Source organism: Ambystoma mexicanum, chromosome 7q (genome assembly GCF_040938575.1).
Source record: "Ambystoma mexicanum isolate Mex_15411 chromosome 7q, UKY_AmexF1_1, whole genome shotgun sequence".
Classification (NCBI taxonomy): Eukaryota; Metazoa; Chordata; class Amphibia; order Caudata; family Ambystomatidae; genus Ambystoma; species Ambystoma mexicanum.
Genome location: NC_090941.1, coordinates 729,601,932 through 729,674,020, shown reverse-complemented (window position 1 = coordinate 729,674,020; position 72,089 = coordinate 729,601,932).

The following is a 72,089-nucleotide window of genomic DNA, read 5'->3' as shown; positions in this document are numbered from 1 at the left end:
TTAGTCGCCTTGGCGACTGCTCCAAATTTCTCTTGGACCTCCCTCTCTACTCTTTTGCCCAACTTGAAAAAACTCTCAACTTTTCAACTTGTACTCTCTACAACCTCTCTCGCCTCTCTCCTTCATGGGGTAGCTCTGTATGTACCTCTACTCACTCTTTAAATTGCTTTTGCCACTATTCAAATCCATACATGGACCTGCCTCCCATAACCCGCTTCCTCCATATCCTGCTGATGTCAATATTGCCATCTGTGCTCCAAAGCCGCACTCAAACTATTTTCCCACCACCCACCTGCCTCCAGCTTCTGCTCTCCCGCAATCATGCCTCCACCACACTGGAATTCTCTATCCATAGTCCTCAAAGACGTAACTACCGCCCAGTAATTCGAAATTGTTCTCAAACACCCTTTTCTCTCTCTTGAGTACTTCCTTTACTTACCCACCCACATACCCATTTCCACTCCTACCTACCTACCTTTTCCACAACCTGCCCCCTCCTACCTGGCACCTTTAAGGATGGTTTGTACATTCCCAGCCTGTAGGCCACAAAGATGGAAGCCTGACGCACAAAAGGTCCCACACAGAAGTGCAATGTGCTGTACGTGGGGCTTGCAGCTTCACGGTTTACAGACCAATGAAGGAGACAGGTGGAACTTTCAACATGTATATGGAAGGGGGCGTGTGTGGAAGGGCCCCTCTGAAAAGGACCGGTAGAGCGGTCTAGGAACAGAAGACTGGCCTTGTGGGGTGGCCTCCATAGGCTGGATTCTGCAAAGTGGTATTTTGTTCCTGGCATTCAGACCCTGATCAGGTTTTAATCATGTAACGCTGCTACCAAAATCATGTACATATCCCCACAAATCCATCCCTCCAAAGGGAAGAATGGGGAACTCTGATGCCCCATGATGCAAACTCTGGAGGAGATAAATGGAGTGTCCCCCAAGGTTACCCCCATTCAACCCTCGGGGGATAAACAGGGTCAGGGGATATGCAATACAGGGCAGAACCAGTACGTTTCCCAAGGAGATATGTGCCTCTTGAGACATACTGAAGAGTCTAGAGTCATGATTAGGTCAGTCTTTGGTTCCACAAGAAAAAAGTCGCCAAGAAAATAAGCCTACAAGACCATTTCCGAGGTTTCAAAGGCAGGTGAGTGATTCCCTGAATGCTCTAAACTCTGTGGGTCAAAATCGCAGATCGGGACAGCACAGCCAGTGCACCAAATCAAATCCTGAGCCACCGAAGAAGTCACAAATGTGAGTGATGATAGCTTGAGGTCATGCTTACCTGGGAACAAAGACGTCAGAGTGCTGGCTCAAGAGGTTCCCACACTGTATCCTAACATGGCAGACAAGGGGTTTATAGCCTTGAACCACAGGTCCAAGGTATAAGCCAAGCCAGCTCATTAGGAATACAAAACACCTACATTTCAATGAAAGACAGGCACCCATAAGTAGACGGTGGAATCATTAGGCAGCGGCCACTCACAAGAAATGAAACGCATTAGGAATCAAACCAAAAATCAAATCCCTTATTGCTTCAATCATTCCATCATCGTCTGTTTAAAAGCGGGAAGAAATGTCTCGGCCTTGCAGACGTTAGGTAGGATGGCATACCGGGAAGAGAGAAGTGACAGAGGAAATGGGGATGGATAAGAAGTATTAGCAAGTCCGAATTTGGCAAAGCCGAGGTAGGTCAACTAGAAACCAGGAGAGATAGGTGGGGACTGTGGCAGATAAATCAAAACAAAGAAAGACCAGGGTAGAAGTACAAGCTAATATAGAAATGCTGCTGAGAACCTGGGTTCAGAGCCTGGCAGGAGTCAAGCCTTGAAAAACAGCATATCAGCAAAAGACCCGGGACGAACGACAGGCTAGTATCGGAAGCCTGCTGAAAACCTGGGTCCAGAACCTGGCAGGAGTCAAGCCTTGAAGAACAGTATATCAGGAAAAGACCAGGGATGAAGGACAGGCTAGTATCCGAAGCTTGCTGAGAACCTGGGTCCAGAGCTATGCAGGAGTCAAGCCTTGAAGAGCAGTATATCAGGAAAAGACCAGGGAAGAATGACAGGCTAGTATTGGAAGCCTGATGAAAACCTGGGTCCAGAACCTGGCAGGAGTCAAGCCTTGAAGAACAGTATATCAGGAAAAGACCACAGATGAAGGGCAGGCTAGTATCAGAAGCCTGCAGAGAACCTGGGTCCAGGACATGGCAGGGGTCAAGCCTTGAAGGACAGAATATCAGGAAAAGACCAGGGACGAACGACAGGCTAGTATCGGAAGCCTGCTGAGAACCTGGGTCCAGGACATGGCAGGGGTCAAGCCTTGAAGGACAGAATATCAGGAAAAGACCAGGGACGAACGACAGGCTAGTATCGGAAGCCTGCTGAGAACCTGGGTCCAGAACATGGCAGGAGTCAACTCTTGAAGAACAGCTCACCAGGAAAATCCAACTGGAGCTCTTTCCCATACTATGAGGCTGGCTGAAAGGCCAATAGGCCAAGGAAAAGAAACTTGCAAACCCAGGAAAACCCAGATATGGGATTAGAAACCACTACCCAGCAGGGGGGAATACCTACCTTAAAGCCAAAAGCAATTCCTATGGCAATCGAGGTATGTTAAAAGTCTTACTCAGGTCAAACAGGTAAGACAACCCCCCCAGGCAAGGGGCTGTCTTACCTGTCGTGCCTAGTTAGCAGGATAAAGGATCATTCTGTGTCCAGGAGGTGAAGCAAAGCAAGGGCTAAAACACAGACCAAGACCTCAACAGAAGTCCAGATACATATTAAGACCAAGACATCAAAGAAGGGACATCAGGAAAGAGAAAAGCAGAGAGTGATTTGAAGGACACTGTGCTGGGAAAAGACACGAAGGGGACACCAAGAGGATTTGGTATTTAAATCAGGGAATTGGACTTTGCTACTCCGACCTTTAAGTCCTCTAGAGTAGGACCTCTTGGGTTACTTTTAAATAACCCAGCTTGATACATGTTTCTGCAGAGCTTAACACTTCCCTATAGGACTTCATCCAACTCATTTTCCTTAAAGAGAAATACAGATGTTGAAACATTCTCCTATAGGTCCATGGTCTGCAGTGGTCACCCATGACAGTTTATATGCCATTGATTCTATCAATATTATGTATGCTTGCATGATTATGTAAACACACCATGCTGTACCCCTGACATCTCCCTACGGCTCCCCCAACTCTGTTGTCGACATGAGTTGTACATAATCCCTCATTGTAATTTCTATCTTTTTAGCAACTTGTTTATATATAATATTATAGCAATGTTCTTCAATGCATGTATGTCCTATTCATATTGCATGTCCCATGTCCTACCCTGAGCCCCTGCAATCCAGACTACTGTAATCATTCCACTGCACTGGTATAAATCCCCCATTTATGGGACTACCCCCCTGACCATTTCCCTGATGTAAGGTGTTTCTGATGATTGAAGCACCAAGCCATCTACAAATAAATACAAAAAGGCTCTGAAACATATACCTGTCCTGCTGAGATGTTCTAGGCCTGCCCCATTGAAATGGTAGCAGCCCAGATGAGGCATGCTGGCATTGTCCAATTAAAAATGGCGGCTGTATTTTTGTAAGAGATAAAGTTACTCAAAAGCGTTTTCTGAGAATTAAAAGTTGCATGTTGCATTCTGGTTGACCCTCGCCGGGTACTAATGTACAATAAGTCTGCCAGGACTTTCTTATACTGTCCTTATAGTGTCCCACGCAAAGTATGGAAGCCTGCTGGCAAATACTGCTATTTTCCATTGGAATAGAATAGCATTCCTGAGAAGTGCTGGCACTGCTCCAAGTATCACCGCTTTCCGAAGGGGCACGGGTATCTGGTGTCAAGGCAATTGTGCCCTGTCTGCTCAGACTAGCAAGCCATGAACGTCTTTGGGTATCATACACGCGCACACTTTATGCTTAACACCCAACTCCTGCAAAGTCACATGTATTGGTTTTCGCATTGTTTGTTTTGTTTGTAACGTCCACAATTAATTTGTGGCCATGCTCGTTTCTGCTTGTTTTTTTATTCTTAGTTGAAATACTGATGGTTTGGCCAACTACTTTAACAAGATTGTTAAAATGTCATAAGTTAGGACATAAGTATTCAAAGTATTCCAAACAACCCATCGACAGTGGTGTTATCTAGAAGTTACCAGGCATAATGTGGCAATGTATTTATTGGACAGTTGTATGGTGCTCATACACAAGTGTTGCCTAGAAAAAGAACATTATAATTTTAGTGGCCTTTAAAAGATTGCCTTATCAAAGCGATAGTCCAGAAAAACAAACTACAAAAAATAGGAGCCAGGAAGCCAAATAATTGCAAATGCCGTTCTAGGCTTAAAAGATGACTTGCATTGTGGAGCCACAAGAAGTATTCTTAAGCATGCTCATGAGCTTATATTTTATATGTACAGTTCAAAAGGCACTGTGTATATGTCTATGCCCTCTTTGCCCTGCACATTTGCACTCCACGGTGCAAATGAGTAAAAGCTGCCTACCATGCTCGCATAGCAGGCAGCATTTACAATAACAGTTAAATGCTGCCTGTCATGCATAGATGGCAAAGGGCTTTTAATTGTAAATGCTGCCGGCCCTGCTTGCATGGCAGGCAGCATCTACAATGGAACCTGATGGAGTCCGCCAGATTTATGCTGGCGCATAAAGCCGGCGGGCTCCATAGGTATCCCCAGCATTTGCACCGGTATGAAAATGTATGCCGGCGCAAATGCAGCTGCATTTGTATGGTAAAGAGTAAGGGATGCAGAGAAAATGCAATTTGTGTTCTGCCCTTCCTCTCCCCTATGCAAATGAATGAAAATGAGCTGTGGCATCAATGGAATGCATAAAAGACTTATGCAAGGCTTTTACGTCTTCCATTGGCGTTCCGGCTTTAATGAAAATGAGTCCCAGAGGGTGGCATAACAATGCATGCAATCGTGTCTAACTGGCAGAGCCGGTGCTATCACTAGGCAAGGTTAGGCACTTGCCTATATGTGCAAAATGTTAGAGCAACAAAATGCTGCTTTAACTCCACACACTATGTTTCAGGTATACTGCCTTGCCTTTCCTGTGATAGCACCGACCTTGTCCCCTGTACATTGTCTGCAGGCTGGTGCTGGTGGCAGCAGCAGAAGCAGAGAGACAAGGAGGCACTGTGAAGGTTGGGGTCAGGCCTGGGTCATGCTCATGAGTGGCATCATGGGTGGGGCTGTGGCAGCGCTGGCAACTGCGCCTTATAGAGCAAGCACCTCACGTGCCCCTCTTGCTCTGTCTTCTGTGCGTCGTTAGTCAGGGATGGACCAACAGTCTTGTTTGCCTCAGAAGTAAGTACCAGGCATCCAACAATATTCAAAGGGACGGGACCACGTCATGGAGAAAGCGCCAGTGTAGCTGCTGAACATGGAGAGAGCAGATTAATCAGGTGAGACAGACAAACCGCCGCTCCCCCCAGCTCTGTGCCATACCCTTGTCCCTAGTGTCGCATTTGAAATGGGTTTCCATGGCTCCCCAGATTGCTCACTACTTTATGAACTGAGGGCAATAAATAACTCTGTCCGAGGCCCATTTCATTTTGTCAAGCGGGACGTCTCCTTTTTTTGTAAATAAATGTAACTGGGTTGAGCCATGTTCTACCAAACAAAAGGCCTGTTGAAATGACTCTCAAAATTGGAATCAAGATTTGCTGTGCATGTGGGCAATAATAGCCTTGAATTATGTTGTGGGTGGTCGTAATAAAATTGTAATTGAGTCCACCAATAAAGGAAATAGTCCTGTGTTATGCTGTTAATACAGTGTCCGTGGCTCCAAATTGCTCACTAGTAAGAGCAGTCACTGAATGCACTAAATACAGGACTTTATGAACTGAGGGAAATAAATAACTCTGTCTAAGCCCCATTTCATTTTTGTCAAGCAGAACATCTCCCTTTTTTGTAAATACATGTAACTGGGTTGAGCCATGTCCTACCAAACAAATTTGAGCTGTGCATGTGCTAACGATACAATAAAAATGTCTTGCCAGGCCTCCCTACCGCAACTCGATTTATTAGCACTATGCTGTCCTTCACTGAAGGCCTGTTAAAAACAACCATTGGCAAAGCCAACAGTTTTGACTTCTGTATTGGTATTAGGCATACATTTCCCAGGCACTGCAGTTATATGCCCAGGTACTTGCACCATTTTGTACCTACTACCATCAATGGCCAGTTAATACCACGACGTCAGTGCCTGGCAAATTCATATCCCATGCCTACAAAAGGGCCCAAACTGTTGGCATTGTCAATGCTTGTTTCTTTTGTTTTGGTGGTGTGACGCCAAATCAGGCAGGGCACCTGGAGCTGCTGTTTAGAGCTGTTTTGAGCTGCCCCACATTCGTTTGTTGATTTTTATTTTGCATTCTGGTCTAGAAGTCAGCCACTGGGGAAGTTCTCACCTCGTGAACACAGAGATGTGGAGGGGTGATTGGTGGGAGGAGTGAAATTCAATGAGAGTGAAGCCGGCAAATGCCAACAGCTGTCGTCAGCCCTTTAACCTGGGAGCATGCTTTTACCTGACTTTTTTTATTTAAAAAAAAAATTGAAAGAGTTCATCGTTTTTGAAAAGTGGAAGTGGGTTTTGTTTCATTAAGTTTTGTCTACTTCTCAAATCTTAATTGTCAGCATGTGTCCTTCCTCGTTTTTGACATGGCACTTGGTAGAGATGCATTCTTAATGTTTTGAACAACCTATTTTAACATTTGTTGATATATACATTTCCTCCTGTGGTCATGTCTCCTCTAAAGGTGTTTCCATAACCTTCTATATTGTATGTTGCCAGATTCACATATGAGCCTCAATTGTTTCCCAGAAAATCCAACCAAATCTTTTGCTATGTTTGGTGGGGGATATTGTTGTTATAGTATTATTGACTTGTTTAATAAACATGGATTTATGAAACACAGATGGCCTCATTGCAAGTCTTCCGGTCTGGTAATAACGGTGCCGGTAAGCCTACCGGCACCGTTGTTATCTGACCGACACACTACGAGTCTGTGGGAGGGTGTCATCCTGCCTGCCAGGGTCAGACCTGGCGGACGGGACGGCACCCACCTGCAGAGTTACACGCAAGCACCAGCGCTGTTATTAAGGGTGCCAGTGCTTCAGTGGTCCCCATTCCCATTGAGTCCTCTGGGACTCAAATGGGAATGGGGATTAACAATTACCAGCACCTGACTTCCGGGAATGCCGCGGTTGCAATCCCCCGGTGTTTCTGGCAAGCCAGGTGCCGGTAAAATGTGAAAGTCCTTCGGCAACCTGACGGTTTTACTGACACGGTTACTGCCGGACTTGTAATGAGGCCCAGAGTCTTTGATTTCACTTCTGAAACCTAACACTGTGAGTGGACATGAGGGTGAGGAAAGTGTAATAGGATCCGTCCACAGCACAATACGTGAGCAATGTGTTAGGTGAAGGTAATGGGTTTGCGGCAATCGTTAACAAAATTAGGATGGTTGGTTAAGAACGGTTAGTATCTGGAGTGGGGGGGCGCCAATCTGACAGTTATCAGGGTGGAAAAATTCTTGCACCAGCCTTGCTAACTGGTGACTTTAATTTTTGTCACAAGTCATTTACTCCAAACATTTTAAGCATGGGGGTAAAATAGGTATGCTGGGTCATTTTGTTAAAAGTGCAAATTGCAAGTACAGCTCCACCAGTGTAAACAAGGTGAATCCTTTTCTCTTCACTTTTACGCTCCATTTGCGCTTAGCATTTACCAATGGATTCCTATGAAATCCGCCTGCTCATTAGCAGATGCAAATGCACAATGAATATTGTAGGAATCATTTGATTTCATGATAGCATAAAAATCTTATGCAGGCGTAAATCGTGATTCTCTTGCACGACACAGGAGGAAAGCAACGCAGAGATGAAACCTCTGCTTCGTGCACATCCTAGGCCTTACAAAAGCACGGAAGTGCACAGGAGCACAACATGAATGTGGACAGGCATTACGCCTTGCTCTTACGCTTCCAGTTTACACTCCATTTACCTGTCTTGCTCTCACAAAAAGGCAATTAAAGCGATTGGTGTCCTTTTCATGAGCAGGCTCATCTGGCACAGCTTAACCTGTTATTTATCGGAAAGATAAAGCGGATAATGGCCCAGATAAGACACTGTGACTTCCTCATGTCAGGAGTTTGAACTTTAAATAACTCAATGGCAGAAGCACCTTGGACTTTGCCCACATCCACAGTACCTTGATAACGGACATGGCCGATCTATACCAGGGCAGCGTAAGTCGTGCCTGTCGGATCGATATCTTGTCATTCACTTACTTTCATTGTTTAGTGCGAAGAGTGGTTTGCTGATTGCTGCTGTTAGGCCGCTCTTTGGGACAGCTGGCCTCATAGCCGCCAATGGACGCAGGTGGTCACATGCTCTAGGCCTCGTGGCACTGTATTACCAGTTTGCGATTTCCAGATTGAACTTCTGACATTACATCGTCCGTGAAGCAGTTATAATAACACATGATCCAGCCTAACACCGGATAAGCCGCTAATGCCTCTCCTCTCTTACACAACCGCCAGCTAAATCCTGGAATTAACAGAAAGCCGGCATCACTGCGACCACACGGCCAACTACCCGCAAACATGGTCACTGGGGCATCGCCTCTTTTATGAAATGGCATTGCAAACACCAAGAAAGTCTCCAAGGTTAACATTTTACATTTCAAGGACGAATGCCAGCAGCACAGCATGATGTTACGGCCTGTAGGCCCGTTGTTCTTCCAAATAGCAGGTAACTTGAGTCTCTGCAATTCTTCAAGTCTCAATGGCGGCGGGTTTATAAACAAAACCATTCTCCTGTGGGGGCAAGTTTTGACCACCAAGGGCTAAATTGCAGAAATTTAGCACAGGTGCAAGTGCGATTTTGCACAGCATTAGGACTAGGCCAACAATTATCCTTTGCAAATGCATTCTTGTGCAATGCATTTTTGGACTAGACAAAGACTACTCGAGTCAAGTGCTAGGACAGAGGAGTATTAGCGCTATGACAAACTTTGCCTTGGTGCAAAAACGTATTTAAAGCATTTTTTGCACAAGAGCTAGTTGTGTGTACAATTGCACTTGCACATTTATTCATTTATTTATTTATTTATTTATTGATTTATTTATTTATTTGTAAAGCACCTAGCAGCCCCGGGGCATCAGGGCGCTGTTTCAATTATGTCTTAGTTACATGTGGAAAGTTTCTGTAAACTGACCTTAGGAGCCCACCAGAATGATTGACTCTTTCTTGCTTGGTTAGCAGTGCGCAGCTGAGGTTGTGTATTGTTCTGTCTGCATGGGTGAGCGGCTCCAATAAAGCTTCACACGGGGGCTGTTTCCGATCTTTTTTTTTTATTTTTTTGTTTGCTAATAACAACTTTTAACAAATACAAATATTTCATTCAAATTATTTGTTAATTTTGATATAAATTCAATTTAGGTTCAAAGTAAAAAATATCATTTTTAAAATGTACATTCTGGCGATATATTGCACAAATCATCCATAACCTGCAATTGTGGTTTCTTCTAAGTGTTCATGTTTTTTACTGTCACTCTGATCAAGGCGATAATCTGTGCAATTTAACAGAAACCCTCAGAATTTATAAAACTAAAATCCTATACAAATGTACATTATATGTTTTGTCCTAAGGAGAGTACCACCTGACACCCTATCAACGGATGATTTAGTGTTTCTATGTTCAGAGCTATTGAGCATATATGCGACACCCTCTTTTTTCTTTTGGTACCCCTGATATGGACCCTATCTTTCCAATGTGCAAAGTAAGTTAATATATGTCTATATTTCCTATCCGGGAAGGTAACTGACTTTATAGAACTTTTTTCTATCTTGACATATTCCCTATGCAATTGGGATTTTGAGATCTTTTACTTTTGTTGGCACTAATCGCATGATCCCATATTTGCTTTTATATTTTTCGGTTTATCGTGTAAGGTTTGGCGATCATAATCAAGTTCTTTCAGTAATGTCTCACATTCAGAAGAAAATTCAAGCATGATATTAGATGAACCACATAGAGAGAGAGAGGCCTTTGGAGGACATAACATGTTGTGGCATACAATTAGTTTCTTGCATAGTATGATGGACTGCCATGACTGAATGCCCAATTCATAGCTTAATACCACCATAGGGAGAGGGGGGAGAGAGAGAGACAGAGTGATAGAGAGAAAGGGAGAGAGAGAGAGAGAGAGAGAGAGAGAGAGAGGTAAGTTGAGGATTTGTTTTCCAAAAACTCCCTCTAGACCAATGGTATTCAAACTTTTCAATCTGAGCCCCCCTCAAGTAGAAATATTGTCGTCATTCATGTCCCCCCCCATGGCTCTTTATATAAAATAGTGTTGCCGGGACTCCTAGATGCCCTATCTGCTTATATTTTCTACTGAAAGCAATCACCATAATCATTTTTTGAAGATCCTTGCTCCCCCCAGCCATCCTTAGTGCCCCCCTTGGGGGCAAGCCCCACAGCTTGAAGACCATGGCTCTAAACGATTAATTTTATCCTCAGTCTGGTAAGGATGCTACTTCTAAACCATAAGTTAGTGCTGGAATTACTTTTCCTTTATAACTCTTGATGAACTGAATTATTGAAATGTGGGCTTTCAGTGGGGCTAATTGACTTATTAAACAGATAATTCTATCCTTCGCTCTACGCCGATCGTACAATGGGAAGCCCAAGTATATTAGATGATGTGTTATATTCAGATTCTGTCCATCTGAAGACCTTTTAGACTTGTGTATATTTATACCATGTATAGAGACAAAAATTGCAGATTCCTTCCCTATAGCGATGAATTCCAATCTGCATCTGATAAAATGAAACAATGTCGTTCACAAACATTAAAGTGGCTATATGTAGGTTCGCCAATTTTTTGTAGGCTGGTCAGTTCTTTACTAAGTTGTTCATTTAGGTCGGGCATATATAAATTAAGAATACAAGGTGCTAAGGCGAAACCTTGTCTTAAAATAATTTGAGTTTTTATTTGACTGGTTAAAGGGCCTGTTGAGCCCTTCTGTACCTGAACAGAAAACGTTTTTGTGTAATCGCATCATCATCGTAAGGAGCCCCGAAGGTTTCGGATCTCTTTGTAAACACTTTGTACACTTTGTAGATTTCTCTCAAGAAGGTTCAAGCCGAATGATGTGATTGCTTAGAACAGTGCTTGACATGGGATATCATCAGAAGTGCCGGTACTAACACATCGGGTGACCAACAATGGTGTGGGGAAAGAGGCATATTCTGTGACCCTGTACACTCTTTACACTTTCTCTGAAACCTCGGGCTTCTCTTTTCCCTTACTCTTTCTATGGTTCTCTTTGACTTTGAGTGTCTGTTTCCTGCACTTTCTCAAGTCTCTCTTTTTACACTTTCTTTCAGTGACTCTCTTTTACCATCTCTTTCTCATGGGCCTCTTTACATATCACTGGGTGTGTCTTTTACCCTTTCTCTTTCTGCGGGTCTCTCTCTGGCCCCTCTCTAGATATGTTTTGCCATGTCCAATTATCTGTGTATCTTTCTCTCTGTGGCTTTATATAACAAGTATCTTTATTTCGAAGATTAGCAGTCTCTATAATAGAAAAAACACATAAAAATATAATAAAACATATATCATAAAAACAACGCAACAGCAAGCCAAACAAAATAATAATGAATCATTAATTAAAAAAACACGAAGAGATAATTTTATACAAAAAAATAAAATTGAATGCATCGTTAGCAAGTACGTGCTTTTGGGACCCCCTGCATTCAATTTGACACCTTTATGAGGCAGAGAGAAGGAAAGAGTAAAAGCTAGGCAAACTCGCTTTTGCTCTTTAATTTTCCCGTCTATTTTCTGAAAAATGTCAACGCAGCCTGCAAATACACTTTGCAGGCAATGCTTACTAATGGGTTCCTTTGGAACCCAACTGTTTTTGACCTGGGCCAGTCATGCTGTCCACGAAGAAGCCCAACATCTGACTGTGTCGGAAGCGGCTGTGTGGCGAGGGCAGTGTAGCTTGGCACGTTCCTCAGCACGTTCTTTGGCATGTCCCTATGTGCTTTCCTCTAACTTGGAACGGGCCTCATACCAGAAGTGAGCCTTGCTGGAGCCTTGCTGGGGCATTGAGCGTTGTGCATTGTAATCTGGTGTCGGACCCCCAGAGAAGTCTTGTGCTGTGCTGCCGCTGCCTGATCCAGTGCCCGAACCCGTGGAATTCAATTCAGATCTGAATTTGCTATGTGAGTCTCGTGAGTGGGCTGGCGGGTTGACGCTCGAATGGTGGGTATGCTGCAAACCAAGAAAATTGAGCAAGCATTCACACAGATTCAGCATCAACAGATATTTCCCAGCTCACATTGTGTTGTGTGGTGAGAGCATGGTGAGTGCAACCTGCACCCCATGCTGCTACTGCTGCATATTTGTCTTTCTTTTATCATTGAGAATTGGGAGTGAGTTATTTGGCATTTGAGGACATGAAGAGAGATAGGGCAGAGAGGGAAGAGAGAGCCTAGTGTTGGGAAAGCGTCCAGGAACAACTTCTGCAAGTTTGACCTTTTTTTATTTGCTAACATCCAGGTAGCGTCAAGAAAGTGAGGCACCTGTGGAAGAGTCAAAACAAAGGTAATGGGCTGATCCCCCTAAAGACGTTTTTACACTGTACCCATTGGGCCTCATTACAAGTCTGCCGGTAACCCTGCAGGTGCTACTGGCGGGTGTCCGCCGGACTTGCAATATTTACGGGTGCCTGGCTTGCCGGCAACACCGGGGCATTACAGCCACACTGTTCTGGAAAGTAAGGCACCGGAAAAGTGTGAATCCCCATTCCCATTTGAGTCCAATAGGATTCAATTGGAATTGTGACCACGGAAGCACTGGCACCGGTAATAACAGTGCCGGTGCTTCTGTATAACTCTGCTGGTGGGTGCCGTTCTGCCCGCCAGGTCTGACCCTGGGGGCAGGAAGGCACCCGCCCGCAGACCTGTAGTGTGCCGGTCTGGTAACAACGGTGCCAGTAGGCTTACCAGCACTGTTGTTACCTTACCTGCACACTTGTAATGAGGCCCATTGAGTACTTAAACCCCTAAAGTCCCTTTTCCACCAGACCCATTGAGTACCTAACCCTTACCCTACGAGTCTAAGATAAGATGGCAAAGCGCAAAGCCACTTGCAACATATCAACCATCAATGACCAGAAAAAGCTATACAAAATCTTTAAGTCTGTCAACGAAGTCGATGTAGTAAATATATTAGTAAATGAGATAAAACATTTACCAAACAATATTGATGGCATGGAGGAGAGAGGAGGGCCCAGGAGGGGAGGAGCTATAGCCAACTGCATTGTGGATAATGAAGGGCTGGATACGATTGTTCCAGCACAAGATGTCATGGGAACAACAAAGGCTAGACCAACTGCTAAGGCTGGTAAGACCCTCTATAAGGTTGCGAGATAGGCAAAAGGTCTGGCCAGATAGAAGATAGAAGCTACTGCCTTCCAGTGGGAGTAAATGGGGCACGTAGCTTGGATGCTGCTGAAAGAAGGAGAGCTCTAGTCGTTTTAGAGGCATCACTACTGAATGCAGAATCGGGGTTCCCAAAAGAAACAGGACGAAATTCCCTGTGTAATTCTGTACAACCCCTTAACCCGTTGCCTGGAGTCATCTCCCAACAACAGATGAAAACGACTGAGCAGCCAGCTGAGAACACAATAGGAAGGGAAGCTCCTGAAACATCCAGAAAGACCGATGGGCAATATGAACACATGAATCAAGGACATCAAACCCTGAGTACTAAGTGTGGGCAAGTGGTTGGTATCTCGGCCGCACTACCAGAGAAAATCACCAATATCAATACATCTAAGTGGTCTAAAGTACCAGCTAGAGGAAAAACAAAAGACAGATTTGTGGAAGGAGTGGAGGTTTTGGCCCTTTCTAATAGATATGCCCCCCTGATAGAAGTGCCTGTCAAGGGGGATTTGGTAGGCATGGCTGATAGGTGCTTGACGGAGATTAGCAGTAATAATTCAGTGACAAAGAGAATGTTCTTCAACAACAGAAAAGGGGAAAAGCTTTTGGGGCAATCAACTCCCCAGCTACAGTTGACCTTGATGAAATCAAGTCCCTAATCATGAAATTGGCAGAGAGAGTTAAGGATTTCAATTGGGTGACACACACCAGACCAGGACCCTTGCCCTTAGCCTTGGATGTAGCGCACAATTGGAATGCGTTCTCTTTATTTTCTGCAGATTCAATTTGAGATGGCACACAACCGGTCTCACATCCCCTTTTACAAATACCCCAGGTCACAATGGACCATGAACCAGGCCGCTCGGAGAGAATGCAATATTTATTTATTTTAAAATTCAAAGTAAATCATACAATTTTAATATTGGGCAGCGATCACCACTGGGGTGATAATTACAATGTAAATTGAAGAAATACACTTGGTTAACCTTCTACAAGAACATATCCAAAGCACAAATGAATAGGAGCAGTTTTGCAATATGGGTAGATAGCACCTGAGTTAAGATTTCCCCCTGCAATGCTCTCCAAAACCCCAATTAAAGAAAGAAGCAGCAGGGAGTCAAGGATATGAGATCGAAAACAGATTCAAAATCCGACCTTCCTTAAAAAAATAAGAGGATTTTAAAGCCCTTTGCAATGGCATAAAATAACACTCTGAATTTGGCAATGAGGTAAATATGATTTCTCACAATAGCAGGAATGTATAAACACTAGCAACCACCAGGCAAGGTATCAACAAAAGGCATACAGTTCAAAAGCAAGTTGGAAGTAAGAAAACGATGCAGCCTAATCACACGTTGGAAAGTTTAATTTCTTTTCAATTGCAGTTTTAAATGTCAAAAACGTTTTTTAAGAAAAACGGGTGAAATACTCCAAATTGGAATGTGGACTTTGGGCTGGGAAATAGATGCACATCACAGGGACAATATAGAAGTGAAATGATGGCTGTAGCTGAAGAATTGGATGAGATTTGCAAGATAAAAGGAGGTTTGGTTTTGGAAAAATAAAGCTGTTAAAGAGGGAAAATCGGTTTTCAAGAGGATAGCGCTGCCCATGAAACAGGTTAAGCGGCAGGATTAACCCGCTCCACGACACGTTTCTCTTTATGTGGAAATTACTTCAATTATTCCAAATATTACTAAGGAGTTACAAGATAGGTGAATGAAAGAATGGCGCTAACGCTAGGAAATCACAGACAAGATGCACAGAGAATTCTGACAGTTGGAAAATTTACCAAGGCATGGATAGGGGTGCTTAGAGACCTTGCCGTAGAGAGTTATTTGCGTACAGTTTTTAAGCAACTTGGCGTAGGCCAATATACATACAATCGTTTACAATAGGAGGCATAATTTAATATCCAGTTTGACAAACCCTCCTTTTGGCCTATGCTAAGTGCTAAGACTACTTCTGATCTCCTTGCAAGTAACTCCATACGTCATCGTCCATACACCCTGAATCGCCGTCAGAGATATCTATGGCCATCAGGTCGTTCACTAAGATCTCTTTTAACACATACTCCTTGGAAGTTTTATCCGGGGCATATACCTTTTGTCCTAACGTACCTATCGCCTGAGCACAACTTCCAACCCAAAGATCGCAATAAATCCCAAAACCAGGCACTAAGATTCCAGTTCCCCTCGGGAACATGCACTTCTGAGCTAAGGACGTGCAGATTCTGAATTGCTTTGAAAATGGTTGGGGAGGAGTCTGGTTCGAACACACAGCAAGCGGACCCCACTAATTTACATACTCCACCACGTTCAGCCAGAATGACATCTAATGCCATCCGGTTCTGGAGTGCTACTAATCTTATCGCTTTCTGTTCTAATGTCATGTTATAGAGTATATCTGTGGTCCGGTTGATGGTTCTCTTCAGTACTCTCGCTAGTCTCCTGATGTCTTCGGAATTTGCTATCTGCCCCCAAAATGGCACAACTGATTTCGCTATATCTCCCATCACTTGGGCGGGGGTATCACCATTCTCGTCCCGCCGTGGACGAGCCTTTGAAACTTCCAAAGTGCTTGCTATGAATACCCCAGGTAACAGGATCCCCAAATAACCGATTCCCTGCCAATCCCTGGGTAACCATGGAAATGCTACATTACCGCAAACTAAATAGACAGGTTCGCCTACATACAAAGGTCTGTTTTCCCCAGTCAAATTTGCAACGTTGGCACAGCCTTTAAAATCTCCCATTGGCCGGGTACCATTCATCTGTATGCAGAAAGAAACTGAATCGGGGCTATGGTTAACAGAGTAAGAAGGAGGCACGGCATCCTTATTGCCTATCGGAGCCATTTTAAAGGAAACTATAGATTGGAAAGGACGAGATAGTCCATCAGAAGGCCTAATTGAAGCAACGTTGAGTTTGCTCCTATTTGCGAAAAGCGAGCATCCCAGGGGAGTCAGAACACATTTTTCAAAATTATTCAAATTAGTTCCATCAAAGTTCCCCGAGATGCTGTCATTTCATCGGCCAAAGAACAGTGCTCTAAGAGAAGCATAACAAGCAGTCGTCAAAGGTAAAGTATGAATATACCAACCTAGCCTCTTATCCCCGTGTTGCGGTAAATGTGAACAGACCCAACAATTGGTTTTGTTAAAAATGGCATGTGTCGAATTCATAATCAGCATCATAGTATTATTGTGATACTTCTGTCTATGCTGAGAGTCCCTGGATGACAGAGTATGCAAATGTACAAAAGGAGTAAAAACAGTAGGTACAATTTCAGTTGGCAAAAGAGGCTCTAGAGAATAAATCTCCTCGACGTACCAGAATCCTAAAGCAGTTACTATAAATATCCCAATTATTATCATCAAAACACAGCAATACGTTTTCGGGGCCCAGGCACATTGTTCATTGTCCAAGTTGGTCACCCCCTTATTTACAAGTCCAATATGGGCAGTAGCGGTGGTAGGCATCATAGTCTTCGGATGGAAACCCCAATGTTCGTTGATGCCGACCCCCCGGTCGCGCGGCTTCTTAGTCAAAAGCAAGCCCTTGATGATCCTTTCCTTCTTTTGAATGCACAGTCGAACCGTGCCGTAGGTCTATTTTCTCCGCCGAAGATTATATCTGGTGGTTCCCGATACTGTTTGATCCGGAAATAAGGTAATGTCACTCCCTGAGGGAAGCAATGTATCAGAGGCAACAGAAGTTGCAGAATTCGGAGCAATGGTTTCCGGAAATGACTTTTCCAAAGAGTGTGGAGACAAAATGGATGGTTCCCCAAGCCCCACGGGCTCAGAGAGATTCTCCGACTCACTCACAGTGCTATTTGCTGCTTCAGGATCATCGATTGCAGCGTTAGCGAGGTGTTCTGTTTCTTCTATAACGTGCAGCGTCGGGTGAGGAAGTTTCTTGACATGCGTCGCATGTATCCAGTTCTTCTTTCCAGCCACCCGCACTGCCGTTTGGGTGACCAACAAGACCTGGAATGGTCCCCGCCAGCGAGGCGCGAGGCAAGAGGACCGCTCGTATGCTCTCACCAGGACCCAGCTGCCAGGCCGGATGTTGTGTCCCTGGGCCCTCATAACGTACAGGTAAAGCTGATCGTACCTGATGATAAATGAAATACAGATTTTTAGTCAATTAGTTACAGTAGTCTGAAAGCAATACATTCTCAACATTTGTCAGTGCTTTAGGTTTCGGAAGACCCCAAATATTGGCAGGCCTCCCCTTCACCACCTCAAATGGAGAGAGCCCAGTCTTAGTTTGAGGGGTAGTGCGCATGGCTAGTAACACGATCGGTAAGGCGTCCGGCCATTTTAGTTTGGTACCGGCACACGTCTTAGCGAGTTTGTTCTTTAGGATACCGTTATGTCTGTCTACCAACCCGGCACTTTGGGGATGTCTAGCCGAATGAAATTGCTTATCAATATGTAGTGCCGTACATATCTGTAAAATTACAGCAGCAACAAAATGTGGACCATTGTCCGACCAAATGACTCTTGGCAACCCAAACCGCGGGAAGTACTCCTTTAGCATAATTTTCGCAGTGGTCATGGCTGTAGCATCTTTGACAGGGAAAGCCTCAACCCATTTACTAAAGGCACAAATGACCACAAGGACATATTTTAAACTATTGCACCGCTCCATCTCAATAAAATCAAAATGAATTACTTCAAACGGGACAGAAGGAGGCCCAAAGCTACCCCTTGGAGTTACCGTCCCCTTCCCCACATTGTGCTGTAGGCAAATCATGCAATTATGGATATAATACTGAGCAATTTTTGAAATCTTATCATTTACCCAGACTTTCTCTAACATTTTCGTAATCTGTTGAGCACACACATGTGTGGGACCGTGTGCCATAGTGGCCATCATGACTATGTAGGCATTAGGAAGTAACCATTTCCCTTCAACTGTGTCCACCAAACACCCATCATCATCTAATTTCCCCAAGCCTTCAGCCCATTTCTTATATTCTTCCATTGTGGCATCAGCTTGGATATCCCGCACAGACCCAATATCCTCGTCCATTACATAGACATCCCTAGTTTCTCTTAGAGCATACATTTCTGTGCGAAGATCTGTGGCAGTTTGTCTGGCTATCTGATCAGCGAAAGCATTCCCTTTTCCTACATCGTCTGTGATCTTTCGATGCGCTGCGCATTTCATGATCGCTAACTGACTAGGGAGCGCGAGCGCCGAGAACAATTGTACTATCAGGGGGCCATGCTAAATCTTGGTCCCATATGAAGTTAGAAACCCTCTCTCTGACCAAAGTCTCCCAAAGTTGTGAGCCACCCCAAAAGCATACTGACTGTCAGTATATATATTCACTGTTAGCCCTTCGGAAAGCTCACAAGCTCGGGTTAATGCTATAATCTCTGCGGCCTGCGCGGAGTTATGTGTAATTCGCTTGGTCTCTACAACCGTGCTTAATGTAGTGACTGCATAAGCAGCTGTGGATGTACCATCCGGAAGTTTGAAACAGGAGCCATCACAAAATATCTCCCCTTGCGCATTATCCAAAGGAGTGTCCTTAAGATCAATTATGCCCTTTGTTTCTTGTTCAGTAGTATACAGGCAGTCATGTGACTCATCATCACCGCAAACAGTATTTTGCGGGAAAGGTAGGAGTTCAGCCAGATTAAGAACACAACACCTCCTAATTTGTATATGGGGAGCAAACAAAATTAATTCATATCTTATCAATCGTGCGGAAGTGAGGTGTTGCGTTTGAGTTTTGTTCAATAGAACATCTACAAAGTGAGGCACCATCAGGGTTAGATCATGGCCTAGGACCATTCCCTCACACTGTTTTACAGACGCGGCAGCAGCAACGACAGCTCGCAAACATCTTGGCAAAGCGCATGCGACATGATCAAGGGCGGAAGAGTAGTAACCGCACGGCCTATTCTTGCCTCCATGTTCCTGCGTTAATACAGCCAAAGCACATCCATCACATTCATGCACAAACAACACAAAGGCTTTGTTGTAATTTGGTGTACCCAAAACCGGTGCAGAGCATAATGCAGTCTTGAGAAGCTCAAATGATTGTTGATGTTCCGATTTCCATGGCAATGGCGAAGAAATGCCCTTCTTTGTCAAAGCCAACATCGGTTTTATCACTAGTGAAAAGTTTGGGATCCATAACCTACAGTAAGAAGCCATACCTATTAAGGCTCTGACTTCCTTCTGTGTACTTGGGACAGACATGCCAGAAATGTGTTTTATTCTTTCAGGTGTCAATCTTCTTCCCTCCTTTGACAGGAGATAGCCTAAATAGGCAACCTCCTGGCAACAATATTGAAACTTTTTAAGCGAAGCTTTGTGACCATGCTTAGCTAGATGGATGAGCAACAATACAGTGCCCTCTTTACAAGAGCTCTCAGAATCTGCTGCTAAAAGCAAGTCGTCAACGTACTAAAGCAGCGTACAAGTAGGGGGTAAGTCAAGAGTATCAAGCTGTTCTTTCAAGGCCCTACTATAAATGCTAGGACTCTCAGTGTAACCTTGAGGTGCACGAGTAAATGTGAACAAGCGTCCCCCTAAGGTGAACGCGAACAAATATCTACTGTCCTTGTGTATAGGAATACTGAAGAAAGTATTCTTCAGGTCCACAACACTAAAGTAAGTAGCTGTAGCTGGAATCATAGTTAATATCGTCGTCACATCAGGCACAATTGGAAATTGTGGAGCGACAACTCTATTGATGGCAAGCAAATCAATTATAAAATAAAACAGAATAGAATTATCGCCTTTTTTGTACACGAGTAGGATCGGACTATTGCACAAACTTCCTGTAATCTCCTCAATCACCCCACGATGCACAAAATCGGAAACAATGCTCTTCAAAGCTCGCTCACCTTCAACTGAGATCTTATACTGAGGAATACGTGGCAGCTTAATACCATGTTTCAAGACTATTCTAACAGGCTCAATCTGTAGAACACCGACATCATTGTCGTCAGCCGCCCACAAACACTCCGGGACATTACTGAATTCTGGTGGCAAAGGTCTACTCAAAAATTGTGAAACAGAAAACTGCTGTGGTGAAATCGTCAAATGCACTCCATCAGATGAACAATGAATTACTGCATTTCATTCCTTCAACAGATTCAACCCCAACAAATTCTCTCCACAATTCGAAGTCAAAAGAAATGGACAATGGTCCATAAAGGGACCCAAAGAAATAGGTACCGGCGAAGAAACCGGACAAATGACTGGTGTGCCAGAAAACCCTATGGAGACATTGGTTTGCCCTGACAGTGGAATGTTTGGAACCCGAGAATGATCAATGGAGCACTTCTGTGCTCCAGTGTCTATCAAGAACTGATCTTTCCTATTTCCCACTACCATTTCAACATAGGGACCTTTCTGACTAACGGGAATAGGTGTAGGTTCCAAACCCTGCTCCGGGCAATCCTAACTAAACAGAATATCATCAGAAGGAAGCTCCTCAGAGAGGTAAGCAGCAGAAGGGTGTTTGAATATGTTTCTAGTATCCACACTCGAAGTCTGATTGTCCTGTGAAAAAGGTTGCTGAGGATCCTGTGAAAACTGACCTCTACCAGGGCCCCCCACCCCGGGGCGACCTCTGGGTCGTCTACCCAGACTCCCAAATGTGTTATTCGACCTCTGTCGAAGGACGGGGCATTGTGCACGCCAATGACCCTCCTGGCGACAATAGGCACACTGGTTACTGTTCACAGGACCCAAGGGCACATTCCCTTGTGAAACATAGTGACCGCTAATCTGCGAACTACCCCCTCTGGGGCCTCTAACAATTTGTTGTAACAATACTTTAGTCTTTAAGTCTCCTTTTCTCTTTTCTACTCTATCTTTTTCATTATTGACACGGTTCTCGTAGTACTGAGCATGTGCAGTACTTATGATTGGGATTTCGCCTGCCAAGCGCTCTCAGAAGACATAATCTGTGACTGGATGTCAGGCAGCAATCCACGCACAAATTTGTCCACAAATAACCTTTTCCCAGATTCTGTGCCTAAATCCTGTCCACTAAAGTCCGAGAATATTTGTTTGAACCGATTAAAGAACTCGGTGGCACCCTCAGACTTTCCTTGGACACAGGCCGTAAACTTGTCCCAAATAATTCTTTTTTCGGGAATTATAGTTTTTAATTTCGCAATGATTCTGTCAGGCAAAGTGAGTATCACCTGAGGTGGTCTCTCACCAGCTGGCCTTTCCCCGTCAAGCCTAGTTATATTAGCCCACGTATCTCCCAACCCAGGTGCATCATCTATTGTTCTAACCTGCTTCCACAAATCTACGGGCAGGAGTACAGGGAATAACAAGTCAATATCGCCTGGGGTGAACACTGAGGACTGCAAGACGGACTCTATCTCTTCATAGAATCCTGTCGGATTTTTCCTAATGTCGGGAATAGATTGCCTAATAGTGTTCACTTCCTGTCGTGAAAACGGGACGTGAACAAACTGCGATACATAATGTGAAGGAATGTCCACAGCAGCTATACCTGCTGCAGCATTAGCGGCAATCTCAACTTTTGGGACAAATGTCGGAGGTACCTCTCTCATAGGCAACTGAGATATAGGCAACTCCGAACGCTTACTAAGCAACAGAGCTAAGTCGAGCGCTAAAGCAGTCGAAGAAGTGTCAAGTGAAAATGCTCTCTTATAAATACCCAGTAACTCTGTGGGACAACTAACCTTCTTCCTCACACATTCATCCTGCAGGTACTCTACCATTACCTGAATCACCTTCCTCTGCATTTCTAGCGTTTATTGACTATATGTGTCATATACCTCAACCGGAGTTATCGATAAATCCGAAATCCATCTAATCGCATCTTTTGTACAAATTTGTGCTTCCTCAGATGCCCATTTACGACACGGAAGAAATAGTTTCTGTACATACATACTCTCCTCTTCGTCGTCCTCGTTCTGTAACTTCTCCAAATCTCTCCAATACTCAAACAACCTCTCGACATGCTCATGTACTTTCTCCACAGTATCTCTTGATAGTGCTAAAGTATTCAGATCCCTCAGCCCTTGTGGGAGATCCACATTATTTAATTTACCCCACATTACGCATAAATGAATCCCTAAACTTTCAATAAAAACATTTTTCTCAGGATAATTATTCATATTAGACAGTGTGGCAAAAACATTAGCTCGATCATCTCTCTCCATACAATGCTTAGCCCATGCAAACAAATCCCGCTTTTTATCTGTAGGGACAGTATTACGAGTAACAACCTTCGACCCCGCACCCCGATCAACTATAGTCGGTACAGAACCACTCGGGAGTGGAGGTGCAGGCAGATTCAATGGAGGTGTTATTACTGGTGCAATGGGAAGAGGTAGTAGAGCTGGCGGAGGAACAACAGCCGGAAGAATAGGAGCAACAGGTTGAGCAGGGAGAGCAGGAATAACAGCAGGAAGAGGCAAAACAACAAGAAGAGGATCATATGGAGGTGGTGCAGAGGCACCAGACCTTCGCTCGTTTAACAATTTGTCGAGAAACTCGTCAGAAACATGAAGGTCTTTAGAAGGATAGATTTTCTGAATACCGAGTGAGAAAGCCCTATCCATATTCCTAACTGACTCAGACTGTTTGTCCTGATCATATAACAACGCCTTTTCAGCGTTCATTTTTTGACGGCGCGCATGTTTTTCCCTACTCTTAAGTTGCTGCAACGCTTCTTTTTTCCAATTCTGTAGAACATCAAATGCTGCGGGTCTGGACTTTTTCTTTAGCAAAACCAACTCTAAGTATTCAATACGAGGGATCTCAAAACTACCATTGATTGGCCACTGAAGTTCGGAGGCATATCTGGTTTGTCTGTGCCAAATATCATTAAATACTACACTTCCAATGCCATGTCTACAATACATAGTAAACGCCGGCGACCCCTCCTGTGGTGCCGGGCGGCTAAATTCCAAAGATTGTTGATCGCTGCGGAATAATGCCCTAAAGCAGCTAGACAATTTCCCAGGCATTTCTCAAAAACTTGGTGTTACCTGGTCAATAATTGTGTCTGCAGATACAATGCGCCAAATTCAAATTGTCAGGGTTAAATTAAGAGTCGGGTCACGACTCACCTGACCAAACCTAAGGAGGACCGTACGGTTTATCAAAGAACTTACCTAACAAATTTTACCTTGTGTTTGGTGATTTCGGCAAATCTGCCAGCCTCAAAAAGTGGACCCTCGTCAAGATGCCGTCTCAGAACGTACGGCTATCGTCCAAGGATCGGATCGTGCAGCGCTGTAGAGGTGTCGCGTCTCGTTCAGTCGGGCCCGTAGTATCACACCGTCTGATCCCGGTCCAATAGCATGCGTCAACCTTCAATGGTCCGGCATCAATCTTGAGGGTCCCTATTCGGGCGCCAACTGTGAAAAGAGAAAAATAATATGAGGCCGGGAAACCCAAAGAAACACACCAAACACCGGTTACAAAGGAACATACAAAGTACTTTATTTTAAGGTCAAGGAATGACAAAGTCAAATGACAGATCAGATAGCTATCGGCCCTCAGTACAACACAACGAACTTCAACAGGGATTGATGTATTCAGTGAGAGACTGTACATTGGGACATTCAGGCTTTTATACATTTCTCCAGCCTGCTGTCCAACCCCTTCACGGGTTAACCATTCCATGAATGTATTACTGGTCTAGGGTTTCTGCTAGGTCAATTCTAATTTATTCATCAGTATGTGCATAGATCAGTTCCATTGATACAGGTAATCCATTTACATGCAGGTCAACAGTAGGACAAGGTCTCAGTTCACGACCCTAACAAGTGGCCTGTAGGCAAGTTATACATTAGCTGTACGGAGGTCATGTCGACCAGATTCTGTTCGGAATGGCATCGTCCAACATTTTGATGTACAGGGTGACTTTTACACAGCAAGAGAACCTAAAATGGCGGTTTGATTCAAGATGACAGCTTACATCAATTTCTAAGGTCAAGACCTTGCCGTAGAGAGTTATTCGCGTACAGTTTTTAAGCAACTTGGCGTAGGCCAATATACATACAATTGTTTACAATAGGAGGCATAATTTAATATCCAGTTTGACAGGCCCTAGTTTAGCCAGCAGAAAAACCTGTTCTGCAGCTTCCAAAATCTAGTCAATGCATTTTAATTCCTTATTTTATTTTATTTAGTCCTGAATCAGAATCAAGCCAATTAAAATAAAATTAAATCCCAGCAAAATCCACTTTACATTGCTAGGCAAGGACATGTTTTTATTCAACATTGTACTTTTAAAACAGGCCTTTCTTTTTGGTTTGCAAAAGCTCATTTTGACACATGGTAAATGCTGATGGGATTTCTCTTTTTAAAAGGTTTTCTCTTCCAATTGACTTCCCAATATTGTTCTGCAGCCCCAGCCAGTTTCTTTTATACAGCAGTTTGTTCAAGAAACAGGTTCACTGAAATTGACATATGCCCATAAAGCTAGGGTTTTTTTGAAGCATTGATTTTTGACATTTTGCAACCCAAAAGAGTGTTTTCCCGTGCGGCCGAAAGTAAAGCTTCTGTTAATTTCCCAGTTCTGACCTGACACAGCCTGTCATGCAGGGATAATGCTCTCTTTTGCTGTGGCACAATCTGGATATGGATGAGCATGGCAAGGTCTCACTGATAAAAGCAGTGTGATCTTGAATAGCTGAAAATAGCGTCAGGGCGGCATCCTTTTCAATGTAAAATATTCCCTTTTCAGTGGGAACTTTTTGCAAGCAGCAGAGCAGCGCTGCTTTTGAATTTGCTTCTTTTGGTGCACACAAGAACACATACTGGCAGCCTTTCTGAGTGTGCTCTCTGTTCCAACTTGCCCAATAGTTGTTTAGCAAGATGGTGCAGCCATCATTTTTCTTTAATGTAGCTGCAAAATGCAGTTTTGATGCTGGGCAATGGTGCTCCAAGGAGCCCGCGCAGCCATTTTGCTGTTAACTGCAGATGTGCAGGTTGTTCATGAATGGGAATTCTGCTGAGTGGGTCAATGTACCCCACAAGTCAACAGTGCTTAACATCGAGAGAGACCTAAAATGAGATTGAACTGATAAGAGATTGCCCATGGGGCGTTTCAAAACATGCAATCATGCGCCAACCTCAAGCTTAAAACTTAAATCCATTCCAAAAGCGAATAAAGGGATGGATTCTTTGCTGAAAGTCAAGGTCTATAGAAAGTACCAAGGATGGCAACTTGACATTAAATCCGCCTGAGTGGATTCATGTGACTCTGAAAACTGCCTCTATGGTGGCAGACACATCCAACAGAGGAGCAAAACCCCATGTAGCAAACTCCAATTGTCCGAGTAGCCAAGCACAAACAGCACTGGGATTGTGAAGTGACAGGTTTGCTGCGGGTATCTCCACAGTCATGGATAAATAAGTGCAAGATGACCTATGCAGGTGGCTCCCACAGTTGAGACCATTCAATAGTACCCAGTCCAAACCAACGCATGTCCCTCAGATCTCGAGGCATGACAGAAGTAGACCGGAACCAAAATCAGCTAGCGGTAACGATGTCAAGGAAGGACGCCGGGTTTACATGGTGAATGTCCGGCAGCCGTGTGCGGGACAATTTGAATACAATGAATCACTCATTAACAAGGTAACCCATTGGATAAGGTAAACACGAGGATATTTGTAACTAATTTGAAAAGATATTCTAGCATGCAGTAGGAAACACACATCCCTGAGATTTCTTGATTACATCGAACTAACATTAAGGAATGAATATATGGTCAATGGGCTCTTGTCCATTGAGGTCCGTACCAACCGCGCTGCTGCACTAACATCATCCTGCGGCCGTCATCTCCTGAACACTTTATTGAATGGGGAGTCTTGGCACAACCTGGTGGCCAACAGGCAAGTGCCCCAACCAACTCAGGCCTATTAGAAGTCGACTGATACAGCCAGCATAAAGACCATTTACTAAGCATGTCCCCCAGAGTTGTTATGTTGCAGGGCTAGCGAAACATGCGGCAGATCCCGGGTGTAGGAACTTCATCTCAGGGTATGTATGACATGATATGTCTCCAGGAGACATGGTCGCTGGAACAAATAGATTTGCAAGGTTATTCAGCCCATATAATACCAGTGATCAAGGGGACAAGAGGCCGCCCAAGTGGAGATATGATGACCTGGGTTAGTACTCTGTTAAACTGGAAAGTGACCCAAATGACAATGGGTCTGAATGACATCCAATACCTTATCCTTGAACCAACAGTATATACCAGGGTACATTTATATAACATCTACAATCAGCCGATGAGTGCAACTCCAATGAGAACCCTGCTCAGGATGCAAGACCTCATAGAGGCCAATGCAAGTGATTTTGGTGCCCCCACTGTAACTGTAGTTGTGGGGTGATTTGAATCTCCAATTCGAGCTGCTTGATCTCACAGAGGATATGTGGCAGAAACAAGACGAGGCATGGGGGATCCTCGAGGCATGGGGGATCCCATCTCTGGTGGCAGACTACCCTAGGAAAACACACCCTTTAGCACTGGAAGTGGCTCACCTCTTGAACTCTGTTAACTTCAGGGCCTGCAGCGAACATTGTACTGCAGATCAACCGACTAAGACTAGCTTTATTGGCCATAATGGCAGTAGTCAGATAGACTATGTAATGGTAGGTGCCGAGGATTTGGGGCTGGTCAAGTCGTTTAAAGTACTCATTCGAAATGACAGTGACCATAGACCCATCACATGTAGTTTTGGAATGACGTCCAAGAATCACTTAAGGGCTGCCTCAGCATCTGATAACATTGAGCCTTTGAGCAGGGTAGTCAAGCGGGTTGAGGTGGTGAATACGAACTGTCTGCCTGATATATACCCAAGAATTGCAGGGCACATTGAGGTTATCTGTGCCCCAAATAGAGGTCCACAGGATATATTATCCCACTACGACAACCTGATTGAAGTATGACAACCAGTATTCACAAGACTGGCTTCTAACCCCAAGAGACCTAGGGATAGTACGACGCTGAATGCTGATCCAGCAAGAGGGATAGGTTGGACTGCCTGTAGTAGATGCACCTAAGTTAAGAACTTTAAGGGCAAAATATAAAGCAATAGTCATGATCAAGAAAAATATGTTTTTCAGGGCAAGATGGGAAGCACTGTTAGAGGCTAGCACTGCAAACGATACACGTGGTTTTTGGAGGTTGGTGGGGGGCATGTCCTTAGATGAACATCATGGAGGGCACTGTAGTATATCCTCAGAGGATTGAAGGGCTCATTTTGCTAACCTGCCCAAAATTCCCAAGCCCCCAAGTGGTATATTAGAGTTGAGTGCACCAGAGGAGGCTTTTCTCACACAAGGCTCAGATGTTGCAGTGAGCTTGTAACAGGTAGCTGAGGCCATTGCTGCTCTGGGGGCGAGAAAGGCGCCTGGGCCTGATTGTATAGCAGTAGATCTTTTCAAGAACAAGGTAGAAATATGGGTCACGGTGATGACAAGAGTTTGTAATGCTGTCAGTTCAACTGTTTAGTCCCTAGCATGTGGCGGGAGGCCATCATTGTACCTATTTACAAAAAGGGGTGCAAAGAACAACCAGAGAATTACTACCCAATCTCATTGTTAGACGGGTGGGGAAACTATATGCCAAGGTAATCTTGAGACATCTCTAAAATTGGGTAGACTCGTCCAGAATAATAGATCCACTGCAAGTTGGTTTCCAGAAAGGGATGGGTACAATAGAACAAAGCCTGAGACTCAACCTCCTTGTAAAGTAATACACATGTATGAACAATTGCAAGTTATATGTGCTCTTTGCCGATCTAATAATGGCCTTTGACTCTGTCGGCCATGACAATTTATCGCTGTTTCTGCAAGGGTATAACATTCCTTCTGCTGGTTTATTGTCTATCATTGAATCATTGTATAATACGAATAGTCCTTCAGTTAGGTGGGGGAGGAGTGGAGAGAATACAGGGAAATTTGAAGTCCAACGTGGGGTCATACAGGTCTATGTGCTCGCTCCACTTCTTTCCTGCATGTATATAAACAAGTTAATAGAGGTGCTGGTAACTAGTGGTATGGATCCACCTAGGGCCTTTTTTCACGGATGACGCAGTTTTGCTTTCAACATCGCCTATGGCCTTAATTTGTATTTGCATTTGTTTATTTATATTGCGCTCCTTGCCCTGGGGCAGCTGGGCGCATAAGTTTCAAGCAAATGGTTACAACGGATACAGGTTTCAGATTAGGATATAAACACGAGGTTACAAGAATTAAACAACTTACATAGAATCGCATTCCACAGGAAAGGGACATAGTAGGCAGACTGCCTGCATAAAATGACAAGGATATGCATGAAGAGGTAGCACACAGGCTACTACCTGAGGGTGGTCCCCCTTACATTAGGCTGATGCAACATCAAGTTCATGGAAGGCAAATTGCCGTCAATATTCGCGAAAAGCTGTGTCAATTTTGGCCTGGAAATAATCAAGATCAAGATGAATGTAATGGTTTTAAGAAGCAGAAGGGTCAGACAAACGAAATTGCGTATAGAAATAGAAGAGGGTGGCGTAAGAGCAGGCTGCAATGGACAACTACTCGGGTCTGTGTTTTGCAGAGAATGCCACATGGAAAGACCACGCTTCCAAGTTTCCAAAACCACTACTACCTTGATTACATGTAGCAGTGGAATCAATAGGTTTTATATGTATTATTGTATGCATGGCAAAGGAGCCCTAAGAGAAGTTTAGAATGCAATGTGTGCCCTGTAGAGTCTGGAATGGCCTTTAAACCCTTGTTTTTATGGTCATGCATATGGTCAACACCAGGGTTGCAAATATTGAAGGAGTTATTAGTCAAATTCTTGGCCATAGAAGGGACCCGTAGTCTCTGTGGCTTAGGCAATATACATGCACAACCCTGGGTCTCGCGCAATACTGGGTACAACCGGCATGTATCAGATCTGGCAGCAAGGAAGTAATCAAAGGCGCCTACAGAGACTATTATAGGTAGGTTTGTATGTGTGTTTGTTTATTCATTTATATTGCGCACAAGACCCTGGGGTATCAGGGTGCAGCAGTTACAGAAGATGCAAGGCTTAGGTTAACAGGGTGCAGAAAATGAACAGGAATGGTACAGATACACGACAGGAATAGGTTAAATAAATGCATTGAAGAGAGTATACAGATATAGTGCTAGAGTGTAAATACAGATAGGGTACATGGCTGTGGGTCACACACGTGCAGGCCCTAAAGATCGGTAGACATGAGCCAGTTGATGTAACTGAGTCTAAAATTCATATAGGGTTGATCTTCTCTGATAGGGTGTGGTAGGGAGTTCCAAAGTTGGGCCGCTTTGACGGGGTAGCTGCAGCCACCAACCTTAGAGAACTTGAATCTGGGAATGGTGAGGCAGTTAGTGTTGATTCGTCTCATAGGTCTGATGGATGTTCTCCTGTGGAATCTGTCTTTGAGATAGCTGGGGGCAGCATTTCTGAGTGCTTTGTGGGTGAAGGATGCAATTTTTAGCTGAATATTGTTGTAGGTTGAAAGCCAGTTATTTTGGTGCCTAATCACAGATATATGTGATCTTCTAGCCACACCAAGTGCCACTGTTAGGGTTTTGTAGGATTTGTATCCTCTGGATAATCGATTTGTTGGCACCGATGTATAGGGCATTGCAATAAGTCTAGCCTAGAGAGTATGAGGGCTCTAAACAGGAAAATGCAGTTATCATCAGATAGTAAGGGTTTGCTGGTTCTGATGAGCTTACAGGTGTATGCAGTGGTAGAGGCCATGACCTTCAATTGTTTGGCAAAGGAGAGAGTGGAATCAAGGTAGAAACCGAGGGTCTTTACCTCCTTGGCCACCTTGATGAGGTTGCCATCAATTATGAAGGATGAGTAGTCCTGGCCTAGTTTCTTGAGGTTGGTGTGGGTACCCAGGATGATGAGATACACTCTAATCACCAAGGCCAAATCCTTAACATAATCTGCGGAAAGTGGGCAGAGAATCAGAGTATCATCTGCGTAGCTGGTGTTGGTTATACCAAGATGATCCAGATCGTCGAAAAGGAGCTAAGTGAATATATTGTATAATGTGGGGGAGACACAAGATCCCTGGGGCACCCCGCACGTGATAGGGATAGGGTCTGCCGCTGCTGAGGGGGAGAAGACCCTCATGGGCCTGTCACTCAAGAACGACTCAATCCAGACTATAGCCTCTTTGGAGAAGTGGGCGGCTGCGTCTAGGTGGCTGCATAAGACATTGTGATCCACGAGGTCGAATGCAGCCGAGAGGTCAAGAAGTAAGAGGAGGGCTGTTTTCCCTTTGTCTCTTAGCTCATAGACTTGTGTCTTCAGGTCGATAAGGGCGGTCTCCATTCTGTGGTGGGGACGGAAGCCTGATTGTCGTGTTACTAGGAGTTTGTGCAGTTCCAGATATTTTCAGATTTGAAGGTAGGCAATCTTGTCAAGTATTTTTAACAGAAAGGGTTCTGTCGTAATGGGACGGTAGTTGGTAGGTGTATAGAAAAGAGGAAATGCGTTGATTTCTCTGCGGCTACCCCATCACAGAAACAGTTTTCAGTGGCAACCCTTTCAATAACTAATTACACTGATCAAAACTAGGAGGTTCCTCCTCAGACTCAACAAGACCACTCATTGCCGTGGATTGACAATCAATTGTGTGAAACATTGGTGTATGGGCGCACTATGAATAAAATATATCATCGCAAGTAGCCATTTCTTGGCTCCATTGCAGGCATGACATCATTCTTTCTGTGGTTAGAAGTCGGTGCCAAAGTTTGTATTTTTGTATCAGCAGCAATAGGAAGACCCATGGGAAACCCAAGGTTTGAAAATGTAGACTTAAACTCAGCTCAGCCGACGGCTGCACATGCCAACCTGAGAGTGGAGCAGGCCTTGTATGTTGGTATGGGTGAGACTACAGCTGATATTTTTCAATAAACGGACTGTGAGCATTAGCAGTCTTAAATTAACCAGGCCTGCCACATAGCCCAATCCAGATTCCAAACGCATCAGATACAACAGGACATTATGCAACTGATCAAAGAATTACTGCAGACATGTATTTCCTTTTACCTGAATACGTTGGGCTTTAGATGTCCCTAAACATAAGCATTGTATGTGGTTACAGAGAGTGATCGGGCACAATCGATTGAAAGGGTGGGTTCCAATGTTACCCAAATCCCTACCAGATCTGAGCAAGGCTCTGTGTGCCTGGACCAGTCTGCAAGGCTGGCTATTCATGTGTGAGGCCCACTTTAGGTAGCCCAAGAATGTAGCTCCCAGGGAACAAAATTGACTAACCCATTTGAGTCTTTCCACCAGCTGCTGTGATTGGTGGAAGTCTTTCGCTTGAATAACACACATGACAGTATTTGCTTACTTTCAATCTCAAATCATGGGCAGCCATGTAATTCAAGTAGCCTTTGACCAATGAGTACGAAGACAGAAGATTGTGCACCAGTGGAAGAATGGTGTCTGTGTAAGCCAAGGTGCCATCGTTCCGGCTGCTTATCTTGCATGTACCCAAAGATGTTTTGTTTAACTCTAGGGATGGTGAATATACATTTAAATTAAACAGGGGTGGTGCCAACATGCACCCCTACCTGACCCCACATGTATGCGGAAAACACATGAGTGAGATATGTTGCCTGGCCAACAGTGCATCTTAACCAAAATACTCACAAGTTCACTTAGCATCCCCATAAATGTTAACTGTCGCCCACAATTTTGCCCGCAGCTGAAGGTTGAGATCAGGTCCATAAACGACAGATACATCTTGTCTTACTCCTGTAGCCCAGTACTTATTTATCAAGGATTAATCGGAGGTTATATGTATGACCAGCTGTAGCCATGCTTCACAGAAACGCAATTGTGTGTTGGAAAGGACATTATTTATTTTATACCACTCTGTGCCCTTACCATATATCACCCTGTTAAACCACTTTGCAGACGAGTCAAGAAGGGAGATAGGCCCGTGGCCTTCTTCTGAGGGGTGCTCAGTTACACTTTATATATAGGTGTCCTCAGAACTCTTCAGAGTATCTGTGTTTATTGGTGTATCTATCATCTATCTATCTCTTAATCTCGAGTACCTTCTCTGTCTCGCATTCCACCTTCCTCTAACTCCCTCCCATGCATCCCAAATCTGTCCCCTGCCTCCCTTGCATTAACTCGCTCATGCAGAATAACATATTTTCCCTTCTCCAAGTCTCAGTCGCTCACTTCTATTTCCATTCCCCTCTTTTTATTCAGTTCAAAAACCCCAAAGGATAAGGCTTTGTAAATCAGCCCACTGCCTCCTTTGTAACTCTTTCTCTCACATACATACTCTCTCAAACTTTAACTACTCCAAGATAACAGTCACCTCTTCTTTTTCCGTCTATTTCTCCCGCTCTTGGACTCTTTTTAGCTTCTTATTTGCATTTATACTTTGATATCAGTGGCTAGGGGGCCATGGTGTTTAGCCTCACCAAAACGGACAAATCGGAGACCGATGGACAGAAATGGCAGGCCCATTGTGGGGAGTGGAGACTGGGCATATGCAGGACATTATTCAGTGATATAGGGAAATGTATTTTCCTCTATCATTGCAAGCCATGCGGAGGGGGCCCCCTCAAGCTCAACAACAAAGGCAGGACCACACTCCGGGCAAGCGTGGATCACCACTCATGCGCAGTGTGTATAATGATCATGCTGCTGCAGGGACACGCCAAACACTGCACTAGGAGTCCTGACAACCAAATGTACCATCTATGCGTGGCTAGTGATACTATGCAAAGTAATGATACCATAAGAAAGCATGTTCATGCTGGTACTGCCAGTATAGGCCAGTGTCCTCATTGACTAACATTGGGATTCATTACAAGTTTTTTCAGTGCAGGAAAACGTGGTAGTAATGCGTTACTGCCACTTTTTTTGGGTTGGTAACCGAATTACCATCATTTTTCCCACATCACCAAATTAGAGGTTTTGGAGAATTTACCACTGGCGAAATTAGAAGGTGTAGATTGGGTTTTGAGCACAGGGGGGTGTAGTAAATACATTTTTCTTTGTAAAGGGTCTTGGAAGGTACCATTGAAGGGGAGGAATTGATGATGCTGAGGCAGGGAAAACTATCTAGAATCAATTTTTGTATTAGATTTGTTGATAGTGTTTTTCAGGATTTCTTGAGATAGGGAACTAAGAGGAGGCCTTCTGAAAAATGTATTGAACAGAAAACGGTGTACAGGTCTTATCTGATATTTGTAGCGTAGTCTAGGGGAAATGCAGTGACAGAACACTTTTGGACCCCACTCACTACATTACCTAATGTTACAACTTGTCCTGTTACAAGACCAAAGGTCAGATCCTATCAATCGAGCTCAGAGTCCCCTCTGCTATTCAATGTTTTCTGGCTAGGTGATGTGACTGTTTCCCATCCCAGATGAGCCCTCTTCTGAAGGCCTCATCAGAGACAGAAAAACTGTAATTGTCTCTCAGGGACACCGAGCACCTCAGGTTTAGAGTGCACCATGCACCCTGTTTCCTCTGGATGGGTATCCTCGCCCAGCTGGCAGTGTGGGCCTCACGGGTTAGTTGCAGCCTTTTTGTGATTTTACCCTGGGATTCCAGGACCTCCTTCTACCAGAGCGAAACCAATCCTGGCGCTAATTTGCTTTGACCCGGCCAGCCAAGTCGAGTCACAAGCCTCATGACTAATGTCATCAAGAAACCTTAATATATTTTCTCTGCACAGATACCAACATAGAGGTGAGGGCACCAGGACCAGCTTCTGTATATTGCTGCTGCAAAAGACACTGGCTGCATTAACGTTAAGCAATGAACAAGTGTACCTCAGCACACAAGAAGTGCTTTTTCTACTGTGACAGGTTCCTTGTGCAACCCATCTGTTCCTTCAGCCACCAGATCTGAGTCCCCACCCGTCCAAACACGCCACACCAAAGTCCGGCTTCCACCAGAACTGTCCCTCCTGCTTGAAGATGACGCACAATCTGATACACCCCTGCCACCAGGCACTGTGACACAAAACTGCTGGTGCTGATCCCAGACCCTCTACTTCTCAGTTCATTGAATGAGCCTCCGAAGATACCTGACAGCAAGGTCCCATTCATTCAGTCTCCTCATCAGGAGGCACACTGAGTAATATTAAATGTAGGGTCTTATCTTCAACATCATTAACATTGGGCCTATAGCTACCATGGAGGACCATGCAGCATCATGGGCAATTTCCTGCTGATAAAGGTCCTGCAGTACCCATCAGACCTTTTATGACAAACCTTGTGTTATAAGATCCCAGCTGGAAGTAGACTTTTCAGTAGCTAAGAGTTACAAAGACTGGACTGCTTCTGGCCTCAGCTGAAAGACTGGACTGCTTCTGGCCTCAGCCGAAAGACTGGACTGCTTCTGGCCTCAGCGACTCTATTTCATTTGCTTGTTACTGCCAATACATATGCATATTTACTATATATTTACTATATACCTGTGTCTGGATTCGTAGTAATGCTGTGTTACTTTGTATTCTTGCCTACCCTGATCCCTGTATGAGAGCTTTACCACCACTTCTCTAGGTAAGACGAGGATGCTACACCAGTTTGCTTGGATGTTGGAAGGTAACTCTGGCCACTAAGCATAGGACAAAGGTATCCTATTCAGTTTATACTGACTTTTTCGATAGTCACTATTTAGAAATACCAATATGTTGAACCAAAAGTGCTGAAATGTTTTTTTTGGAATGCCTTTTTTTTATTTTTTGGGGGGGGAGCCTCCCCCAAACCCACCGTTTTTTTTAAAAACATTTTTTTTTGCTAACTAAACAAAACTTAACCCTATAAAATAAAAAACAATACATTTGAAAAAAGAAATATCAGCACTTTTATTTCGACATGAAAAAATGTTTTCGACATATTGACTGGATACCATCCTATTCATACCCAGCAGCTGGTCAGCATCGACATGCTACTGACATCTACTTCTACTCTTGAGAATCCCGAGCCATGACATTCGCCAGGCCACCTCCACTGTGGGCTGCTTTTGTGAAACCGAATCATCAAAGGAGGAGGGTGGGGTATGCAGGCTTCTACAAAGTTCCACCATTATGCAGAGGCAGTTATCCCACTGATGGTCTAAAACTATAGCTATCTCAATCAATACATTACAAGCTTATATACACTAATGGGCACTCCACCTATCCATCTAGACCTACTAGCAAATAAGACGATCAGTGTCTATCAGGTGATGCAGACATTCTACTATTTGGGGATATTTATGGAATCATAGGTGATATTTATGGGGTAGAAAGTGCAGCATGCTGCACATATAGGTAATTTACCCAATGCAGGGATTTCTATCCACCCCATGTCATACGAATTATCTATCTACTGTCCGACTCTGATGGCCATTTGCTGTACCTCTAGAGCTCCTAGCTTCATGCACCCTACGTAACCCCATCACAATGTAGAGGCTGGTGGGGCGCTAGAGGGCAGCCCCGCCAGTATTAATCTGAATGCAAACAGCACACCCGAGGATCTGACCTGTAATTTTAGCATAGCAACAATTTACGGAAATGTCATTGGCTGTTTACCTGCTAATGACATTCATGAGTTGCTGGGTGGACGCAGTGACGGAAATCTGGTGCCACCACCTTCTTCGTGTGGCAGAGTTGTTGACTGAAGAAGACATACTTAATATCTGCCCGGCCAGACCAGATCAAAGAACTGCAGAGGGTCCCACAGTCTACCTCCGGTTACAGTAAGTGTGATTAAGGTGCCGCCAAGCCTGGAGACCTGTCCTGGGCTATTCAGGACAGCGCTAAGTTTTCGAGGTCAATGGTCTAGGCCTAGACCAACAGGCCAGGCCCTACATCGACGCTCAGCTCTCAACTGAGTTGCAGGGCTTCTGATTTTAGACCCAAGAAAAAATGCAAACTCCACCTCCTACCATTTACAACCAAGGTGTGTGTGAGGGTTTGGGGGTTAAGAGTGATGCAGCCGCACAAGTTGGCCACCTATGAAGTTAAACAATTGCAAATGTCCGCTGAAAGAAGAGGTTCAAACAGGATACTGAAAAATGGGTGGATGAGAGGCATGAGGAGAACACAGGAACATGGAAGAGAATGGAAGAGAGGTGTCGGCGATAGAGGAAGCGTAGACAGTGCGAGAGAAGATGAGTATGTGGAAGAGAGGAAATTAGGGGATGGCCCGGAGCTATAAAGGATAGAGACAGGAGCAGGTGTGATGGTATAAAGGGGAAAGAGACAGAAACAGTGGGTGGGTATATATGGAACGAGCTCATAGACTGCACATTTAACTACAATACTGATGCTCCCGCGGGACTTTAAGCAAGACCTCAGTGAACAAATAAACATGCAGTCCTCTGGCACCCCCACAGGAAGCAGTAAACGGACACACCCTGCCACTCAAGGCAGCAACTTGTGTTGCTTTTCTAGCCCGAATGTCGCACCTCCCGGGTTCCCGCCACACATGATAAGATGCAGGTTTCACACCAGACCTCCTAACAGGCACCAGACTCCATGGCCATAAAGTTTAAATGCTGTTTTTTTTTTTTTAAAGTGCACCCAAGCAGTGCCTTCCAACCCAGTACACAGCATGTCACAGTCACCTGCTGTGCTCCAGGGAAGGCTCACGCTGAAGTGCGAGCGCAAACATTGCTGCTATGCCACAGAAATTAAGCGAAGTCGAGCCTGCGCTTTCATTCCTCCTCGTGACCAAATTATATTCATATTTGCGAATCGGTTATGGCATACGCCCACGGAACCTGCTCCAGAGCCACAATTAATTTTGGAGCGTTCCCAGGCCATATATTAAAATAGGCTACAAAGTCCCTGTTACGTTCCGCCCTGCGTCCCGCTACGCGGTGACGCAGGGCGTTCCTAATAAAAGCCCCGCCCCCGCGCTCGGGAGGCAGTTCCGGGGCAGACCATCTACATGTGTGCGGGTGCTTCATTGCTGCTCCCGCTGGAGCTGCGCCACAGGCCGTGCGGCCTAGTACAGCAATGCCAGCCCCCGCGCGCGCACGCCGAGGGCTGCAATTTAACAGTCCCCTTCTAAAATGATTAAGTTTCAGAGATGGCGGGGCGTGGTCTAACGCCAACAAAGATGGCCGCTTAGCCCGTGGCTCCGTCCCACTTTGTATTATAAAAGGCATTATATTTGTTTTCCGCTGTTCTTTCCCCTACATTATGCAACAATCTGTACCAGTCGGCTCTTGCCTGAGCTCCGGTGTTGCTCCGCTTCTGTTTTATGACTGTTTTGTGCTCCGGAGTTCCAAGCCGACAGCAGCGTCCTCAGGCAGCCGCCTTCCGTGTGGAGACACCCGGCGTTACATCCACTGAGACGTGCCGGCCGCTGCCTGGTCGGCCCCTCCCCTGCAATATCGCTGCCTTTGGTAACAAGGCCACACGACACGAACAGCAACAAAAGTGAGAGTTCTTTTCATGACATTACAGTTCTCACTCTAATTCAATGTTTGCAGAGACTTTACTAAGAACGAAGCGTTTTTATTGCTAAGGCCTCCAGCATGCCATCTCTCCTCACAAGTACTTCAAGGCTATACTGTACGAACTGCAACAATAAGTGAGAGTTCTTTTCTTGATATTACAGTACTCAATCTAATTCAATGTTTGTAAAGACTTTATTAAGAACAAAGCGTTTTATTATTGCTAACGCTTCCAGCGCGCCTTTTCTCCTCACAAGTGCTTCAAGCAGTAAGGGGATAATTAATATCACCATACTTTACATTCAAGACATCGTCTTCTGTTTATTCATGTACTTCCCCACAGCTAATTAAGAACTTTGTTCTATTATAAGGCAACCAGCAAACGGGGGACACTTTGTGATGCAAAAGTACTACCACCTTCTCTCCTCATATCTTCTGGTCTTCCCTGAATTTATGGGGACTTATTGAATTATATTTTGACCACTATAGCTGCTTTATTTCTATGTGTTCCCATGCTGCGGTCAAAATAATTCTATGCTGACTCTAAATTAATCATCTAAGTATGGAGGCTCTAAGCATCACTGTTAAGATGTAATCTGGAGTGCCTCAAATTCCATTCCCTTAGTTTACTCCTTATTATCCTTTGTCATTTTCATTTGATCTCCTTTAATTAGGGGAAAGGCAGTCTGCATAATATGGACATTAAATGTGTAAACTATAGAAAATAATGTCACTTTACCCATCACCATTGTCTGAACGGAATTGGAGACATAATTCTATGCTCACTTGAAGTTTATTCCTTACCACTGTTGGAGGTGGCACCATTCTCTTGTTGAACCAGTGTTTTTTTTGCTCTTCTTTGGGTGTGCACTGCTCTGTCCTCTAGCTTTGATGTTATTATATCAGTAACCTCATCTACAACATATTTCTACCAATCCCTGATACATCATGGCCACTAGTAAAATCACTCAAAAATGTGTGCCTAAAAAGTGACTCGGCACCCCCGCTCAGCATCTCTGATCCTGCTACTGAAGCCATATTATCAGAAATTAGATCACTTAAACCCTTCATTGAGACCACAAATCTAAAATTACAAAAATTGGATGACAGATGGAAGGGCTTTGAGATCAGAATGGATGAGGTGGAAAGAAGAGTTGGTCTTGTAGAAGATATATCCCCAAACTGACACAACTTGAGAAGTCTATCAAAGATCTTCAAAGGCATAATGAAGATTTCAAAAACCGAACTTGACTAACAATTTCAGAATCTCAGGTCTGCGGGAGGGCTCCAAAGGAATTAATGCCATAGCTTTTTTGTACAAAGGTTTCTACCAACCTTACTTCACTTATCCTCGGACACAGTACTAAACATTCAACGTGCTCATAGAATCGGCCAATCATCAATCTCCACTTCTACTCACCCATCGTCCAGAACACTGATTTTCTACGTTCTGCAATAGTCCCAACTTCAGCTCATCCTATGGGCTATACCACCATTGTTCTTTTAAAGTAAGTCATGAAGGTCGCACTGCCTTCTTCGATGATACTGCTGACCTAAGAGCCTTTATACGCTCCATCAAATCCGATGGCATGGACACATCTTCCCCTGCCAGTACCTCTACTTCTTCTATTACATGAATATGTTACCCTCTCCTATGCTCTTTTATTTTATACAAATGCCTTAACTATCCTTTTACCATAACTTGGTGGGATGGATGTCGTAGCAGCGTCCTTCTTTCATCCTGAATCACTCTTTTTCCTTTTGACGACTCAGCGGGCGTCACCCATCCCTGCAATTTTTCTCTCCCTTTTTGTCCCTGTTTCCTGTCTGATCTATATATCTGTTTGAAATTATTGTACTCTAATAAGTTATTTATGATCAGTCTCCCTATTCCCCTCCCTCATTCCCGTTGTGTCCTCCTTATGTGTCTTTCTCTGAATATATGGGATTTTAACTACATCTCTTTGGCACTAAATATTAGTATGTACAATGGTTTTAGGCTATTTTACTATAATTATTGAATCGCTAAAATTATTTTTAAATGTGTCACGTGGAACATCAAAGATTGCAACAACCCCATTAAAAGATGTAAGATCATCTCTCATCTTAATAAATTCAATCCTTCCATGGCCTGTATACAAGAAACACATTTCTCTAATAAAGAAGCTCTGAAACCAAAATCCTTATGGGTCAAAAAAATAATTTCTAGTCCAGCAGTAGCTAAGAAAAACGGAGTTGCCATATTAATCAGTAAGAAACTACCCTTCAAAATCCTAGATCAAGGTGCTGACATCAACGGAAGATCGGTATGGGTTAAGCTCTTGATTGAATCTACACACGTTTCCATTTCAGAATAACTTCACTAATTTAAATATGTGTGGGGATACCAATCAGGTCCTTGACACTTTTCTCGATAGGAAATCTAGGTGGGTTTTCAAAACCTCCAAGTCTCACAAATCCTTTTTGAGGTGTTTAACTGAAACCAGCCTTATAGATACCTGGAGGCTTTCCTACCCCAGTCAACTTGACTATCTTTTCACTCATCTCCCCATAACACTCTCACACACCTTGATTACATTTTCTCTGGCAAAACCCTCACTGGCTCCATTGTGGATTCTAAAATAGCTAACATCATAATATCAGATCATGCCCCTGCATCTATCTCCTTTAGTCTTTCAGATGTGCACAAATCCTTATCCCGTTGGAAACTTAATAACTTTCTATTACAAGATCCTCAATTTATTCTATCCGTTAAATCATTTGCTCAACAGTTCTATGCAGATAATTTAGATTTGCGACACATCAGTTGTAAACAATTGGGATGCGTTCAAGGCGGTCATTAGAGGCCACATTATGGCTTTCTCAGGGGACAAAAAGGCCCTGCGCCGAAAACATCTTGATGATCTTTACTCCCAGCTCACCCTAGCTGAGCAACATTATTATTGCAATGTTAACTCAAAGAATCTCCATAAGGTCATGGCCCTATGCTTCCAAATCAATAACGAGAGCACTGATCTAGCTGCAGGAACCATTCTTAAATATAAAACAAAAATTTACCAAAGATCCAATAAAGCTGGTAAAGCATTAGCCTCTTACTTGAAAACGAAAAAGGAAAATACATCCGGTATCTCACATCATCATCCCAAAGATATACTAAACCGTTTTACAAGTTTTTATACTAATTTATACACTCCAGAGAATTCTATTCCCCATAATAATATTACTTCATTCTTTTATAACATTAACAGATCCTCATACCCTCAATTGGATCTCTCCCACTTAGAAAATGACATTACCCTTCCAGAAATCGGTAAAGCCATTAAAGGCTTCGGAAGAGGCAAAGCCCCTGGCCCAGATGGTCTCTCTGCAGAATGTTTTGATACTCTATCTCAATCCCTTGCTCCTATGCTTAAAAATCTATTCTCTTATTTTATATCCCAAAAATCCTCATCTGGTTCATTTTCTGAAGCCTTTCTTGTACTTTTCCCTAAACCGGATAAGGACCCCTCACTTCCCGGCAATTACAGGCCCATTTCCCTTATCAATGTGGATAGCAAAATGTTCACGAAAATCCTAGTTAACAAAATTGAATCTTCACTCCCTGCTCCAATAAAACCAGATCAAGTGGGCTGTGTTAAAGGAAACAACATGTCATCCAACGCCAGGCTACTCTTGAATGCCATTCATTCATCGGCCAAGGATAAAAAGGACAAGCAAGGTTTTGCCACCATTCTATCAGATGCAGAAAAAGCTTTTGACCGCGTCAACTGGGACTTTATGTTTCAATCATTACGGTGGCACGGTTGTGGCGATACGTTTATCTCACTTGTTAAATTACTCTACTCTTCCCCTAAATCCTCAATATGTATTAATGGAATATCTTCCCCTTTCTTCCCTCTTCTTAGAGGTACTCGACAGGGCTGCCCCCTCTCACCAATCGTATACATTCTCTCTTTATATCCACTATTAGAACAAATTAGATCTAATAAAAACATCCCTGGTATTTCAGGGGGAACCTCTTATATTAAAATTGCAGCATATGCCGAAGACATCCGTATTCTCATTTAGAATCCTAAACTACACCTCCCCAACAGGTTTATAGAGATGGCATCGAATGACAAAGCATCGAATGCCAAAGCATCTAAGACAAAGCAATGAAAAAAAAGCATTGAATGTATTTTTTTTCTTCTATTTTTCCCCCAACCCCAGTTGTTTACCCCTTAAAAGACATTACAATTAAAATTAAAATATTTACCTTTGAAAAAAATGCATTAAATGCTTTTTTTTAATGCATTTTTTCGATGCTTTTATCATTCAGTGCTTTGTATTTGAGGCATTGACTGGATACCCCCCAACTTACTTAACATATTATATCAATTTGGCCAAGTATCAGGTTATAAACTTAACAAAGACAAATCTGAAATCATGCCTCTAAACCCGTATTGTCTCAAACATGATATTGATCCCTTTGGTTTTAAATGGTGTAGTATCTCTATTAAGCATTTAGGTATACCTTTTGCTTCCACAATTCATGATACTATGAAACTCAATACCCAATCTCTGTTAGATAAACTTAGAGACCTTACCTCGAGATGGTCACCCCTTTATCTCTCTTGGTGGGGACGGCTTGACACAATTAAAATGATGCTGTCACCTGTTGTTTTATATTATTTGTAACTCCTTTGTGTCCCTATATCTCCTTCCTTTTTTAAATCTATTAACTCCATTCTGCTTAATTTTCTCTGGGGTGACGGTAAAAGTAAAAGGATCGCTTTAGCCAAACTGAAAGCGCCCTATGATAAGGGTGGGATTAAGTTCCCTGATTTTAAATTATATCACTGTGCTTTTCTTCTGAAACAATATCGATGTTGGTATGCGTGTCCTAGATTAACAGATACTCCCACATGGTTTACCTTGTGGGACATATGGTCCATCCCCTTGAAATTACTGACCTTATCTACATATTTAATCATTCCTCGTCGACTATCTCAGATCCCATTAGAGCCACTATTTCAGCCCTACAATTCTATCTTTTACCACATACAAAAGCCCCAAAAAAATACCTCTCCCGTTTACTATAGTATAACAAGAAGATTGTGAATAATAACAGAGCCTTGAACCGGAAATCCAGGTTGAAAAAGAGCATCAGATTTATACAACAAATTATAGACGGCCCTTCTATTCTCTCTTTTGTACAATTCAAACACGAATTCTCCATTCCCAACGCCGATGTTCATTTTTATAACAAATGAATCAACTCCCGTTTTGACGCACTACATAATTTCTCTAATGATACGCTCACACCTGATGCCTTCAGACTACTGCAGTTAACCATGCTTTCTGATATTAAGGCTTCCAAATTTCAAGATCTCCCAAAGCCATGGTGGTGGAGTGCTGTGGATCGAGAGTCCGCTTTGTCCTCCTTCTGCACACCGGAGCATCAGCTCCACCAAGATGGCGGACGCGAAGTCCGAAATTGATGAAGGTGCTTGCTTCAGCCCTGCACTTGCCAACAGCTGCCCTGATAGGCTGCTGCCTATTTTTCTATCTGATTGGTGGGGAGCCATCAAGCAAGGCCTGCCCCCGGTAAAGGACCAGGGTAAAGGATTTCTCCTATCTAGGCCACGCTGGCTTTGATCCTGCACTGCACTACGGCCCTCTCCACAGCTCCACCACCACGTGGCTCAAGATCTCCCAGAGCCGTGGTAGTGGAGCTGCCGTGGATCGAGGGCCTGCGTTGTCCTCCTTCTGCAAACAGGAGCCTCAGCTCCACCAAGATGGCTGACGGGACGTCTGAAATCGATGAATGGGCTTGTGTCAGCCCTGTGCCTGCCAGCAGCTGCCCTGATAGGCTGCTGCCTGTTTTTCCATCTCATTGACAGGGAGCCAGCAGGGAGCCAGTAGGGAGCCGGCAGGCGAAGCAGGCCCCGGTTAAGGACCATGGTAAAGGATTTCTCCTTTCTGAGTCACATTGACTTTGATATGTTAAATATTTCTATGTTTATAAAAGATGGCTTGAAAAGTACACACCATAGTAAGGTATGCATACAAATATATACATGCTTACATACATTTATATATTTGTTTGCATACACTTACTATGGTAATATTCAGGTCATGCCCATCATGGAAGCCACGCCCCCAAATGAGGGCCCCCTTCAATTTCTTATACCACTTAAAGCACTGGGCCCGCCACCCTCGTTAAGAGACCCTCACTTTGTTTGCACCCTTAACTTGAGTGGCAGGCCATTGCCCACACAGTGGGCCCGCCACCTCGGGGCATATCACCTCAGTTACAATCTCACTTTATTCTTACAAAAACAGGGCATCACACTTTGTCTGCCATCTACATCAGTGCCTGTTTAGTTACCTCTTCCCATTGTTACCTGTTTAAACGGCTTATTTGTCCTGTACGTTGAAAGCAGCCTAATTTCTCACTGTAGCAATTTCCAACATTAACCCACTTTTGTTTCCTTGCTAAAGCTCCTGCATTTTCTCTGTGATTTCATCATTGCTTATACATGCTTTTCCCCAGACTTCCCTCCATGTCAGTTTCAATTAACTTGCTGTGAAAGGTCAGCATCTCTTATTAATGTGAAGTTTCTTGGTCCTGAGGCACTCTTCCAAAATGTCCACACACATAAATATCAAATTCTTCCAGGTAGTGAACAAATATGCAGCTGAAGTGCGGGGCCTGGTCAGATAGCTTGGTGAGTTAAGCTTTTGCTGGTATGACATGTGTTAAGATTTCAGCCCACAGGATCCAATCCCGGAAGGACCAGCTAACCCCTTTATCATTCCACAGTTTATAACTTCAGTACCAGTAAATGTGCACTTATTTTTTTTAAAGCACTGTGATAAAGACAAAAAACTTCAACAGCAAACGCTGTATAAAACAAGCATTGGCAATGCTAAAAGTTCGAAATTTGTATATGCATGGAAAAAGGCATTTGCCTGGCACTGCCATAGTGGTATTAACTGGCCATTGATGATAGCAGCTGAAAAATGCTGTGAGTATATAATAGCAGTGTCTGGCAAATGCCTAAGACTTATACACATTCCAAAATCTTTGGCTTTGCCAATGCTTGTTTTTAACAGGACTTCAGTGAAGGACAAACATAGTGCTTATAAATGGAGTGGCTGAAGGCATACCTGATTAAGACATTTGTATTACAGCAGTCACATGTGTACAGCTCTAATTAAGTAATTAACTCTCAGAAGACTGCTTTGAAAAAACACTGACAGGCTCTTCGGGGACAAAGGTTTATGGTAAGGCTTGATAAAGTTAGCTCAAAGAGATCCAATGAGGATGTGTTTTGAATGGGGAGTAGCAGGAAGTGGGAGAAAATGGCCATAGCGATTAGCATGGCCATGAGCAGTCAGCGGGTGGGTAAATAGCTAACAACACCTACAAGCTTTGTGTCCCTCTTCCTAGCTGTGTTCTAATGCAATAGGTTCATCTTATCATTGCTGCTAGTATTCTTAGAAAGTTGGCTCTTTACGGCGATGCCTTTCTAATAAAGAAGGAATGCACTTACAAAGATGTATCATCAGAAGGCATAAGATTCATAGGTCACTATGCATTCTTAGTACTGCCACATGCGAGTTGGCATGGTGGCAGGGCTCTATTTGAGAGAAAAGCTCCCTGCTCCAGTGCTGGAGCGGGAAGCTTTTCACTTTAATAGCTGACTGCTGCCACACCAGCAAATTGCAGTCTTTAAAAGGCACCCCCGAGCTGGCCAGTCAGCTGTGCCTTTTTTAAGTGACCAGCTTTCTGCTCCAATGCTGGAGTGGGAAGCTTTTCAATTTAATAGGGGTCTTCTGCCACACCTCTGTAATAAAGATACAAATTCAACGCAGTATAAAGGAACACACGTATCAGCTGCGAGAGTAGCACTGTAAGAGGGGAGGAGGCTCATTCTGATACTTGTGAAATAAAATCCATAATAAAACGAATCCATAAGTATAGGGGGACAGGTAGGTACAATCAAACCTAGTGGTAGGAGGAAATGCGGTAAATAGGCCTTAAAAGCTTGTTTTTGCAGAAAACATGTGTTAGCCTTTTGTGTCCGGAAAAAGCCACTGTGGCTGGTGACTTAGTGCAGAGTCTGCGATCCCAGGCCAGTACTGTAAGCAGTATACAATGGGTGTTATTCTATGAGGTCATAGATCAGAGCTTGCAGGTTCCACCAGCAAGTAATGAATGCCTGGCCATTTTATAATTCAAAAATCACTTGTAAAATTGGATATTCTAATGGAACCGAAAAGAACCACAGTGGTTTCAAATTGCCCCATCATACATTTTCTCAAGGCTATAGTGTCCCCAAGGTGCAACATTTGTGTAGCAGTATGTCCATGGTTCAAGGCTCTGGCCGTGACATGGTGGTTAGGGGTGTATGTGATTTCACCAAATTTACTTCACCTAAAGGTGAAATCTTTGGAAAATAAATGTCTTCGGATTTCTTTTTTTATTATGACCGGGAAGAGACCCCACTTCGTCCTTCCGTATCCTATCCCCTTACCGCACCCAATCTATGTTTTAAAATGTACCCACTTACCCAACCGAATTCGAAGACATTTTTTTTAGAAGATTTCTCGTTAGGTGAAATTGGATTTGGTGAAATGTAGGTATCCATGGTGCTAAGAGCTTCTCATGTGTACGGAGATGAGGCGAAGAGGGCAGATGATTAAAGTTCTGTTCGTCATCTCAAATGTTTCAAAGAACTAACTTTGTGCTGTCGGATTTGGGGGTGGATTGTGACATCACATATTGTAATTGAGGGCGATGTGGGAAGGTTTGGGGACCCAATTACTGAACATAATCTATGCTTTTCTGCATTTTGCACGATCATAGATTCTAATTACTTTGCATTGTATAAAACTTCTAGATTTAGGTGTGTTTCTTTGACAGCGCCTTTTCATGCAATTCTGTTCCGCGACCTGTTTAAATATAGCTGTCCCAGCAACATCTGGGCCCTGAATAAAATTGCGTAACTTCTTGCACCGGCGTACACGCCTTTTGACAACTTTTGTCATTTTATGATGAGCTTTGAGGCAACCCCCGACACACCAACATGGGGCAGCCTTATTTAAGTGAAAAGCTCCCTGTTCCTGTGTTGAAGATGGGAGCTTTTCACTGAAATAGGGCATTTCTGTCCAAAAATAAAATACTGTGGCTTCCCCTTCTACTGTGTGAGGAGGAGGACGGGCCGAGGGTCATGGCAAAAACTGGCATTTTGCATAAAAGCAAACAGCATTGTATCAACATAAGTATTTCTTATGTTCCTAAAATGCTCTTTGCTTTTAATGGAAGTTTCAAATTGAAAATTGTGGGCATTCTTATTAAGAATGCCCAAAATCTTCAGTTTGATTGCAAATTGATCCTGTTTCTATTTTGCAAACATGTCTGTGATAGTGATTCAGCAAAAAATCCTTTTGAGTGTATAATCGGAGTTGGACTCTGCTGTTTTCATTCATCACAATACTCACCTAACAAAAAAGTCTGTAACTTGCAAAACATATATACCAATTTGGACATCTTTTGCACAAGATATGAGGCTGGCTGTTTCTGCATTCATTATTATGCCAAGTCTTCTGAAGCACATCTGGGAGTTTCCTGGTTCAGTCCACGTTCTCAGGACAGAAAAGCTTTTCTATTACATAGGGCGTGCCCTGAGCGGTGTGTTGCTGGAGCCAGTCTCAAATCTTTTTCGGAAGGACAGCTGTATGAGATTTTTGAAGGCTCTGCGGGTGTTATTGATCCTATTTACAGCCAATGACTGGACGCTGCATAGACATAGCTCTAAACAGTCAATATTCCAGTCGAAGGCTGCAAAGTGAAAGTCAAAGGAAGGAGCTTCCAGGGCAGCAAAAGCAGAGACAGAACAAGCATCGGACTGACCAAAAGGAGCTCGGGGCACCAACGGGAGCTGATGCAGATAGTCCAAGAGGAACTATGGGCACCTCAAGTTGGAGCTTCAGTGACCATCTAGAGGAGCCGCAGGTCCCCCGAGCTGCTTGCCATGTCTTTGTGTGGTCCCGCTGTGTGTCGATGAATAAGCCTTCCCCTCCCCCAAAGCAGAATTGCCTCTCACCAGCCCTTTCAGTTCACCGCCTCACCACTGCCGAGGAACATCTGTGACAGTCTAGGCAGGTATGTACTGGTGTGCATAGGAGAGAGAGGGGCGGAGGAGTGGAAGTGTGAAAGCTACGTGGGGGAGTTGGGTGGAGATTGTTGACGGGGTGCGAGAGTGAAGCAGATGATCCTCTCGCGCCAGCATAGGTTAATCACTGCTCACCAGGGAACCGCGCACAAAAGAGGGGTTAGGGAGACTAGTGCGTATGGTCACCATCTGTAAAGTAGAGGTTAACCCGACATGGATGAAACGGTCGGGCGGAAAAGATGGAGTAGTGAGTCTCCAAATTGTGCCTCACTTGTGTTTGTTTTCTCTTCTTGGCAAGCTTGTCTATTCTGGGTCCTTATTAGTTGTTGCTATTAGGTTGCACTGAAAACGCTACCAAACGCTGGTGAATGTCAGATAAACTTAATTGATTATTTTGCAGCCAGCAGAGGGTAGATTACAATATTTTTTACTTGTTATAAAGAAAACAAAATGTTAATGAACAGTACAGTACCTTGTACAGCGCCCTCTTGTTTCCAAGCTGGGTCCCGATTTATAAATCGAACACATACCCTCTTTATTCAATTTTTACTGTGTTCTCTTGCTTTCATTTGTATGATACTAACCCCATAACTGAGATGTATTATGTAAGCGTACAGCTGCACCTACATTTCAGTGAAAGGGAATCTAATGTCAGGTCCGAATCAGCTAGCTACTAGTCACTATACACCTAAGGGATGCTATGCTCTCCCTTATAACTAACTCTCCCAGCAGGCAGTTAAGATGACTGTGGCAATGGTAGGCAAGTCCCTTTTCTATGCCTAGACAAAAGGACAAACTGTTGCTATTGGTAATTCTTGTTAAGTATGCATGCTGGGACGTATAGTTATTAACTGGACTGTATCTGTTAACTGGCCTCTGAAAACTTCATGGTCCTATACTGGACTTTAATGGCTATATGACAGGCTTTTCGGCATCAAAAATAAATGTGCAAAACAAACATTTTAAGATTTCCCAACATCATGCATTCCAATATTAATCTTGAAGTACACTATGTATGCACTAAACGTGAAACCAACACCAAGTGTTTGGAAAACATATTCTTACATTTCCTTTTATTAAAAAAGGACAATTTTATTAAATGTATATTTTGTATACATATTTAAACAAAGAAAATACCAAAAAGCCAAAACTATTGGGATTGCCAATGCTTGTTGTAATGGTGTTTAATAACATGGATAAGGTTATTTGCCCCAATAGAGCTGACAATTAGATGTGATTTGTGATTAGTTTGAAAGATAAGCAAGTCATCTTATTTGCATCATTCAGCTACAGTGTGTGCTGCATTGTGCATTTGAGTTACCCTTTAACAGGTAATTAGAAGTGATGGGATTGCACTGCAGTGCATTGTGAGCTTGGGCAGAAAATTTCTGGTAATATGTTTTTATTAGAGATTTTCTTAACAAATTGAAACATCAGTAATTAATATATGTAGTGATGGGGCAAACACAATTATCTGACTTACAATTAACCCAATTGAAAAAACGTGTATGTCGATGTGTGATTAATTTGCAGATTTCAGCTTTGTTTTTCAACCCAAACCCACTAATAATTTGTATGGCTGACTCCAAAACCCTGAAATCATTTATTTTGGGGATGTGACGTCACAGGAGGTCAAAGCTCTGTCACTAACAGAAGCAGACCTCAGTAAAGCCATTGTATGGAGATGAAAGGCCCGCTTTGCATGGAAAAGGGTCATCATTTTAATATGTGATGACTGTTTTTCTCAGCCATCCCTGCTCGTGTGTTTTCTGACACGTTTGCGGTCTCGAGGGTTTGCTGTTTTTTCACGGGTCAGTTGACCGCTCTAGATGTTACTCGGCTAGACTGTCCAACAATGAAGGTAGGCAAGTCTACCCACATCAAAACACTTGACTTTGCTATACCCTTGATGCGCAGTTACTGTACATCTTAACTGTGCATCAAAGGTAAAGCAAATATTGTCACTGACTTACATCCAATGTAGGCCAGTCTAGCCAGCTGGCTATAATTTCTTTCTGTGGCATGGCACTGTTGGCAACTTGCATCTTTTGAGTTTTTCATGTGCTACCATACAAAATTGATTGCAAACTGTGTGGCTTTTTTCCAATTTTTCACAGAAAGTGCTGTAAAATGCACTATTTTGACGCGTTATTTTAAAAATGTTATCGGGGGAGAACCCCCCAATACCCTTTGTATGTTTTGGACTTGCTTCCTGCGCTCAGTTGCTTGCGTATATTAAGCGCATACATTTCCGCCCCACAGGTTCAAAAACGCACCAGCTGCTGCTGACCAATTGATTAGCAGTAGCCTATAAATACCTCATCATTTTACTAAAAGGCTGATCTAACATTACTTTTGCTCCAAGAGCTTCAAAGAAATATTTTGTCCCATGCGTAAATACCAAGATTACTTACTGGTAATTCCATTATACTTTCTTCCTCATCCCAGTCCTTACTCCTACTCCACAGACAGGAACCGCAGTGTAACTGGAAAATAAAAAATGTAAAACAATTCTGTAATTGCCTGCTGCCACTACCTGACCCCCCAACTAAACCGCCGCCCCCAACGATAGCACCGCAGATGCAGACCAACTCTGTGTCCCGTACAACCCCTCACTTTGACGAGAGACCCACACAGAACATGGAACTGAAGCAGCAATCTCTCCACCACAAGATACAACACAGGTTCGATTCCCGGTTCTGCGCTTAGAAAACTCTGGGTATTATGCAAGTTATAAATACGCAACTAAGACATATTCCTATAACAGCGCCTCCATGCCCCTGGGCTGTGTGAGCGCTTTAAAAAAAGCAAATAAATAAATAAAATGGATTGATGGAGAGGGAAAAAGAGGTCATGGATACACTAGCACATCACATGATATGCAGGTCCGATAGCACAGTGAGTAGAGCGCTCGCAATGACATCTGTGCAGAGCCTGCTGATGCAGGTGCATGTTTGACCCCGGCAGGGCCAAACTCAGCCTTTTTTCCTTCCGAGGTCGGTAAACGAGCACCACACACCGTGGGTAATAATAAGCAGTGCTCAGAGGCCTGAGGGTTCGTAGCGCGACATAAATGCTAAATTATTATTATTATCACATTCAACCGTGACAAAAGAAAAGGTGCGAATGGTTCACAAAAGCAGGGTGAATGTCCGCATCAGTGACTGTTGTTTTAGCACGGGACTGCAGCCATGTAAAGCGCATGCATCTTGAATCAGACCTTGAGGTAAATTGAAGTAGCACTTGCAGTGCTATTTCTATTGCATATGCACTATTGGAAAGTACCGTGTGTGCAGCTTTGGACGTCCATCCTGCTGCTGGTGCAGCCATAATGGGGCCGTGCCCCTCAATGTGATCCCATCCCACCAGCAGTCACATAGAGTGGGTCGTGGGTGCGACACTTGTAAAGGATGCTGGAGGGATCGGGCATTCTGCTCTTGAGGACTTGACTGCCGGTCTTGTGGGAGTCCTGACGGCCATTGTGTAAGCGCGTGTTTCCTTCCAGGCTCGGCTGATCTCCAGTCCCAGCTTCAAGGGATCATCGCTGCGTAAACCGGGTGCCTCTCTGGGTAGGTAACACTGACCCGTGTGTCATAACTTCCTTTCCAATGAGTCTGAGTAACTATTAAACACTCGCACGTGAAGGCTTTTGAATCTCTACCCCACTGCAGTATTCATTTCGCCAAATAGGTTAAACAATTCAAATATCATGAATGATTGAAATGACATCAAATTATTCAGCAATGTATGGCAGGGCCCAATGCAAGGACTCCCAAGGTATGCCCTGCACGTAGTTTCTAAAAACAATCTTTGACTGTCCTTAGGATGTACATACATGTTTACAAAATCCTCTCATTTTGCCCATAGGATGTCTACATGTCTCCTAAATGTGGTGCTTTGGACTGATCATCTGTGTGCATCCCAATCCCAGGGGTGCAGTCAGGGGTCAAGTCCTAAAAAAAGAAGTGTGGGGACTCCTTTTCAAACGCAATTGGATGGGACGTCACCAGAAATGTGCATATCAAGGTGAAATATGCACAGTCCATTGAATTGGCCTTGCATAGCCACCCTCCCAAACGGCATTTGCCTTTCATAGAATCAACACACACATTAAACTCCAAGAAGCAATACCAAGGTTATCCCTGGAACATGCAGCACCGACACGGGAAATGTCACCTTTAGTTGTTTGTTATTTTTCATCATCATATTATGTAGAGCAGTGGTGAGCTGTCCGCCCTGCAAGTCTAAAGACTGTGGTTCGAGCCCCAAGTTTGAATGATTTTAACGATTATATGTTATAATATTTTGGGAATAATAACCCAGCCAGAAAATGAAGCAGTAAAAACGAAAAAGAATCGAGTTTTCTCTGTAAAGTGATGTAAAAAATAAATACATTTGAAGTGAAGAAAGTAGAACTTACAACACGTAATATTAATTTTTTTTACCAAAAATGTGGAAGCCCTTCTGCTGAGTACAGGCATTGCCAAATAACCCGTTCATTGAAATGGTACCAATGTACGAGGGTCTGCAATCATGTTTTAGCTTTCTCTACCATACCCAAAGATAAATAGCCCTTTACAGGGTTTCTCGATCTTGGATCCGAATACTTTTCCTACTGTGTTTTTTCTTTCTTTTTGAACTTCTGCTGCTGTTCCCCACCTATGTGTTCATTCTTCCCCTATTATTTTCCTTTCCTCCTGTCTCCCTCTGCATTTTACACGTAGGCTGGCAACCAGTGTCTTTCCACAGTATATGCACAGCTAGTATTTCTCTGAATGGTAACCCTTTTTTATTATTATAGTTTTTTATTGTTTAAACATAACCTTTAACACATTACAAACATCATAATTAAAATACAAGCATATTAATGAAAAATCATAAATAATGCACATAATCTAAAAAATACATACAAATACATACAAGCATCATCATTACAAGCATCATGCTTTGCACTCGTATATCTAGCAGCTTCATACAGAAACACGCCTATTCAATAATGTTAGTTTAAAAAAAAGAAATTCTTGCCACATATAATAAATAGTAAAATTCATAACCAAATTATCACCAGTATATATATATAACCCCAAAGTTGAACAGTATGAATTAAACTTAAATCATATGATATCTTTTCAATGCCTTTTTCATAAACTTCCACCAGAGTCTCACAATTCGTTAGCAAGTGTCTTGGGGTTTCAATGTCCATGCCACATAGAGTCGATCCACAATGGAACTACGTTGCCAAGCACCACATTTTGACAAAGTAGGAAGCTGACTAAATCTAAGACACATAATGAATCGTCTTACTTTCGGATTTTGTATTTTCTTAATATAATTAAAAGGGATATCAACCAGGAAATATTGCATTGAGTAAATCGAGTAGGTTACCAAATTGTATCATTTTCAGAACCTGTTATTGCGATCCCATGTAGCCACCTTTAACTTAATTTCTCTTTCCTTCAATGTAATGTTATCTAGAAAGTTAATAGTGTGACCTATTTCTTTTAGGAAAGCAACCATCTCATGAATCCATGTATTTATTTATTTATTTATTTATTTATTTATTTATTTATTGTTTGTTTGTTTGTTTGTTTGTTTGTTTGTTTGTTTGTTTGTTTGTTTGTTTGTTTGTTAGGTGCTTATACAGTAAGGAAATACTGTTTCAAAGCACACCCAGGGAAGGGAGGGAGCGAGGGTGGGAAATACATTACAGCACAAAATTTAAGAGCAAAGGGGGAAGAGAGAGAGAGGGACGAATCTATTCTGCCTTGTCAGTATTCAGAATGTGGAAGTGCAGGTAGGAAAAGGGAAGGGGGATAAGTGCTGGGGAGTCAGAGCTCGTGGGTGAGCCATAGACGAAGTGCTAGGAGTGTTGAGTGCTACACGGCATGGGCCACAGGAGGTGTAAGTGCGAGCATCTAGAGCGGAGGGTGTGCAGATGCAAAGTGCTGTGGATAGACAGGAGCTGGGAGGAATTGGTGTAGGAGGTCAAGGCCCAGAGGATGCACAAGGGCCAAGGACACCGATTCAGCAACTGTGTGATTAGCAGGGGAGAGAAGGAGGGAAGGAGGAGGAAAAGAGGAGAGTCTTAAGGAGCTTGTGGAATTAGAGAAGATCCTGCTCAAAGCGTAGGGGGAGGCTATTGAAAAGGAGGGAGTCCACAGAGGAACGTGAGTGACCCCCTGCCCTCTGTTTAGCAAAACGCTTTACACACAACAAAGAATTGGTGCCAGAGGAATGAAGTGGTCTAGAGGGAGAGTATTTAGTGAGATAAAGTGGAAGATAGTGTGGTCTTGTGGACCAGACAGCCTTGTGGATGATGCAGAGGGATTTGAATGTAATCCTTGCAGCAACCAGGAGCCAGTGAAGACTTTTTAGTGCAGGAGAGATGTGGTCCCTGGGCTTAAGGCAAAGGATAAGTATTGCTGCCCTATTCTGGATAAGCTGGAGGGGTCGCAGAGTGGAAGAAGGATGATTCAGGAGGAGGCTGTTACAGCAGTCACGTCTACAGAGAACCAGTGCTTGAATCACATAGAGCCTATGAGGGAAAGGGAAAAAAGGGAAAATTCCTTTGAAAAGAAAGAACTGATGGGATTCATTGTTGGCGCTTGTTTCTCTTGCAAAGCAATGTTGTCGGATATGTTTATCATTAGTGTATCAGATACTTCCATTTGAGCTGGCTTATTGGTTTCATTCCCCATAAAATGGTATCCCTACAAAATATCCCCACCAAAAATATGTCCGTTTGTCTCGCCATAGGCGATATTTTTTGGGGGGATAATTTGTGGGAGCGGAGGTTGCAGGGGTGTCCCCTGCACATTTTAAAATAATGCAGGGATTGCAGGGGTGTCCCCCGCAGAGTCCATGGGTCAATATTGCCACAAAAATATGGCAATATTTTTGTATCGCAATATTTTTGCAGGGATATAAACACATGGAAGCCATAAAATGTGGTTCATTGGTAGACAACGCCACATCAACCAATTCAGCTAGGCCTTGTTTAATTACTTGTTGGTCTTTATATTTTTTTTTTTGTTTTTTTATTGTTTTGGCTGCAAATAGCAAACTTTCAATTTAAAACAATTACAGTAATACAAAAATACAGAAAAGTTTTGGTCATTTCACTATGGCCAAATCAGAAATTCAAGTAATAAAATCATTTACATACGATGATGTTTAAAATAATAACAGATAATATACTACAGCTTCGTTTGAAAAAATAGGGAAACCCTCAGTCTATATCTTGTTTCAGATCGAGTTAATTTAAAAACCCAATAGTGGCCAAATGGATAGATATACGCTTTGCACCAAATATCAATATCCAGAGCTCCTCATTTTCCATCGATAGATCAAAATAACATGGAAAATACTTATAACAAAGTACATACAATACAGGAAAGTAAATGACAATATGTTTCATAGTCTCTGGACTTTTGGAACAGTTGCAAAATCGACAGATATTCTCACTTGGGCCTAACATCTGGCATCAGCACAAGATATCTTTAGTGATCCACAAATTTAAACAAAATCGTATATAGTCGCTTCTAAATTTATGTGATGGGTATTTAATTAAATAAGACTCAGTGATTTTTTATTTCTTATGACTAAAATGTGCGGGGATCCAATCTTTATAAAGACGACATGTTTCCTGAGTGTTGATCCAATCTGTCTGATAAAGTTTAATCTTAGCACGATTCAGATCATTAATCAGTATTTCAATTGAGATATAGGCATCAGTGAGAGTATCTATCACCATTTTGCGCGATACTTTCGGAAACTGATGATTAGATTGTAATAAATATTGTGCTAAAATACAGGAAATGTCATTATATTGGAACGAGATTAAGCATTTTCTAAACAGTGCAATCAATTTCCAAGCCACCATACTATATAATGACAACATACCTAATTCAAAACGAATCAAAGCAATTGGTACACAACCTGGTAGGTTAAATTGTGAAAACAAAAAGGAGATATCGAGGCAGAGTACCCCAAAAGGAAATACACCAAATGCGGGTTACAAAGGAACATACAAACGATCTTTATTTTATACTGAACGAAGGACAAAACAACAGATAGCACACGGCCCTCAGTATAACACAGCAAACTCCAGCTTGGTTTGGTGTGCTCAGTGAGTGGGACTGTACATTAGAATAGTCACACTTTTTATACTCTCGAAATCATGATGTTCAACCCACTTCCAGGTTAATACAAGTTAATATATCACGGATCTAGGGTTTGTGCCGAGTTCATGCATCTATACATTTAGGGTTTACCTTTAATACATTCACTAACAAGTCACAATAGCAACAGTATGTCTTAGGGTTCCTCATAGAGCCTTCTCAAATAGTTTTATAGAATGCAGTCAAACAAGTGTTCACATATCAGTATTTAAATACATTGTGTTTAGCATATGCTCGCGGATTAGCTTTGTTGGCACAGGTAATCCTCTACACACAGGTCAACGAAGGACAAGGTCTCAGTTCATGACCCCAACATGTGGCCTGGAGGCAAGTTACATATTAGTTCATACACAGAGGTCAAGACGGCCATGTTACATTCAGAATAACACTGTCCAGCATCTTAAAACACAGGGTGACTTTAGAGAGAGAATCTAAAATGTCGAATAGACCTAAAATGGCGGTTTACACTGATCTAAGGTCAAGACATTGCAACGCGGTTTTCCTCGTAAGCGACTTATAAGAAGCTTGGCATAGGCCAATGTACATATATTCGTACACTATAGGAAGCACAATATGATTTACCGTTCGGGAAACCCTCCTTTTGGCCTATGCCAAGCTCTAAACTACTTCTGGTCACTTTACAAACAACTCCACGTCTCAACGTCCATACACCCTGAATCACTGTCGGGAGTATCTATTGCCATTAGATCGGTTATCAGAATTTCCTTCAGAACATATTCTTTGGAGTTCTTGTCTGGGGCGTATACCTTGTGTCCTAATGTACCCATCGCCTGTGTGCAACATCCCCCTAGCATTGAAAATATACTAGGTAGATACTGTACACAGCAACAAAGAAACAACAGAATTCCCAAAATGATCAGTAAGACCGAAAGCACCTTCCAACCCCAAGATCGCAAGAAGTCCCAGAACCAAGCGCTAAGATCCTAGTTTCCCTCAGGAACATGCACTTCTGAACTAAGGACGTGCAGATTCTGTATTGCCTTGAAAATAGTTGGGGAGAAATCTGGCACGAAAACACAGCAAGCGGACCCAACCAATTTACACACTCCACCACGTTCAGCCAGAATGACATCTAATGCCATCCGGTTCTGAAGTGCTACTAATCTTATTGCTTTCTGTTCTAATGTCATATTATAGAGTATGTCTGTGGTCCGGTTGATGGTTCTCTCCAGTACTCTCGCTAGTCTCCTGATGTCTTCAGAGTTCACTATTTGTCCCCAAAATGGCACAAATGATTTTGCTATGTCTCCCAGAATCTGTGCTGTAGTGTCACCATTGAAACCTCTACAGTACTGGCTATGCATACCCCGGGTAACAGGATCCCTAAATAACAAGTTCCCTGCCAGTCCCTGGGTAACCATGAAATGCTATATTAGCGCAAACAAAGTAGACAGGTTCGCCGACATACAAAGGTCTGTCTTCCCCAGTCAAATTCGCAACGTTGGCGCAACCTTTGAAATCTCCCATTGACTGAGTGCCATTCCTCTGCATGCAGAAAGAAACTGAATTGGGACTATAGAGTGTGCAGATGCACGAAAGGAGTAAAAACAGTAGGTACATTTTCAGTCGGTAACAAGGTTTCGAATGGATGCACTTCTTCCAGGTACCAAAGGCCTACAACAGTTACTATTATAAAACCAATTGACATTATAAAAAGACAGCAGTACGTTTTCGGTGCCCAAACAGTTTGTCCATTCTCACTGCTGGTCACACGATCATTTATCAGTCCTGTACGAGCGGTAGAAGTTGCAGGCATTGTAGTCTTCAAACGAAAAACCCCAGTGTTTTTTGCTGGCGACCTCCCGGCCGAGCGACTTCTTAGTCCTTCCACAACCCTAGCCAACAGAATCCCCTTTTTCAAACAATTACTTGCGCCAAAAGCAAGCCCTTGATGATTTTCCTTCTTTCTTTGAATGCACAGCCAAACCGTGCCGTAAGTCTATTCCCTTGGACGCAAATCGTACCTCGTTGTCCCTGGTACTTATTGATCCGAGAACAACGTGTCGTCACTTCCCGTTAGAAGCAACGTATCAAGAGCAAGTGAAGATGCAAGATCCAGAGCAACAGTTTCCGGAAGCAAAACTTTTGGAGAGTGTGGAGACAAAATGGCTGTTTCCCCAGGCCTCACAGGCTCAGAGAGAATCTCTGATACACTCTCGTCGCTGTTTACTGCTTCGGGATCGTTGGTTGCAGTATTGGTGAGGGGTTCTGTTTCTTCTGTATCGTATGGCACCGGGTGTGGAATCCTCTTGACATGCATCGTGTGAATCCAGTTTTTCTTGCCTGTGACCCTCACCGCAGTCAGTGTGACCAGCAGGACCTGGAAAAGGCTCCGCTACCGAGGTGCAAGGCAAGAGGATCGCTCAAATGCCTTTGTCAACACCCAGTCACCAGGCTGAATGCTATGACCTGGGCCCTCGTATCGTACAGGTAAAGCCTCTCGCACCTGGTGATAAAACAAATACAGGTTTTTAGTCAACTGGCTACAGTAATCTTAAAGAAGTACATTTTCGACATTTTTCAAAGACTGACATTTTGGAAGGTTCCAGATGTTAGCAGGTCTCCCCATTACCACCTCAAATGGAGAGAGCCCAGTCTTAGTTTGAGGAGTCGTACGCATGGCTAGTAACACAATCGGAAAGGCTTCGGGCCATTTTAGTTTGGTGCCGGCACACGTCTTAGTGAGCTTGTTCTTGATGATGCCGTTGTGTCTTTCTACTAATCCGGCACTCAGAGCGTGTCTGGCCGAATGGAACCGTTTGTCGATTTGTAATGCCGCCCATATCTGCAGAATTACAGCAGCGACAAAATGTGGACCATTGTCCGACCAGATGACTCTTGTAGCCCAAACCTAGGGAAATACTCTTTTAACATAGTTTTTGCAGTAGTCATGGCTGTAGTGTCTTTAACAGGAAAAGTCTCTACCCATTTGCTGAAAGCACAGATGACAACTAACACATATTTCAGGTTATTACTGTTAGGAAAGATTTCGTAATTGTAGGTAATTTTCCTTCCATGTGGCAACCCCTAAACTTTTTGCTGTTGTTTTTCACCTTGTTCTTGACTTTGCCAGAGAAGTGCAGCCTTCTGCCGCACTCCTCTGGGCTTTCGCTCCTTTCTTACGGGGAAACTGACATGCCCTTAAGACAGTCAGTACCGGGGAACGCTGTTTCCCATAGTTTCTTTTATCATGTTGCGGCTTTCGTGCAACATGACACAAGAGGGCACTGTAAGCTAAGTTACAACTCTCTTGGGTCTCTAGCCTTCTACAGGCCCTAGATACTCGTTTAGGATTGTATCTGATCGGTGCAAGTGATTCAGGGACGGGAATGGTGGCATCGATCGTTTCTTTGTATTTTGAGCTCCTTTTGGCGTTCTAAGCGCGTTTTCTGCGCTTCACCCAAAATGGTGGCCTGGCTCCCAAAATGGCCAGACCACGAGGCTCCTTTGTCCTGTCCGCTGACCGTCTTGCTCCCTTCACCCTCCCCAGGTCGAGCCGACCCAGGGCCTTCCTTATTTGGGCATGTACTTTCCCGCGAAACACAGATGCTTTCGCGGGCTTCTACATGTCTTGTGTGTGCCTCCAGGATGTGGGCTGGGATGTCTGGTCCCAATACACATCCTGGGTGCCAGAGAGTCTAGGGTGGTGTGAATGCCTGGGACCACCGTGGTCCGTGATTGGTCCACGAATGGTGTGAGTGTTGATGAGCGGATCTCCCATTGGGTCCCCTCCGTTTTGGCGCGAAGGGAACCGTGGATAAGAGGGGGCTGGAAACACCACTACCATGTCGATCTCCTGAGTTCTCACGAACGAAGGAATACAGGAGCCAAGTATCCTGCAACCAAGAGGCTGGACCGAGGAATCGCTGGTGACCCGCTGAAGGACTCCTCCTCTGCACTGCTGTCGCCTTGTGAAACCCTTTTCACCTTTGATTGAACCAGAAGGCCTGTACTGGTACTTCGACCCTTTGGAATAGCGGGAACAGCTATTCTCGGCATCTTCACCATCTCCTGCCAGTAAGCCTTCGGAAGCGTCTCTGGGCCATCCAGTTGACTGACCAGCTTACACGGGAGTCTTGCTCTGTAACCGCCGCCAGGTTGTATTTCGAGTCCTTGTCACTCTCACACGCTTCGTACACTTGGCGTTCCCAGGTCGGAAGTGAGTAGTGTACATTTGGCTCAGATACACACGGCCGCTCCGTTGCCCTGCTGTGGTGACAAAACTGTGCAGGTTTCTTCGATTGGGACGTCTTTTTACTCAACACGACGACGAGGCATTCCCTGCTCTTCTGAACCTGCCAGCTGCTGAAACTGACGCAGAGAAGCCTGGGTCTGCTTGCATCGGGGACCGGTGAGTAGTTTAGCTAGGATCTGGTCACCCTCCTGCAGGAGCCCATTGCTTTTCCCCGCTGTGTAAAACAGCACCCTTTTGCCGTACTCGCGCTCTGCTTCTGCCCACTGTGGAGGCTGCGCTTGAGTCGCGGAACTTGTTCTCCTTCATTTGTGCACTGAACTGAACTGCCTGATTTCCTTAGAAGAGACTCTCCTTTTGCCCGTTGGCACCAGCGTGTGCAGGTACTTTTGAGCACAAGGCTCCACTCTTCGCAGGGCTCGGACTTCCATCTAGTTAGGTGCCTCTGAAGACGAACTGAGTCTAAAGCATTGTATCGCACTGCCTGTTTTCCTTCCCTTGCAGGTGGACTACACATTTCGTGCATATAACGCTTGCGACTGTCGTATTTGTATATATATTGTGTTGATATGGTATGTGTTGGTTTAATATTGTTATATTGTGATTTTCTCGCTACGGTCATTGTTTTAAAGGCCTTGAAATAAATGTGTATATATTTTTAATATACCAACTGTTTGGAGTAGTTTGTAAGTGATCTTGCTTTGTGTGCTCATTGCGGGCTTTCAGTCACCCTCACCCCTCTTGAGACCTAGTCTTGACCACCGCGATCGCTACCTTGATTGGTCTGGCTCGTCCAGAGGTTACCCTGTTCCAAGTAATTAGGTTGGCCTTCTGAACTTCTGCGCCACCAGGACAGAGTTCAGAAATCCGTCTTAACAAATTGGTGTACAGCGGTGGGATACGACTGAAGGTATCCAGTGCTGCGCATGAACTAAGGCATTTCAGGTTATTCCAACCAGGACACGTAGTGAATTGTTGTAGTATAACTTTAAAAAGGCCATAGTCCTATCTAACAGTATGGAAACAAATACCTTGTTAACTTTAAATGCTTCCAAATCAGAAACATTGAAGAAGATGTGTGCGGAGAGAGGTGTTTCCTCTCAAGGCACGAAATTGGAAATGATCCAAAGAATCGTGGCGTGGCAAGAAGCGCAGCTTGACGCTATAACTTCTGAGGACAGTGCGGAAGGTGGTGGGGCTGCTCTCACTGGTAGAACCGACGGTTCTGCCGCTGCACTGATCCATCGCGACCACGAGGACAGGGAGGACGAGATGTCTAATGTTTCCTCTGCCAGTGCTGATGGGGAGGCTATGCTTGCATTCAAGAAGCAAGAGCTGCGGTTTAGGCAGCAGGAGCTTGAATTCAGCATAGCCAAACTAAAAATCGAACAGGCAGAAAAACAAAAAGACAGGGATCACCAGTTGGAACTGGCCAAGCTTCAGGTTGCAAATGGGTCCAAGGGTCCTGGACATGGGTCTGGGGCCTCCTCTCATCCACGGTTTCCGAAAGATCTGCTCAGTGTGTATGAAGAAAGGAATGACATTATGGACTGGCTGAATGTGTTTGAGTATGCATGCGAAGTTCAACAAGTTGACAATGCTGATAAGATTGCCTGGTTACTCAGCAGACTGCCCCATTCTGGCTGTAGTGCCATTATGGAAATGTCGAAGGCTGAGCGAGCTGATTTCGCAATGTTAAAGCAAACTCTCATTTTAAAGTTTGGGAAGACTCCGGCCCAATATTTGAAACGTTTCAGAGAGTATAAGAAAAAGGAAGGTGGTACTTGGGTATCTTATGTCACTGAATACTTGAAAAACTTAACTGGCTGGGTCGAAGGTTATAAGGTTTCTACCTTCGAAGGCATGATAAATCTTGTCATGCTGGAACACATTTTTGCTTCTTCTTCCCCGGAGCTTAAGCAGCATTTGGCTGATTCGAAGGAGATAGATCCTAAGAAGCTGGCCATTGCAGCAGACTTATGGGTGTCACATCGAGTGTCCCATAAGGACAAAACTCATCCTGGTAAGCAGGAGGAAGGGAAAAAGTCCAAAGATATGGAGGGTGGAGAATCTGCTAAATCTTCTTCTCATAAGGGCCACAAAAAGAAAAATAAGGGTAAGACACAAGAGAACTCACAGGGTAGTGGAGGACAGCCTCCGAAACAGAACTCTGGTTACAATAAGCCTCCCTATGTAAACAGACCCAATGGATCTTGTTTTGCTTGTGGAGCAACTGACCACGTGAAGGGGGATCCCCGTTGTAAGGTTAGACCTTTGGGGGTCCACTCTGCTAATCTGGCCTTCTCCTCCTGCGAGGAAGAAGAGATTACAGGAGCATCCTTCTCCTCAGACTCATTTCCCAGCGGGATAGAGGCTGAGGTAGTTTTAGTGTCCCTGGGTTCCTGGGAGCCTAAAGTCGCAGAGGCTTATGCTAGGATTCCGGATAATACCAAGCACTACTTTAAAGACAGTGTGCTGATCAATGGAGTAGATACTCCAGCTCTTAGGGATAGTGGGTGCAGTCGCACTGTAGTGGATTCTACCTTGGTAGACTCAGAGGAAGTTGCCAGAGCTACTCTGATGCCCACTAAGTTGGCTGACGGCCCCCTCCGTATGTTTCCAGTAATACCTGTAAATCTTACTTTAAATGGTACAGCAGTCAGGATTCCAGTGAGCATTCAGAGAAACGTCCCGGGAAAGGTCTTGTTAGGTAATGATCTCAGAGCTTTAGGGCTCGTAGGAGACACTGCCGAAAGACCCTACACACGGTCTCAAGCACGGGCGGCATTGGCCAAGTCCAATACGCCGCCCCAGCCGAAGGGGAAACCCAAGGTGAAAGGAGTCGACAAGTCAAGACGAGGGAAAGAGAATATTCCCCCGAGCTCGCCTACCACTGCGGTGGAGGAAGTTGGTCAATCACCCGAGCCTGACGAGGAGGTGGCGATGCCTGAAGTATTTGACCCCAACGATCATCCTGAAGTAAAAGACTTGTTAGTTGACGGAGGTCCTGATAGGGACGAATTCAGTAAAGGCCAACGTGAGTGCCCATCTCTGGAAGGCCTAAGGAGACAGGCCTGCTCCCAGCTTGAGGGTGAACCTCCTGGGACGCATAGGATTTATTGGGAAGGTGGACTCCTGTATAGTGAGCCCACAGAGTCTACAGAAGGAGACCATAGGAGGTTGGTGGTTCCCCTTGCTGTTAGGCCCTTCCTCCTGCAGTTGGCGCATGAAGTTCCCCTTTCTGGTCACCTTGGTATGAAGAGGACCAAGCAAAGGTTATCCATGCACTTCTACTGGCCCAAGATGGGGGTGCAAGTAGAAAGTCACTGCAGGAGTTGTGCCTCCTGCCAGTTGTCTGGTAAGGTTGGCGCGACAATCCAAGCTCCGTTGGTACCGCTCCCAGTTGTGGGGGTACCATTTGAAAGGGTAGGGATCGACATCGTAGGTCCCCTTGACCCGCAAACATCCTCAGGCAATAGGTTTATCCTGGTGCTGGTCGACCATGCAACCAGATATCCTGAGGCCATCCCATTGAAAACTGTAACTGTCAAGTCAGTTGCAAAAGCTTTACTTGGCATATTTACTAGGGTTGGCTTCCCTAAAGAAGTTGTGTCGGATTGTGGTAGCAACTTTATGTCGAAGTATATGCAGGCTATGTGGAAAGAATGTGGGGTCACCTACAAGTTCTCTTCTGCATACCACCCCCAGACCAATGGTCTGGTGGAACGTTCGTTTCAACAGAACGTTAAAAAGCATGATTGGGGCTCTGGAGGAACCTCAGAGAAGAAAATGGGATCTTCTTTTACCATGCTTACTGTTTGCCTACCGAGAGGTACCACAGGAGGGTGTTGGCTTCAGCCCCTTCGAACTTCTGTTCGGTCATCCCGTACGGGGACCCTTAGCCATCGTCAAAGAGGGATGGGAGATGCCCACTCCCCCTGTTACTACCAACGTAGTTGATTATGTGCTAGGGCTCAGAAAACGGATGGTACTTCTGATGGGCTTGGCTAGTGAAAAATTGAAGGCAGGACAAGAGCTAGTGAAACATTGGTACGACCAGAAAGCTTCCCTCATCAACTTTACACCTGGTCAGCAAGTCCTGATCATGAATCCCATAAGGCCTCGAGCTTTACAGGACAAATGGTCAGGCCCTTACACAGTGGTGGAGCCCCTGGGTGAGGTTAACTATTTAGTGGACCTTGGAAGGCCTGGACAGGCTCCAAAAGTGTTTCACGTGAATAGGCTGAAGGCTTTCGTCCCAAGAGTCGAAATCGCAGCACTGCTACTGGCTTCAGACGCTGAGGAAGAGGAGTCTGAACCTCTCCCCGACCTGTTCCAAAGCGGTCCTTCAGATAGCTCCTTTGAGGGTGTCCGAGTGGCCCCTCACCTGACTTCTGATCAGCAGGCTGAGGTGAAAAGTTTGCTTAGGCAGTTTTCCCCCCTGTTTTCACAGTCGCCTGGTTTGACACCTTGGTGCAAACATAACATAGACACAGGAGACAGTGTACCTACCAAAAGTAGGGGATACAGGATGTCAGACAAAGTACGGTCTTATATTAAGACCGAGGTCAACAAGATGTTAGACCTTGGGGTGATTGAACCCTCTAGTAGCCCTTGGTCCAGCCCTGTGGTTTTGGTTCCAAAGGCAGGCACTTCTGAATTGAGGTTCTGCGTGGATTACAGGGCTCTGAATGCTGTCACCAAGACAGATGCACACCCCTTGCCTCGAACAGATGAGCTGGTGGATACTTTGGGTGCCTCCAAGTACCTCAGCACGTTTGACCTCACTGCTGGCTATTGGCAAATAGCTTTAGCAGAACATGCCAAGGAGAAGACAGCATTTTCTACTCCAGACGGCCTTTACCAATTCCGGGTAATGCCGTTCGGGTTGAAGAATGCACCTGCCACTTTCCAGAGGCTTGTGAATCATGTGTTGAATGGGTTGGACGAATTCTGTCTTGCATATCTGGACGATATAGCAGTTTTCAGTGCCACCTGGGAAGACCATGTGAAACACCTCGGGATTGTGCTCCAGGCTCTTCAGAAAGCCCACTTGACCATAAAGGCTAGTAAATACAGCCTCTACCCAGTAAAGTACAAGCAGTACAAGACTGGCCTACCCCCACTACGCAAACCCAAGTGAGAGCCTTCTTAGGACTCACGGGGTATTACCGCAATTTTGTGGCAGACTATGGCACCATAGCTGCTCCTCTGACTGCCCTCACAACTCCGAAGAAACCCAAGAAGGTAACTTGGACCGACGAGTGTGAGAAGGCCTTCAATGGCTTAAAAGACTCCTTGTGCCAGGCCCCTGTCCTCAGGGCCCCTGATTATCAAAGACCTTTTATCGTGCAGACGGACGCCTCTGACACTGGGATAGGAGCTGTACTATCACAAGTAGATGGGAAGGGTAAGGAACACCCTATCGGTTTTATTAGTCGCCAGCTTAAGGACAGAGAGCTCAGATGGTCCACGGTAGAGAAAGAATGTTTCTCTGTTGTGTGGGCCCTAAGAAAGCTGAGGCCCTATCTCTATGGGACCCACTTCACTGTGCAAACTGACCATAAGCCGTTAAAGTGGCTAATGAACATGAAGGGGGAGAATCCAAAGTTGCTTAGGTGGTCCATAAGTCTACAAGGCTTCGACTTCACTATTGAGCATAGGCCAGGTGTCCAACATAGCAATGCTGATGGGTTGTCCAGAATGTTTAACCGACCTGAACAAGAGACTCATCCAGGGGTGGATTAGTTCCCCCTGTCCATATTCTGGGAGGGGCGAGTGTTAGGAAAGATTTAGTAATTGTAGGTAATTTTCCTTCCATGTGGCAACCCCTAAACTTTTTGCTGTTGTTTTTCACCTTGTTCTTGACTTTGCCAGAGAAGTGCAGCCTTCTGCCGCACTCCTCTGGGCTTTCGCTCCTTTCTTACGGGGAAACTGACATGCCCTTAAGACAGTCAGTACCGGGGAACGCTGTTTCCCGTAGTTTCTTTTATCATGTTGCGGCTTTCGTGCAACATGACACAAGAGGGCACTGTAAGCTAAGTTACAACTCTCTTGGGTCTCTAGCCTTCTACAGGCCCTAGATACTCGTTTAGGATTGTATCTGATCGGTGCAAGTGATTCAGGGACGGGAATGGTGGCAGCGATCGTTTCTTTGTATTTTGAGCTCCTTTTGGCGTTCTAAGCGCGTTTTCTGCGCTTCACCCAAAATGGTGGCCTGGCTCCCAAAATGGCCAGACCACGAGGCTCCTTTGTCCTGTCCGCTGACCGTCTTGCTCCCTTCACCCTCCCCAGGTCGAGCCGACCCGGGGCCTTCCTTATTTGGGCATGTACTTTCCCGCGAAACACAGATGCTTTCGCGGGCTTCTACATGTCTTGTGTGTGCCTCCAGGATGTGGGCTGGGATGTCTGGTCCCAATACGCATCCTGGATGCCAGAGAGTCTAGGGTGGTGTGAATGCCTGGGACCACCATGGTCCGTGATTGGTCCACGAATGGTGTGAGTGTTGATGAGCGGATCTCCCATTGGGTCCCCTCCGTTTTGGCACGAAGGGAACCGTGGATAAGAGGGGGCTGGAAACACCACTACCATGTTGATCTCCTGAGTTCTCACGAACGAAGGAATACAGGAGCCAAGTATCCTGCAACCAAGAGGCTGGACCGAGGAATCGCTGGTGACCCGCTGAAGGACTCCTCCTCTGCACTGCTGTCGCCTTGTGAAACCCTTTTCACCTTTGATCGAACCAGAAGGCCTGTACTGGTACTTCGACCCTTTGGAATAGCGGGAACAGCTATTCTCGGCATCTTCACCATCTCCTGCCAGTAAGCCTTCGGAAGCATCTCTGGGCCATCCAGTTGACTGACCAGCTTACACGGGAGTCTTGCTCTGTAACCGCCGCCAGGTTGTGTAGTATTTCGAGTCCTTGTCACTCTCACACGCTTCGTACACTTGGCGTTCCCAGGTCGGAAGTGAGTAGTGTACATTTGGCTCAGATACACACGGCCGCTCCGTTGCCCTGCTGTGGTGACAAAACTGTGCAGATTTCTTCGATTGGGACGTCTTTTTACTCAACACGACGACGAGGCGTTCCCTGCTCTTCTGAACCTGCCAGCTGCTGAAACTGACACAGAGAAGCCTGGGTCTGCTTGCATCGGGGACCGGTGAGTAGTTTAGCTAGGATCTGGTCACCCTCCTGCAGGAGCCCATTGCTTTTCCCCGCTGTGTAAAACAGCACCCTTTTGCCGTACTCGCGCTCTGCTTCTGCCCACTGTGGAGGCTGCGCTTGAATCGCGGAACTTGTTCTCCTTCATTTGTGCACTGAACTGAACTGCCTGATTTCCTTAGAAGAGACTCTCCTTTTGCCCGTTGGCACCAACGTGTGCAGGTACTTTTGAGCACAAGGCTCCACTCTTCGCAGGGCTCGGACTTCCATCTAGTTAGGTGCCTCTGAAGACGAACTGGGTCTAAAGCATTGTATCGCACTGCCTGTTTTCCTTCCCTTGCAGGTGGACTACACATTTCGTGCATATAACGCTTGCGACTGTCGTATTTGTATATATATTGTGTTGATATGGTATGTGTTGGTTTAATATTGTTATATTGTGATTTTCTCGCTACGGTCATTGTTTTAAAGGCCTTGAAATAAATGTGTATATATTTTTAATATACCAACTGTTTGGAGTAGTTTGTAAGTGATCTTGCTTTGTGTGCTCATTGCGGGCTTTCAGTCACCCTCACCCCTCTTGAGACCTAGTCATGACCGCCGCGATCCCTACCTTGATTGGTCTGGCTCGTCCAGAGGTTACCCTGTTCCAAGTAATTAGGTTGGCCTTCTGAACTTCTGCGCCACCAGGACAGAGTTCAGAAATCCGTCTTAACAATTACACTGTTCCATTTCGATAAAATCAAAGTGAATTACCTCAAAGGGGACAGAAGGTGGGCCAAATCTTCCCCTGGGAGTTGATGTTCCCTTTCCCACATTGTGCTATAAACAGATCATATAGTCATGAACATATCGCTCAGCTACTTTAGAGATTTTGTCATTTGCCCAAACTTTCTCCAACATTTGTGTAAGCTTCCAGGCACATATGTGGGTAGGGCCATGAGCCATGACGAACATCATCATTATGTACACGTTAGGAAGTAGCCATTTTCTTTCAACTATGTCCACCCAACACCCATCATCATCGAGTTTCCCCAAGCCCTCAGTCCATTTCTTGGACTCTTCTAGTGTGGCATTGGCTTGAATGTCTCTTAGAGAGTCAACACCCTCATCCATTGCATAGGCATTTACAGTCTCCCTTGAAACGTATACATCCGTAGAGAAATCGGTGGCCATCTGTTTAGCTATCTGATCAGCCGAAAGCGTTCCCTTTTCCTTTATCATCTACAAACTTTTGATGTGCTGCACATTTTAAGACAGCTGAGTGGGAAGTGCAAGCGCTGAGGGCAGTTGTACTATTAGGGAGCCATGCTGGATCTTTGTACCATGTGAAGTTAAGAACCCTCTTTCTGACCAAAGTCTACCAAAGTTGTGAACCACCCCAAAGGCATACTGTCTGTCAGTATATATGTTTACTGTAAGCTCTTCAGAAAGTTCACAAGCTCGAGTCCATGCTATTATCTCTGCAGCCTGTGCAGAGTTATGCGTGATTCTCTTGGTTTCCACGACCGTGCTCAATGTGTTGATTGCATAAGCAGCTGTGGATGTACCATCCGGAAATTTGAAGCAGGAGCCTTCACAAAACAGCTCCCCTTGTGGATTATTCATATCTCGTCACCCATGATGAAGTGAGGTGTTGCGTTTGAGTTCTGTTCAATAGAACATCTACAGAGTGAGGCACCATCAGGGTTAGAGGATGGCCTAGGACCATTCCCTCACTCTGCTTTACAGACGCAGCAGCAGCAGTGACAGCTCGCAAACATCTTGGCAAAGCGCATGCTACAGGATCAAGGGCGGAATAAAAGTAACCGCATGGCCTATTCTTCCCCCCATGTTCCTGCGTTAATACAGCCAAAGCACATTCATGCTCAAACACCACAAAGGCCTTTTCATAGTTTGGTGTGCCCAAAACCGGTGCGGAGCACAATGCAGTCCTGAGCAGATCAAATGCTTGCTGGTGCTCCATGTTCCACGGCAATGGCGAAGAAATGCCCTTCTTCGTCAAAGCCAACATCGGCTTAATCACTAGTGAGAACCCGGGAATCCACTGCCTACAGTAAGAAGCCATTCCTATCAAGGCTCTAACTTCCTTCTGTGTATTTGGGACAGACATGCCAGAAATGAGTTTTATCCATTCAGGTGTCAATCTTCTTCCCTCCTTTGACAAGAGATAGCCTAGATAGGTGACCACCTGACAACAATATTGAAACTTTTTAAGCGAAGCTTTGTGTCCATGTTTAGCCAGATGCACAAGTAATAACAGAGTGCCCTTCTTACAAGCGCTCTCAGAGTCAGCAGCCAAAAGTAAATCATCAACATACTGAAGCAGTGTACAAGGGCAATTCAAGGGTTTCAAGCTCTTCTTTCAACGCCCTACTGTAGATGCTAGGACTTTCCGTGTAACCTTAAGGCGCACGGGTAAAGGTGAACGAGAGTCCTCCTAAGGTGAACGCGAACATGTATCTACTGTCCTTGTGTATAGGAATACTAAAGAAAGCATTCTTCAGATCCACAACACTAAAATAAGTAGCTGAAGCCGGGATCATAGTTAATATTGTTGTCACATCAGGCACAATTGGAAATTGTGGAGCGACAATCTTATTGATGGCACGTAGATCAATTATGAAACGAAATGGAATTGCATTATCGCCATTTTTGTACACGGGCAAAATTGGGCTATTGCACAAACTACCTGCGATTTCCTCAATCACCCCTCGATGCACAAAATCGGAAACAATGCATTTCAAAGCTTGCTCACCCTCAACTGAAATCTTATATTGTGGAATACGTGGCAGCTTTACTCCATGTTTCAAGACCATTTTAACAGACTCGATCTGCAAAACACTGACATCATTGTTGTCAATTGCCCATAAACTCTCTGGTACATCACTGAATTCTGGCGGCAAAGGTCTGGTCAAGAATTGGGAAATGGAAAGTTGTTGTGGTAAAATCATCAAACGCACTACATCAGAAGAACAATGAATTACCGCATTTAATTCCTTCAACAGATTCAACCCCAGCAAATTCTCTCCACAATTCGAAGTCAAAAGGAATGGACAGTGGTCCGTGAAGGGACCCAAAGAAATAGGTACCGGCGAAGAAACCGCACAAACAACTGGTGTGCCAGAAAACCCTACAGAAACATTGGTTTGCCCTGACAGTGGAATGTTTGGAAGCCGAGAATGATCAATGGAACGCTTCTGTGCTCCTGTATCTATCAAGAATAGATGTTCCCTATTTCCCACTATCATTTCAACGTAGGGGCCTTTCTGATTAACGGGAATAGGCGTTGGTTCCAAACCCTGCTTCGGACAATCCTAGCGAAACAGATATCGTCAAAAGGAAGTTCTTCAGAGAGGTAAGCAGCAGAAGGATGGTCGAATATGTTTCTAGTATCCACACTTGGTGCCTGATTATCCTGTGAAAAAGGCTGCTGTGGATCCTGTGCAAACTGACTTCTACCAGGGCCCCCAAAATCCGGGCGACCTCTGGATCGTCTACCCATATTTCCAAATGTGTTATTTGACCTTTGTCGAAGGATCGGGCATTGTGCACGCCAATGACCCTCTTGTCGACAAGAGGCACACTGGTTAATGTTTACAGGACCCAAGGGCACATTTCCTTGTGGAACATACTGACCTCTAATCTGCGAACTAACACCTCTAGGGCCTCTAAAAATTTGCTGCAATAAAACTTTTGTCTTCAAATCACCTTTTCTCTTTTCAACTCTTTCCTTTTCATTATTGACACGATTCTCATAGTACTGAGCCATGTGCAGTACTTCTGATTGGGACCTCGCTTGCCAAGCGCTCTCAGAAGACATAATTTGCGACTGGATGTCAGGCAACAATCCACGCACAAATTTGTCTACGAATAATCTTTTCCCAGACTCTGTGCCTAAATCTTGTCTACTGAAATCCGAGAATACCTGTTCGAACCGATTAAAGAACTCGGTAGCACCCTCAGACTTCCCTTGGACACAGGCCGTAAGCTTGTCCCAAATAATTCTCTTTTCGGGAATTATAGTTTTCAATTTCGCAACGATTCTGTCAGGTAAAGTTAGTATCACCTGAGGCGGTCTCTCGCCAGTTGGTCTTTATTCATCGAGTCTAATAATGTTAGCCCATGTATCTCCCAACCCTGCTACATCATCTATAGTCCTAACCTGTTTCCACAAACCTACGTGCAGGAGTACAGGAAATAACAGATCAATATCACCTAAGGTGAATACTGAGGACTGCAAGAGAGACTCTATTTCCTTATAGAATCCTGTCGGATTTTTCCTAATGTCGGGAATAGATTGTCTAATGGTGTTCACTTCCTGTCTTGAGAACGGGACGTGAACGAACTGCAACACATAATGTGCAGGAATATCTCGAGCAGGTGTACCTGCTACAGCATCACCTGCAATCT